Raw genomic sequence first — 72,089 nt, forward strand, 5'->3', positions numbered from 1 at the left:
AATTGGTTACTGGAAGGTCTGCTGGTAGAAACCAATATGGCAAGGCCCAGGTTTGGTTTTGGAGGGAACTCTGAACTAAGTCCAAACACAATGGAGAATCAATACTGAAACAGTGGACAGCAGTGCTATACGTAGAGTCATCGGTAGCTGCAGGTTCCCTCATGTGAGATCGTTGTCAGCAGACCTCTGCTTCAGTCGGGAGCGATGTGTGGAAACAGTGCGCACGGACCTCTGCGCCAGACATTGCAATGGTAAGAAAGAAGTTTTAAAGTTTCAGAGTGTGACAGGCTGGGTCCAGTTGCACCAACCACCGACTTGTGTGATCTCTCATCTGCTGCATATTTCCATCCAGCCCAGGAGATGCTTCCTGTTACCCTGACCCTGTTACAATATTTTACACAATAGAAATCAAGTTCAAGCGACTGCATTCGGGTGTTCTGCGCACGCATTGCAGCCACATCCCTCAAGGATGCAACCGCAGTGTGATTGACAGTAGCGGGCGTTCGCAAGAGCAGCGTGGCATTGGGGGGGGTGGCAGGCCGAACGGGGGCAGGGCGGGAGTGTTTTCGGGGTGGCTGCGTGACATCACAAACAGCCCCTCCGCCTGATAGCGCAGCCAGGGGTCAAGCTTAATTCGGAGCGTCCGCAATTACATTGGGAGGCGGCCCATCACACATGCTGGGCAGCCTTGCCCTGTGCTGGGCGGCCCTCAGCATATGAGGCGATGGACACAGATCTGGCTGTGTATGCAGTGATCTGCGTCCATCTCTGAATGAGGTCCTTTGCCTGAACTGCAGATATATCTAAACAAGGTCTGACAACATGTTGTAATGATGGGTACTGTAGTTACATTGTACAACAGAATGGCAATCAGTGTTGCACAATGCATTTAATGTGTGGCCAGATTCAGAGATGGATGCATTAGCACAGCCGATGTTTCTTTGTACGCAATGGCTGTGCTAAAGCATGCTCATGCCACAGAAAGCATCTTGTATAAACACCTCCTGCTGGCTTCTGTGATCACCGTTTCCTGATAGTCTGGCTGTCGCTACAACTTCCTCGCCCACAGGCGGCTTTGGTCTCACTGGACTATAAACGCAGACAGAGATGTGAAAACTTTGGAGATGTACGCATATCTTCAGGTTTGCGTACAGCTATGAATCTGGTCCTTAATTTCCATTAACATTATGCAAAGCTTATTCAAGCCATGAGAAGAAAGCAACATTTGTTTATCTAGAATGTCATTTTTAGAAAATATTTTGGATGGCAGGTTGTCTATATGCATATTAAATGAAAGGTGCAACTCAAACCATATACTCAAATATTTTAATTTGGAAATAGGTGTCAGATTAGAGTTATGGGCCCTACACATTGGCCGATCCGCCGCCGAGCTGCCCGACGGCGGATACGGCTGACGGTGACCCGGCGGCAGGGGGCAGTGACGGGGGGAGTGAAGTTACTTCACTCCCGTCACACGGCTCCAAAGAACTGCAGGCAAATATGGACGAGATCGTCCATATTGGCCTGCATGCACAGCCGACGGGGCACCAGCGATGAACGAGCACGGGACCGCGCACCGTTCATCGCTGGTGCCTCCACACTGCACGATATGAACGTTATCTCGTTCATTAATGAACGAAATCGTTCATATCGTGCAGTGATGTCGGCCAGTGTGTAGGGCCCATTAGAGTTTGCACTACTTTGTAGCTCTTGTGACAGACACTATCCATTTGTAAATACAGTTCAAGTTATCCACTGTTCAATCTAAAAAAGATTGCAGTACATTATGAAGGTCAGACAGCCTTTACATGTGTGCATAAATGAAGGTAAAATCTGCACACTTGAATGAAAGCATTTTACAAGCTGAGGGTAAGGGGTGTATTTACTAAAGGGGGGTACACACGGAGAGATCCGTGCTTACATTCTAAACAATCTGACTAGATTGCTTAGAAATTAGGCACGGATCTCCCCGTGTGTATGCCCATAGGAATAGTGATGCGCGGTCCCACACGTCGATGCAGGGCCGGATTAAGCCTGGTGGGAGCCCTTGGCAATGAAGTTGTGGGGGCCCCCACTACAGTAGATGACAGACCCCTGAGCCCCCCTTACACACACACATATATTACACCCATGCTACACACAACACACATACATATATTACACCCATGCTACACACAACACACACAGACGTACACAGATACATGCGCGCACGCTACCTGTCCGTCCAGCAGTGCAGCGGATGCCGGTGTCAGTGCACCCACACCCAGGAGCGTAGTTGTCTCCCCTCTCCCGGCGGCTCAGCTGTTCATTAACAGCGCCGCCGAGGAGTTCCTTGCACAGAATTTCATACTACGCTCCTGGGTGTGGGGGCCCCAGATGTGCGGGAGCCCCAGGATGACCGCCCCTTTCACCCCTCCCCTAATCCGACCTTGCATGCATACTAAATCTAGATCGCTCACTTCACTGTGGTGTGCTGAGGGTCAGGTGGTACTGTATATGTCTCATACCATGGTGTGCAGAGGGTTAAGTTGAGGGCCATGTGGTATATCTACAGAACCCCAATATGGAGTAGGCCCAGTGGTAGCTGTCATACAAAAGAAACAGATCAAATTTACGAGGCTGAAGTTAGCTTCTTATTCGGCCAGCTTCTTATTCACTTCTTATTCAAGCTCCAGCTTCTTATTCACTTCTTATTCGAACTCCAGCTTCTTATTCAGATCATTCAGTTTCGCAAGGGTTAATGAGTCTTCTGTCACAAATTTGACACCTGAAATCAACAGAGTAGGGTCCCTTGCATGTGACCCACTTGTATTTTGCCTGGCCCAACACTGTTTTGGGCATGAAATACACTGGCAAAGTGGGCACACACACCATATTTTGCCATTTTGAATAAGTAGCTGTAGTTTTGCAAGGGTTAACTAGTCTTGGGCCACAAATTTGACCCCTGAAATCAACAGAGAGTGGTCACTTGCATGTGACCCACTTGTATTTTGCCTGGCCCAACACTGTTTTGGGCATGAAATACACTGGCAAAGTGGGCACACACACCATATTTTGCCATTTTGAATAAGTAGCTGTAGTTTTGCAAGGGTTAACTAGTCTTGGGCCACAAATTTGACCCCTGAAATCAACAGAGAGTGGTCACTTGCATGTGACCCACTTGTATTTTGCCTGGCCCAACGCTGTTTTGGGCATGAAATACACTGGCAAAGTGGGCACACACACCATATTTTCCATTTTGAATAAGTAGCTGTAGTTTTGCAAGGGTTAACCAGTCTTGGGCCACAAATTTGACACCTGAAATCAACAGAGGGTGGTCAGTTACATATGACCCACTTGTATTTTGCTTGGCCCAACGCTGTTTTGGGCATGAAATACACTGGCAAAGTGGGCGCAAACACCATGTTTTGCTATTTTGAATAAGTAGCTGTAGTTTTGCAAGGGTTAACTAGTCTTGGGCCACAAATTTGACCCCTGAAATCAACAGAGAGTGGTCACTTGCATGTGACCCACTTGTATTTTGCCTGGCCCAACGCTGTTTTGGGCATGAAATACACTGGCAAAGTGGGCACACACACCATATTTTGCCATTTCCAATAAGTAGCTGTAGTTTTGCAAGGGTTAACTAGTCTTGGGCCACAAATTTGACACCTGAAATCAACAGAGGGTGGTCACTTGCATGTGACCCACTTGTATTTTGCCTGGCCCAACGCTGTTTTGGGCATGAAATACACTGGCATAGTGGGCACACACACCATATTTTCCATTTTGAATAAGTAGCTGTAGTTTTGCAAGGGTTAACCAGTCTTGGGCCACAAATTTGACACCTGAAATCAACAGAGGGTGGTCAGTTACATATGACCCACTTGTATTTTGTTTGGCCCAACACTGTTTTGGGCATGAAATACACTGGCAAAGCGGGCACACACACCCTATTTTCCATTTTGAATAAGTAGCTGTAGTTTTGCAAGGGTTAACCAGTCTTGGGCCACAAATTTGACACCTGAAATCAACAGAGGGTGGTCACTTACATATGACCCACTTGTATTTTGCTTGGCCCAACGCTGTTTTGGGCATGAAATACACTGGCAAAGTGGGCACACACACCATGATTTGCTATTTTGAATAAGTAGCTGTAGTTTTGCAAGGGTTAACCAGTCTTGGGCCACAAATTTGACACCTGAAATCAACAGAGGGTGGTCACTTACATATGACCCACTTGTATTTTGCTTGGCCCAACGCTGTTTTGGGCATGAAATACACTGGCAAAGTGGGCACAGACACCATTTTATAAATTGCCATTTTGAATAATTAGCTGTAGTTTTGCAAGGGTTAACTAGTCTTGGGCCACAAATTTGACCCCTGAAATCAACAGAGGGTGGTCACTTACATATGACCCACTTGTATTTTGCTTTGCCCAATGCTGTTTTGGGCATGAAATACACTGGCAAAGTGGGCACAAACACCATTTTATAAATTGCCATTTTGAATAAGTAGCTGTAGTTTTGCAAGGGTTAACTAGTCTTGGGCCACAAATTTGACCCCTGAAATCAACAGAGAGTGGTCACTTGCATGTGACCCACTTGTATTTTGCCTGGCCCAACGCTGTTTTGGGCATGAAATACACTGGCAAAGTGGGCACACACACCATATTTTCCATTTTGAATAAGTAGCTGTAGTTTTGCAAGGGTTAACCAGTCTTAGGCCACAAATTTGACACCTGAAATCAACAGAGGGTGGTCAGTTACATATGACCCACTTGTATTTTGCTTGGCCCAATGCGGTTTTGGGCATGAAATACACTGGCAAAGTGGGCACAAACACCATTTTATAAATTGCCATTTTGAATAAGTAGCTGTAGTTTTGCAAGGGTTAATTAGTCTTGGGCCACAAATTTGACACCTGAAATCAACAAAGCGTAGTCACTTACATATGACCCACTTGTATTTTGCTTGGCCCAACGCTGTTTTGGGCATGAAATACACTGGCAAAGTGGGCGCAAACACCATGTTTTGCTATTTTGAATAAGTAGCTGTAGTTTTGCAAGGGTTAACTAGTCTTGGGCCACAAATTTGACCCCTGAAATCAACAGAGAGTGGTCACTTGCATGTGACCCACTTGTATTTTGCCTGGCCCAACGCTGTTTTGGGCATGAAATACACTGGCAAAGTGGGCACACACACCATATTTTGCCATTTCCAATAAGTAGCTGTAGTTTTGCAAGGGTTAACTAGTCTTGGGCCACAAATTTGACACCTGAAATCAACAGAGGGTGGTCACTTGCATGTGACCCACTTGTATTTTGCCTGGCCCAACGCTGTTTTGGGCATGAAATACACTGGCATAGTGGGCACACACACCATATTTTCCATTTTGAATAAGTAGCTGTAGTTTTGCAAGGGTTAACCAGTCTTGGGCCACAAATTTGACACCTGAAATCAACAGAGGGTGGTCAGTTACATATGACCCACTTGTATTTTGTTTGGCCCAACGCTGTTTTGGGCATGAAATACACTGGCAAAGCGGGCACACACACCATATTTTCCATTTTGAATAAGTAGCTGTAGTTTTGCAAGGGTTAACCAGTCTTGGGCCACAAATTTGACACCTGAAATCAATAGAGGGTGGTCACTTACATATGACCCACTTGTATTTTGCTTGGCCCAACGCTGTTTTGGGCATGAAATACACTGGCAAAGTGGGCACACACACCATGATTTGCTATTTTGAATAAGTAGCTGTAGTTTTGCAAGGGTTAACCAGTCTTGGGCCACAAATTTGACACCTGAAATCAACAGAGGGTGGTAACTTACATATGACCCACTTGTATTTTGCTTGGCCCAACGCTGTTTTGGGCATGAAATACACTGGCAAAGTGGGCACACACACCATTTTATAAATTGCCATTTTGAATAAGTAGCTGTAGTTTTGCAAGGGTTAACTAGTCTTGGGCCACAAATTTGACCCCTGAAATCAACAGAGGGTGGTCACTTACATATGACCCACTTGTATTTTGCTTGGCCCAACGCTGTTTTGGGCATGAAATACACTGGCAAAGTGGGCACAAACACCATTTTATAAATTGCCATTTTGAATAAGTAGCTGTAGTTTTGCAAGGGTTAACTAGTCTTGGGCCACAAATTTGACCCCTGAAATCAACAGAGAGTGGTCACTTGCATGTGACCCACTTGTATTTTGCCTGGCCCAACGCTGTTTTGGGCATGAAATACACTGGCAAAGTGGGCACACACACCATATTTTCCATTTTGAATAAGTAGCTGTAGTTTTGCCAGGGTTAACCAGTCTTGGGCCACAAATTTGACACCTGAAATCAACAGAGGGTGGTCAGTTACATATGACCCACTTGTATTTTGCTTGGCCTAATGCTGTTTTGGGCATGAAATACACTGGCAAAGTGGGCACACACACCATGTTTTGCTATTTTGAATAAGTAGCTGTAGTTTTGCAAGGGTTAACTAGTCTTGGGCCACAAATTTGACCCCTGAAATCAACAGAGAGTGGTCACTTGCATGTGACCCACATGTATTTTGCCTGGCCCAACGCTGTTTTGGGCATGAAATACACTGGCAAAGTGGGCACACACACCATATTTTCCATTTTGAATAAGTAGCTGTAGTTTTGCCAGGGTTAACCAGTCTTGGGCCACAAATTTGACACCTGAAATCAACAGAGGGTGGTCAGTTACATATGACCCACTTGTATTTTGTTTGGCCCAACACTGTTTTGGGCATGAAATACACTGGCAAAGCGGGCACACACACCCTATTTTCCATTTTGAATAAGTAGCTGTAGTTTTGCAAGGGTTAACCAGTCTTGGGCCACAAATTTGACACCTGAAATCAACAGAGGGTGGTCACTTACATATGACCCACTTGTATTTTGCTTGTCCCAACGCTGTTTTGGGCATGAAATACACTGGCAAAGTGGGCACACACACCATGATTTGCTATTTTGAATAAGTAGCTGTAGTTTTGCAAGGGTTAACCAGTCTTGGGCCACAAATTTGACACCTGAAATCAACAGAGGGTGGTCACTTACATATGACCCACTTGTATTTTGCTTGGCCCAACGCTGTTTTGGGCATGAAATACACTGGCAAAGTGGGCACAGACACCATTTTATAAATTGCCATTTTGAATAATTAGCTGTAGTTTTGCAAGGGTTAACTAGTCTTGGGCCACAAATTTGACCCCTGAAATCAACAGAGGGTGGTCACTTACATATGACCCACTTGTATTTTGCTTTGCCCAATGCTGTTTTGGGCATGAAATACACTGGCAAAGTGGGCACAAACACCATTTTATAAATTGCCATTTTGAATAAGTAGCTGTAGTTTTGCAAGGGTTAACTAGTCTTGGGCCACAAATTTGACCCCTGAAATCAACAGAGAGTGGTCACTTGCATGTGACCCACTTGTATTTTGCCTGGCCCAACGCTGTTTTGGGCATGAAATACACTGGCAAAGTGGGCACACACACCATATTTTCCATTTTGAATAAGTAGCTGTAGTTTTGCAAGGGTTAACCAGTCTTAGGCCACAAATTTGACACCTGAAATCAACAGAGGGTGGTCAGTTACATATGACCCACTTGTATTTTGCTTGGCCCAATGCGGTTTTGGGCATGAAATACACTGGCAAAGTGGGCACAAACACCATTTTATAAATTGCCATTTTGAATAAGTAGCTGTAGTTTTGCAAGGGTTAATTAGTCTTGGGCCACAAATTTGACACCTGAAATCAACAAAGCGTAGTCACTTACATATGACCCACTTGTATTTTGCTTGGCCCAACGCTGTTTTGGGCATGAAATACACTGGCAAAGTGTGCCCACACACCATATTTTACCATTTTGAATAAGTAGCTATAGTTTTGCAAGAGTTAACTAGTCTTGGGACACAATTGTGAGACCTGCAATCAACAGAATGTGGTCACTTACATATCACCCACTTGTATTCTGCTTGGCCCAACATTGATTTGTGAATGAAATACGCTGGGAAAGTAGGCACAACCACCATATTATAAGTTACCATTTTGAATATTTAGCTGTATTTTTGCAAGGGTTAACTAGTCTTAGGCGACATATTTGATACCAGAAATCAAGGGTTAGATTAGCTCCTTATCGCACAGGGGAGTCATAGAGAGCCTATGTTGCGTTAAAGTTGTCTGAAGTCAGCTCTTATCCTTGCTTGAAGGAAGCTATACTCAGCAGGATTGGGGTGACGGGTCCCAGCAAAGCCCAAGAATATTATGAGTTGCAGCTGAACCCATCTGAGCCTCCAGTGGTCAAACTGGCATAATTGGCCAAACTGAGTAAAACCTGGTTACAGATAAAAATTCTTCTTAGTGGGCAGTGGAAGTGATGGCTCTAGACCAGGCTATACGGGTATCAGACCGTGGTGTAAAACACTGGGCCTTTGCAGGCTGACCCCAGACAATTGAGGAGCTAGCAGTGGTGATTGAGAGGTACCTGACCCTGGGAAATTTTAATAAAGCCAAGCAAGGGTTACAGCCAGTACCTAAGACCAATACCCAGATTCCCATTGTTAAATCAAACAGCCCATCTCCAGTCATATGTTTTGAGTGCAGAGAGCCCAGTCATGCACAGCGGTACTTCCTAAAGCAGGGTGAGCTAGTGGATTGCAGCTCAGGGAAAGCAGTACAACCTGTATTCAGTATGGCGCCTGGAATTATTTCCCCAGCTGAAACTACCATTTCATCTGATGGTACAGATTGAAGGCTGGGATATCTGGGCCTTGGTTGATACTGGCAATGAATTGTCTATCATCTCTGCTAACCTGGTTCTTCCCGGGTCTGGCCAGGTTGTGCTTCTGGTAAAGATGCTATGTATACTTGGTGACATAGAAGAATGCCCATGAGTGCACCTGCCGGTGGTGATTAAAGTAAGACCAGTAAAAATGGTAGTCACAGTAGCTTCCAAACCTCTTTATCCACTAATCCTGGGCCAGGACTTCCCACTGTTGCAGGAGTTTGTTACCTGGCATGACATTGGCAGACAGACAAAGGTTAAGCTGTCGCAGGGGCCAAGATCTACTGGAAGCCAAGGTTGTATGACTGTAAACCCCTCTCTTGCCAGTGAGATTGAGACACATTAGTCCCCCATTTGCGAAAGAGTGTCTTTGCAGGACTTTAGGCGAGATCAACATAACGATGGCAACTTGTCTAATACTTTTTAAAATGTGGTAGTGGTAAATGGTAAGGTAAACTCTGCTTTACCACCTGAAGGTGTACCTTACTTTATGTGAAAAACAATTTTTTTTACCTTGTAACTTATTTGCAAGGTAAAAGGGTAGACCAGTTGCTGATTCCCCCGAAAACACGAGCAGCTGGTACTGAGGGCGGCTCACATGCATTTATGGGGTGGCCATTTAGGGGAGAGGAAAACTCTCCAGCGTATCCAGCTATGTTTCTCCTGGCCAGGCATTCATGCTGCAGTAAAAGAATATTGTCAGGAATGCCCAGTGTACTAAAAGAATGCACCCCAGACAGAATTTAGGGCGACCTTGGTTTTCCTGACTATAATTTCCATGCCTATTGAGCCAATTTTTATAGATCTGATAGGGCCAGTAGAAAAATCGGATCATGGGCATCAGTATATATTGGTGACGGTGGACTACTCCACCGGGTACCCGGAGGCCATACCACTATGCAACATGAAATCTAGCACTATTGTCCAGGAGTTCTTGATGCTGTATACCCGTCTAAGAATACCAATAGAGGTCCTGACCGACTAAGGTACCCCTTTTGTGTCTAAATTAATGAAATACCTGTGTCGCCTGTTAAAGGTGGATAGAATTACCATTTCGGTTTACCACCCGCAGACAGACGGCTTGGTTGAATGCTTTAACAGAACCCTTATGCAGATGATGAAAAGGGCAGTGTCACAGGAGAAGCGAGATTAGGACCTACTCTTACCTTAGCTAATGTTGGCAGTTTGAGAGGTACCCCAAGCCTCTTTTATTATTATTATTATTATCCTTTATTTATATAGAGACTTTATATAGAGACTGTATGGGGTTTAGACCCTTCAAACTCCTCTATGGTAGACAACGCAGAGGGATACTAGATCTATTAAAAGATGGGTGGGAGCAGCAATTGTCCCAAGGGGATGCGGTTAAGATCCCGCCGGACGGAATCCCGGCGGTTGAAATACCGACGCCGGAACCCCGACCGGCACAATCCCGACATATTCTGCCTCCGTGGGTGTCCACGACACCCATAGAGGGAGAATATAAAAGTGTGCTGAGCATAGCAAAGCACCGTGCCTGCAGCGTGGCGAGCAAAGCGAGCCCACAATGGGCTGCGTTCTGCTCGCCACCCCTGTCGGGATTGTGTGGTCGAAATTCCGGCGTCAGTATTTCGACCGCCGGGATCCCATCCTGCGGGATTTAGTACTGATCCCGTCCCAAGAGCCTAACATCGTTCAGTTTGTGTCCCAATTATATGGCTGTCTAAGGCAAATTGCGCCACTTCTGACCAAGCATATGGCAAGAGCTCAACAGGATCAAAAACGCAGTCATGGCGTTACTGCTGTCAACCGGACTCTCAATAGGGGCAACAAGGTACTGATACTTGTGTCTAGGTACGGCAGGAAGGTAGAAGGAAAGAGGTAAAAGTCTACCATGTGAATTTGTTGAAGCCTTGGAAAGTGCCAGTCATCCCTCTTTAGTGGCCATGAAAACCCCAGAATGTCAGGTGCCTACTGAAGTAACTTTGAGTCCTAGCCAGAAACAAGAAGTGGTAAACTTAGTAGCACAGTACCAGGTTGTGTTCTCTGCCCTCCTGGGGAAAACTCAAATCATACAGCATGACAATGTTACTCCACCCAGGGGGGTGATAAAACAAAGGCAATATTGTATATCTGAGGCCCAACAGGCAGCAGTAAAACGGGAACTGGAAGTGATGCGGCGCTTGGGGGTCATAGAGTAGTCAAACAGTGAATGGAATAATCCCATTTTTTTTAGATCCCAAGCTTTTTGGAGCTTTGAGATTCTGTAATGACTTCAGAAAGTTAAATAAAGTTCCTCGGTTTGATTCCTATCCTATGCCCCGGGTTGATGAACTTAGCAATAAGCCAGTATCTAACTACGCTAGATTTACTGAAGGGGTACTGGCAAATTCCTCTGATGGAAGCTGCCAAAGCAACAACAGCCTTCTCTACCACAGTGGGTTTGTTCCAGTCGCACCTTACAAAGGTGGATGCAGTGTTACAGTCTCTACAGGCACAAGGGTTCACAGCTAACCTGGAGAAGTGTGCCATCATATCTGTGGAGGCAAAGTATCTGGGGTATATTGTATGCCAAGGGTAAGTTAAACCTCAACCTGGCAAGGTGGAAGCAGTCTTCACATGGCCTAAGCTAAAATGTATGTCGCAACTCAGGATATTCTTTGGTCTGGTGGGCTATTATCGTAGGTTCAGGGGTGGAACTTGCAGCGGTGCAACCGGCAGGGCCCCTCCACGATGAAGGGGCCCACAGCCGGAGGCACTACAATGAGTGAGACTGACTCATTACATGCCACCTGCCGGCGCGCTGCAAGCCGCCGCTTCCCCTTAACAGAATGAGGCTGAGCTGGTGTGCAGAGCTGCAGTCTGGCCAGAGGGGGAGGAGGATGCAGTGGAAGAGTCTGGAGAAGGAGAAGGGGCCATCTTCCCCTCTCATTCACGGGCAGCCCAGCTGTTTCTTTTTGCTACCGGAGCCGGAGCATCACGTGACCATGCGGCTAAACTGTAGAGTTAGTGCAGCAGCATTCCTTGTAAAGGCGGTAAGGCAGCTGTGTGTTTATTTATTTTTATTTTATTATACATTTTTCTAATTGTACATTTCATCCTGCAAACTCAGAATCGCGGACCTCGAAGAGGTGGAGCCTACATTGAGGGGGCGGAGATTGGGAGGTGGTGGGCGGGGTTGTTACAGTAAGCTGGTCTCTCTGCAAATAGTAATGGTGACTGTGCAGTGACATATAACATACAGCACAGCATAGAGTGACCCCACTAAGGCAGCCAGACACAGGGTCATTTGTTGTCACCCAGGGTGCATGTGCTGCTGCTGGCTGCATGATGCATAGTGTGGACATCTGTCTCCATGGGCCTTGTGTATCCTTGTACAAAGGAATTGTCCCATCTTTATACAGTGAGAAGTCTTCTGAGTTTTTGTGGGAGTTGGATACAATTGGCCGACAGTTATCATATTGATATTCATTATGTCGACATAAAGAACTGTCAACAAACAGTCCCTTGTGATATAGCAGTTTCGTACTTTATACCGGTGACAGCAGTGCCTTTTTCTGGATCACATTGCATTGGCGATGTCTCAGCAGTATTCTGGTGAGTATTTTCCCCATTATCCCTAATCCCTAAACCTTTCCCTAGTAGCTAACCTTAACCTTTACCCCTCCCCACAGCCTAACCCTAGCCACCACCCCAGTGCCTCACCCCCCCCCCCCCCAGCAGCCCAACCCTAAAACTTTACCGTAGTGCCTACTATATTGGCGTTACGTGTAAAAGGAGCTCTACTGTGTGGCGTAATGTGTATAAGGAGCTCTACTGTGTGGATTAACCTGTATAAGGGGTATTACTGTGTGGTGTAACGTCTATAAGAAGCACCACTGTGTGGCGTAACGTGTATAAGGAGCACTATTGTGTGGCGTAAAGTGTATAAGGACCATTACAGTGTGTTGTAACGTGTATAAGGAGCTCTACTGTGTTGCGTAACATGTATAAGGAACAGTACTGGGTGGAGTAACGTGTATCAGGAGCACTACTGTGTGGTATAACGTATATTAAGATACTACTGTGTGGCGTAACATGTATAAGAGGCACTACTGTGTGTTGTAATGTGTATAAGAACTACTGTGTGGCGTAACGTGTAGAAGGAGCTCTACTATGTGGCGTAATGCGTATAAGAAGCAATACTGTGTGGCATAACGTGTTTCAGGAGCAGTACTGTGTAGCGTAATGTATATAAGGAGTACTACTGTTCAGTGTAATGTAATGTAAATCGGTGTAATGTAATAAGGTTGCACTACTGTGTGGCATAATTTGAATTGGTGGTACTATTGTGTGCCCACACCCCTTTTCAATGAGACCATGCCCTATTTTTTGACACACGTTTTGGATCTTGGGCGGGCTGGGGCAACGCATTTTGTGGCACCTCGGCCCACCATGGTCTTGTTCCGCCACTGCGTAGGTGCATGCGCGAATTTGCCACAGGGCAGCATCATTCACTGAATGTCTGAGGAAACAGTCCCCAGACAAGATCTAATCACAGATGTGCTAAATGTAGCACATCTACAATCATGTACTCTGACATGCGGGTGGATGCCCAGCACAGGGCTGGTCCGCCCTGCATGACTGGCCCTAGCCCCCCCCCCATCCCCCTCGCACAGGTACAAAACCTTTGCACGGTGTCGATGATTTTGTACCTGATGAGTAACTCCCTGCAAACGAAGCTCCTTGCACGCTGGCAGTCCGCTACTCGCCACATCCCGGGTCGCAGAGTCTGTGTGTAACACCACACAGCTGCCTCGGGCCACCCCCCAACGGTCCAGACAGGCCTCCGTTGTCCGGACCGTGGTTCTAAAGCCGGTGGCATGCCCCTTCCCACCACATGACCGCCTCTGCCTGTCAATCAGGCAGAGGCGATCGAAGCCCTGAGATGCTGATAGAATCTCACTGGGCTCCCGGATTGCGCACGCGCAGGGCGCACTTCACAAAGTAATTCAGACTGCGATCGCTGCTGCTGCAGTGATGCAGTCTGAATTACCCCCTAGGCCCGCAGAGACTACATTGCAGAATTTAAGAAAAGCTTTATACGCAGAGACTGTATTGATAGGCTCCTGATTCCAGGTGTCAAATTTGTGGCCCAAGACTAGTTAACCCTTGCAAAACTACAGCTACTTATTCAAAATAGCAATTTATAAAATGGTGTTTATGCCCACTTTGCCAGTGTATTTCATGCCCAAAACAGCATTGGGCCAAGCAAAATACAAGTGGGTCATATGTAAGTGACCACCCTCTATTGATTTCAGGTGTCAAATTTGTGGCCCAAGACTAGTTAACCCTTGCAAAACTACAGCTACTTATTCAAAATGGCAAATCATGGTGTGTGTGCCCACTTTGCCAGTGTATTTCATGCCCAAAACAGCGTTGGGCCAAGCAAAATACAAGTGGGTCATATGTAAGTGACCACCCTCTGTTGATTTCAGGTGTCAAATTTGTGGCCCAAGACTGGTTAATCCTTGCAAAACTACAGCTACATATTCAAAATAGCAAAACATGGTGTGTGTGCCCACTTTGCCAGTGTATTTCATGCCCAAAACAGCGTTGGGCCAAGCAAAATACAAGTGGGTGATATGTAAGTGACCACCCTCTGTTGATTTCAGGTGTCAAATTTGTGGCCCAAGACTGGTTAACCCTTGCAAAACTACAGCTACTTATTGAAAATGGAAAATATGGTGTGTGTGCCCGCTTTGCCAGTGTATTTCATGCCCAAAACAGTGTTGGGCCAAACAAAATACAAGTGGGTCATCTCTGGGGCGCCGGCGAGGCCCTCCCTAGCATCGCACCGTGGGGTGCGGCGGTCCCTCCACGACCACCAGCTGATCGACACCTGGCGGCTTCAACACCCCGGGGACAGGGACTATACGTTCTACTCCAGACCCCACGACATTTACTCCAGACTAGACTATTTCCTCCTACCTCACAGATTCCTACATTTAGTTAGGGAAACAGCTATTGGACTAATCACTTGGTCGGACCACGCTCCTGTCTACCTGACCCTGGAGACATCCCATCCACACTCCAAGCAATGTACCTGGCGGTTGAATGAACAACTTCTGATGGATACGAGGTTCCAACCCCAGCTGCTTGAGACTTTGGAGAACTATTTCCTAGATAATGAGTCGCCAGATGTCTCCCGGGTCACGGTGTGGGAAGCCCACAAGTGTGTTCTACGAGGAAAGCTCATACAGCTAGGCTCCATGCTGAAAAAAGAGAGACTCGGGGAAAAGACTACCTTACTCCAGCGACTTAAGGACTTAGAGACATCACACAAAACGAACCCCTCCCCATCGGTACTGACCGCCCTGACTGAGACAAGATCTGCTCTCAACAAACTGTTGTTCGCGGACATTAAGAGGGACTACAGGCTCTGTAGAAACCGCTTCTATCAATGGGGCAACAGACCGGGGAAGCTATTGGCTAGGGCGCTCCGCGCGCAGAGGGCCACGCTATTTATACAATCGGTACAGGATGCGGCGGGGACTCGCCGCACCCTTACAAAGGACATCGCCGAAACCTTCCACGCTTACTACTCCAAATTATATAATCTTCGGACGCTAGGAACCCCGACATCCCTGTCGACAACTCGAGACCTGGTGGAGGGATACCTTGGTGACGCAGGACTCCCTAAAATATCAGCGGATGAGAGTGCCTGGCTAGACTCCCCCTTTACCCTCCCGGAATTGGAACAAGCCCTTAAGGAAGCTCCTTCCGGAAAGAGCCCAGGCCCAGATGGCTATACAGTTTCTTATTACAAACTCTTTAAGAGCGCTCTCCTGCCCAAAATGCTACTGGCATTCAATGAGATATCTGACGACCGAGGTTTCTCCCCTCAATCATTAGAGGCATTCATTACAGTTATACCAAAGGAAGGGAAAGACCCGGCACAATGCGCTAGTTACCGACCCATATCCCTCCTCAACACAGACGTCAAGCTGTTTGCTAAACTTATAGCAAACAGATTGAAGCTGCTACTCCCCAATATTGTGCATTCGGATCAGGTGGGTTTCATACCAGGAAGAGAGGCCCGCGATAACACCACCAAGATCATTGATTTGATACACTTGGCCTCGAGCAAAAGTGAACCGGTGGTGGTGCTTTCTACCGATGCCGAGAAGGCTTTTGACAGAGTAGATTGGACGTTCATGGAGGGGGTCCTGCGTCACCTGGGGTTGGGACCGATCAGTTTAAGGCGCATTTTAGCACTTTATAACTCCCCCTCTGCAAGGATTAAAATTAATGGAGACTTGTCCCGCCCGGTTCCGATAAGGAATGGCACTAGACAAGGATGCCCCCTCTCGCCACTAATTTTTGTCCTCTGTATGGAGGCCTTGGCGGGAGCCATTAGATTAAATCCAAACATCTCGGGACTCACGGCTGGGGGTAGAGAATTCAAACTCGCACTGTTCGCAGATGACCTGTTAGCTATCCTGTCGAACCCGGTGGTGTCCGTCCCCAACCTGATGACCGAGCTAGATAGGTACGGTTCTATGTCAAACTTCAAGATTAATCTCTCCAAGTCAGTGGCAGTGAATGTGTCACTGGCCTCCCAAGCTCTTGATAATCTTAAACAATCCTTCCCCTTCCACTGGCATCCCTCTAGCTTCAAATACTTGGGGATCACACTCCATAAAGACTTATCACGCCTTTTTGACGAAAATTTCAAAAAACTACTGACCTCACTCCGTTCTGAGTTCCGGGATTGGGGCAACAAAAGACTGTCCTGGTTGGGGAGGCTTAGTGTCATCAAAATGAATGCTCTGCCGAGGGTCCTTTATCTCCTCCAGGCGCTCCCGATATCCATTCCCAAAGCATGGTTCAGAGACTTACATAATTCGGTGAGGGACTTCGTCTGGGGAGATAAACGACCTCGTTTCCGGCACGACATCCTTTTTCGCCCTAAACACAAGGGGGGTCTTCAGTTGCCGCACTTTACTCTGTACTATGAGGCCATTATTCTCCACCGAATCATGGAATGGTCGCGCCCACATGACATAAAACAGTGGGTTCATATCGAGGGAACGGTGATGCCTGCCCCCATTGCATACTACCCCTGGCACTCAAGGCTGCCACGTGTGGATCACCCTACTATTGGCCCTACACTTACACGCTGGGGAAGACTTAGGGTACTACCACACATATCTTCTAAATATTCCCCTCTGACTCCATTGTTCAACAACCCAGATTTCCCACCGGCTGCCTCAGGCCTGGGATTCGACTCTTGGAAAAGGGCGGGGGTGACACGTGTCGGCGGGCTGGTGGAACGTGGAGAGATGGTCCCTTTCCCCTTACTGCAATCCAAGTGGAACCTATCGCCTTCAGAGATCTGGAAATATCTCCAATTAAAACATTTTGCCATGGGGAGCGCTATACGCCCGAGCCTGAGTAGATCATTAACAGCTTTTGAGAGCCTCTGCCTGGAGCCTTCTCGCCCACCACACTTCCTCTCAAGGTGCTATCGAATACTGCTTGAGAATAAATTCCCAGATCTACCCAAATATGCTAGAGACTGGGGCCATGACGTGCAGATAGACTTGTCGGAGGAGGACTGGGAGAAGAGCTTTCAAGCCACCTTCGCCAGCTCCTCTAGTTATTCGGTCCTTGAGACGCACTTTAAAGTCCTGTCTCGCTGGTATAGGTGCCCCCAAACATTAGCTAAAATGTTTCCCAATGTAACAGATGCGTGTTGGAGATGTAGCAATCATCCGGGCTCCCCGATGCACATCTGGTGGAGCTGCCCCGAGCTTCGTCCCTTCTGGGATAAGGTTATAGCAATTTCAAAATTGATAGTGGATCCGGGGGTTCCTTCGGAGCCTACTTTCTGGCTTCTCAACTGTACTTCATGGCCCCTGTCAACATATAAAAAATCTATATTAAAATTTCTCAATAGCGCAGCCAAAGCGGTCATTCCGGTTCACTGGCGATCGACTACTCCTCCTACCGTGAAGGAGTGGATCGCCAGAGTAGATTGGTATATGACTATGGAGGAATTGCGGGTGACACCGGAGACGAACCAGAGATTCACGACTACTTGGTCCCCTTGGCTCGAATTTAAGGCTTCACAAGCTTACTCGACATTGCTGTAGCGACCTAGACCATTTACTTTGATCCCCTACCCGGGCTCCCCCGCTGTCCTCCTGGGAACGATTGGAGCTAGAAACGTATACCTCAGACCCCCGACCAGACTAGACACAGAAGATTCGCTGTGTCCTCCCCTCCCCCCTTCTTCCCCCCGTCTTCTCAGACTCTCTAACCCCCCCCCCCCCCTTTTTTTCTTTTTTCCTTTTTCTTTTCTCTTCTTCCTCTCCACTCTGTACTCTTCTGTAAAGTTTTCTGGAAATGTTTTAAAAATTGGAAATGCTTTATTGAGGCAGCAAGCATCTAGAACGGCCTGAAGCGACTTTAAATTTCAGATAAGGCCCTAGCTGGGGTGTTCCCCAACAGCAGGCCATGTTAAGTTCATAAACAGTCATTGCTTATATCAATTGGATTTATTGACATTTGAATTGTATATGCTGTCTTCTATTACTCGCTGTAATATGTTCTTACCCTTAACCAATAAACATTTATTGAAAAAAAAAAAAAAATACAAGTGGGTCATATGTAAGTGACCACCCTCTGTTGATTTCAGGTGTCAAATTTGTGGCCCAAGACTGGTTAACCCTTGCAAAACTACAGCTACTTATTCAAAATGGAAAATATGGTGTGTGTGCCCACTATGCCAGTGTATTTCATGCCCAAAACAGCATTAGGCCAAGCAAAATACAAGTGGGTCATATGTAACTGACCACCCTCTGTTGATTTCAGGTGTCAAATTTGTGGCCCAAGACTGGTTAACCCTTGCAAAACTACAGCTACTTATTCAAAATGGAAAATATGGTGTGTGTGCCCACTTTGCCAGTGTATTTCATGCCCAAAACAGCGTTGGGCCAGGCAAAATACAAGTGGGTCACATTCAAGTGACCACTCTCTGTTGATTTCAGGGGTCAAATTTGTGGCCCAAGACTAGTTAACCCTTGCAAAACTACAGCTACTTATTCAAAATGGCAATTTATAAAATGGTGTTTGTGCCCACTTTGCCAGTGTATTTCATGCCCAAAACAGCGTTGGGCCAAGCAAAATACAAGTGGGTCATATGTAAGTGACCACCCTCTGTTGATTTCAGGGGTCAAATTTGTGGCCCAAGACTAGTTAACCCTTGCAAAACTACAGCTACTTATTCAAAATGGCAATTTATAAAATGGTGTTTGTGCCCACTTTGCCAGTGTATTTCATGCCCAAAACAGCGTTGGGCCAAGCAAAATACAAGTGGGTCATATGTAAGTGACCACCCTCTGTTGATTTCAGGGGTCAAATTTGTGGCCCAAGACTAGTTAACCCTTGCAAAACTACAGCTACTTATTCAAAATGGCAATTTATAAAATGGTGTCTGTGCCCACTTTGCCAGTGTATTTCATGCCCAAAACAGCGTTGGGCCAAGCAAAATACAAGTGGGTCATATGTAACTGACCACCCTCTGTTGATTTCAGGTGTCAAATTTGTGGCCCAAGACTAGTTAACCCTTGCAAAACTACAGCTACTTATTCAAAATAGCAAAACATGGTGTGTGTGCCCACTTTGCCAGTGTATTTCATGCCCAAAACAGCGTTGGGCCAAGCAAAATACAAGTGCGTCATATGTAAGTAACCACCCTCTGTTGATTTCAGGTGTCAAATTTGTGGCCCAAGACTGGTTAACCCTTGCAAAACTACAGCTACTTATTCAAAATAGCAAAACATGGTGTGTGTGCCCACTTTGCCAGTGTATTTCATGCCCAAAACAGCGTTGGGCCAAGCAAAATACAAGTGGGTGATATGTAAGTGACCACCCTCTGTTGATTTCAGGTGTCAAATTTGTGGCCCAAGACTGGTTAACCCTTGCAAAACTACAGCTACTTATTCAAAATGGAAAATATGGTGTGTGTGCCCGCTTTGCCAGTGTATTTCATGCCCAAAACAGTGTTGGGCCAAACAAAATACAAGTGGGTCATATGTAACTGACCACCCTCTGTTGATTTCAGGTGACAAATTTGTGGCCCAATACTGGTTAACCCTTGCAAAACTACAGCTACTTATTCAAAATTGAAAATATGGTGTGTGTGCCCACTTTGCCAGTGTATTTCATGCCCAAAACAGCGTTGGGCCAAGCAAAATACAAGTGGGTGATATGTAAGTGACCACCCTCTGTTGATTTCAGGTGTCAAATTTGTGGCCCAAGACTGGTTAACCCTTGCAAAACTACAGCTACTTATTCAAAATGGAAAATATGGTGTGTGTGCCCGCTTTGCCAGTGTATTTCATGCCCAAAACAGCATTAGGCCAAGCAAAATACAAGTGGGTATCTTTTTATTAAGAAAATTGCAACATATATTATATAAATATGGTAAAATTCATAAAACAAGACACACAGTATACACTGAATTGTTGTCTAGCCAACCAAACAGAAATCAACAAAGCTTGTATGGCTGCACATACTGCCAGTACAGCTTCACATATATCATCTAGACAAAACCAACCTACTATACAAACAATACACATCATAACCAGAAGCAATGAAAAAATGAATGAAACCTTTTAGCCACATGTAAACCGTCTCAACAAAAGAACCAGAAAAAGAAAATCTACGGGGAGGTGAAGAACAGAAAGCCAAAAGATGAACAAGAAAAGGATTTCTGCTACCCACTCAAGGGGGTTTCAAGTGGCGCCAGAGCCTGGACCACTCGACAGCATCCAACCTCCTCCTGTCCATATCCATCATCCCCCTAATCTCGTGTAGAATATTTCCCACCACCACTTCACAGGGGAGGACCTTTGCTCTGAGGGAAACCTGACACCGTGCACCCCATGTGTGAAACCTAACTGCTAAACTAACTAAAAAAATAGTGGTTAAATCATATCCTTTATACCCTTTGAACGTCCCATAAACCCACTCAGGGTAACTATGCCCCGAAAGGCACGGGATGCGTAAGGCCCTTGAAACCGCTTTACAAACCTTTATATTGAAGGGACACTCAAGGAGGAAGTGGTCCATTGTCTCCTCCTCCCCTAGACATTCCTCACGTGGGCAACCACGATCATCGGCACTTCGACACTTGAGATTACCCCGCACATAAAGTCTCCCTTGGAAGGAAAGCCAGGCAATATCTCTGAACTTCAGTGGGATTCTCTGAGAATTAATCAGAGACAACCCATCTGAGCAGACACTGCCCGGGCAGTCCCTTAATGACAGCGGAGCATAGAAGTGAGTCTGTAAAATTCTTCTCTCCAACTCCCTTCTAGAGAAGTTTTTGACTTCACCCACCTCCAGCCCCCAAAGCCTTGTCATCTTCAAGCACAGTATAACGTAGATCGGGAGGTAGCCATGCCGGACTCCAAGGGTTTTTACTCGGCCACCATCCATCTATAACCCGAGGAAGGGAGACACCCAAGCCCTAAAACTTTCTACCCATCGAGGGGGAATTTCTAGAAACAAACTCCCTAGATTTAGCTTTAAAAAAGTTGTAGCGAAAAACACTACAGGGTTGACCATACACAGCCCCCCTTGTTCCCTCGATCTGTAGGTGATCCCTCTCTTGACCAGATTCATTCTATTCCCCCATAACATCAGGAAGAATAAAGAATACATCTTGGTCCACAAAGATTGTGGCAAAAAGCACACATAACTGACATACAAGAAAAGCGGAACCAAGTAGGTTTTGCACAAATCAACCCTTTCCCTGAGAGAGAGCTGCCACCTTCTCCAGGACTGCACCTTTCTAGTAGCATCTTCCAGCCTCTTATCCCAATTTTGAGTGGCATAATCACCACGGCCAAATTTAATACCTACAACTTTTATCTCTGGACTGGCGCGGGGGAGACTATCCGGAAGGGCAAACTCGTCACCTTCCTCCTCCATCCAGAAAGCTTCACACTTGTCCTGATTGATCCTGGAGCACGAAGCCTCAGAATTCTCGCAGATAAGACGTTCCATGTCACGCGCCTCTGCCACAGACGACACGACCACAGTAACGTCATCCGCGTAGGCCGCCACCCTCAGTGGTAGCCCAGGGCCCAGCTGCACCCCTGCAACAGTGCTGCACTCAATCCTCCGCACAAAGGGGTCAATTGCGAATACGTACAGAAGGGGGCTCAGGGGACACCCCTGACGGACACCCGAGTCAACCGAAAATGTGGGCCCAACCCAACCATTGACAAGCGGGAAGCTCTCAGCCTGATTGTAAATGACACGTAGCCAATCTACCACCCTTACTGGAAGACCATACCTTTCCAGCACAGCCCACAGGTACTGATGATTAACCCGGTCAAAAGCCTTGGACTGGTCCAATGCCAGCAAATACTTACCCCATTTTTCAGCACGACATTGCTCCACGGCCTCCCGGATGCCAAGGACAGCACTAAAGGTGCTTCGACCCTTTACAGTGCAATGCTGAGACGGGGAAAGTAACAGCCCGGAAACTTCCATCAGCCGATTAAAGAGTACCTTTGCCAGAATCTTTCTGTCCGTATTGAGAAGAGCGATGGGGCGCCAATTCTCAATACGGGCTGGGTCCTTACCTTTAGACAATAATATGAGAGCAGAGGATCTCATAGAGGGAGGGAGCACTCCCTCACCCAGGCTTTCATTAAATACCTCTACAAGATGAGGAGCCAAGATGTCTGAGAAAACTTTCAAAAATTCAGATGTTAACCCATCTGGGCCTGGAGATTTTTTTATAGACAAACCGTCTATAGCCTTCTTGACCTCCTCCACTGTCACATCATTCCCCAAAGAGTCAAAAGAAGGATCAAGCTGCTCAAGCCCAGGTGTCTCCCCCAGGAACCGATCCATCCTCTCTCTAATGAGTGGCTGCTCAGACAAAAGGTCGGAGTAATAAGACCTGATGACTCCCAAAATACCCTCCCTGTCTCCATGAAGAGTACCCTGGTCATCAAACAGGCCCTGGACCTCCCTCAAATCAACTGATTTTCTGCAACTCTGGTAGGGATCAGGCGAGTGGTATTTTCCATAATCCCTCTCCAAAATCAAAGAAGCCAGACGATCATACTGATATTCTCTCATCTGAGCCTTCACCCGGGAGATTTCCCCACAATCCCCACGCCCAGAGATCAAGAAATCTAGTTCCTTTCTCAGGCTCTGGTAGATACATCTTTTTGTCAAGTTTCTCCTGGCTACCAGCCTTTGAAAAAACCTTTGAGTCCTCTTTTTACACTCTTCCACCACTCAGATCTACTCCAACCAGCCTCCAGAAGTGTTTCCTGCAGTTGAAAAAAGTCTCTAAAGGACTGTCTAACTCCCTCCTCCTTCAGGAGCCCAGAATTCAAACGCCAAAGGCCCCGCCCTTTCTGAGGGGTTTCTGAGACATTCAAAGCAACACACAGAAAAACGTGGTCGGAGAACTCTACTGGCTTTGTCTCAGGAGGCAAAGTTTTCGAGGACTCCTTAACAAAAAACCTATCTATCCTAGAACTACGGCTACCACAATGATAGGTGAAACCAGTGAGGTCTGGGAAATGGCGAACATGCACATCGACCAGACCAGCCTCTCTAATCATGCTAACTAAAAAATTGGAATCATAGCCCAGGGTCATCTTTGTGACTCCCCTATCTTTTGGCCTAATAACGGTGTTAAAATCACCACCAAAGATGATCTGCCGGGCCGTAAAGAGAAACGGTTTTATCTCCCTGAAAAGACATTTCCTGTCCCAAGCTGTTTGGGGCCCATAGATGTTTATTAATCTCAGGTCATGTCCTCTCAGGTTGACATCCAAAACCATGCACCTACCTACCTGTAATTCTATAATCCTGTGCACGTTTACCATATCAGTAAAAAGCACTGCCAACCCACCGTACGGCTCAGCCGCAAGAGACCAGAAGGAAGGCCCACGCCTCCACTGACCCTTGGCCCGATGAAGTGTGGCCAGGTCACCTATCCTGGTCTCCTGCAAAAATAAAAAATCAACATCAACCGTGTTGAAAAAATCAAAGGCCAAGAAACGAGCACGTTCGGAAAACACGGAAGCCACATTAATGGTGGCACATCGCATAGGTTGGGGATCCATGTTTCTTGGATTATAGAAGTAGGATCCCATTCACTTTTTCTTTGCTTGTCTTTTAGAGTCCTCATCCGAGGATCCAACTCTTTTACATGCCACCCCAAAAGGGATAGCATCCTCATCAGACAGGGAGATCTCTTCCTCCTCCCCCTCCTCCTCACTCACACTATCAGCAACAGGGACCACAGTCTCACTAAGTAGACTCTCGGGCCCCTTCCTACCAATCCCCTCCCCAACAACACACCCCTCCACCTTTACCACCTCGTCCGGGGGAGGATCCGGATCAGGAGCCTTTGGGGTACTAATAAAGGAGCCGCCTCCGGGACCACCCACACCAGGGGACCCAGGAGTTTCATCAACCACCAACACCTCATCTGAAGAATGAGGGACTTCCCCTTCTGGACACTGAGCTACTTCAACCACGTCTAACAGGGATCCTACAGCCTGGCTCAACTCAATCCCCACAGGGTCCCACTCCAGCTCCCCCTGAGAACCATTTCTTTCCAAGTGCTTAGTTTTGCTTTGGGCTTTACCTTGTCCCATTTTTCCCTGTTTATCCTTAGCTACAACCTCCTTCCCAGCAACTGACAGCTTAGAGGCCTGCTTTGGCTTTCTATTTTTTGAGACATTTGGGACAAAAACTAATTCTTTGCCCCCAACCATGACCACCTCCCCCTCTTCTTCATCATCAGAAGAAGACAGGACATCGAACCTATTTGAGCAAATAAAATCTGCCTCCTTTTTTTTAGGCTTCCTCCTCCTCCCTTTATTGACGATCTGAAAGGATGCCTCCCCCTTTTCAGGCTGAACCTTCTCTTTCCCACCATCTTCTATTCTCTTCGAGATGTCCTGATGCTGCACAGTAACCGGTACGCTACTTTCTCGACCAGGACCAACCTCCGGCACCACTTCTTCCACCCCTGCACTATAATTATGCGAAGCCTTAGGGCATCGACTGTAGGGATGACCAACTGTACCGCAAAGATTACACCTGACCTTGCTGCATTCCCGGGACCCATGCCCCAACTGGCCACACAAAGCACATTTAATCACCCCACAATCGCTACTGAGGTGACGGAAGTCACCACACTTATGACAGGTTCTGGGTTGCCCAGGGTAAAAACACTGGAGTCGATCACGGCCAATGTAAGCGGCGGAAGGTATGTGTCTAGTCTCAGCCCCTACCTGGTGTAACCTCACAAAGGCCGAATAGGCACCACCCCAGACCCCCCTTGTATGATCAAACTTTACCAAAGGAGAGAGTACTGTACAAGACCTAGACAACCAATATATAATATCAGCAGGGGGCAGTGATTCGTTACGCACCAACACAGTGATCTTAACCCTGTCCTGCCTCGTGATGGTATGGGATTTGAAAAAACAATATGGTTCCTTCATCTTGTTTTTCTCCCAACGTGAGCCAAAGGCCTGCAGGCCATTCAGGGAAAGGAAGCTCAGGTCGAAATCTGGAGTTCTCACTGGGTGAATGCATGCAAAAAGATCTGCAGCCTCAAACCCCAGTGAGAAGATCATACCTAAGAACTCCGACTTTGAAGGAGCCTCCCCATCCCCTACCCATTTGAACTGTACCACATTTCTTCTTTTTATGGGCTGACCCCCACTCACCCCGAACTGAGGACCAGCACTCGGCCGACCAGGAGCAGCCAAAGAATTAGCATATGAACCAGCACCTGGCCTAACCTCAGAGGGAGTTACAGGGAGCCCTTCAGGTGCCAGACCACTACAAGCCCCTATTCCCACATTCCCCACCCCACCAGTCATCCTGACCTGGTTCGCCTGAAACAAATTCACAGCTGCTAGAGCCCTCACCGGCATATCCATGTTACCATATACAGTTTCTACTAACATAAATTCTTCAGGGGTTAATTTGCTCTTATCTACAGCTGGCAGTCCTTGAGCCAATCTCTGCCCCTCTTTCGGCATGGCTTCATACTTTGAAACACCCATCGATGTGGGTAATGATGTCACCTGCGATGTCATACCTGATGCGTCTTTGGCCCCGCCTCCCTCAGCCACCACGGCGACTAAGCCAGAGCCAGCCACCGCAGGCTTACAGGGATGGCCAGCCTCAGCATCAACCACGGCCCGCGCCGCACCCACACTTGCAACTTTAGAGGCGAGCGTTTCGGGGACAAGTCCACAGGGAGCATTGACAGTCACAAGAGTCCCAGCATCCGCCAAGACCCCAGCAACCGCCACGCCCCCCGCACCGTCACCACCCAGCACTCCCTCCAGGAGAGACGCCTCCCCCGTTTGGAAGCCACCAGATACTGCCATCATTGGCCTTTCCACGATATCTGCAGCATCATGCACGATCTTAGAAAAATCACTTCCATCACAGCTCCCGACAGCCACTTCCTTCTCCATAGGCTGGACTCCCACCTCCATACACTCCACTGGAGGCTCTGATGCCGCTACTGAACTTGCCAGGACCAGGCCGCCACCGCCATCCTGTTCAGGCAGAGATTCCTGCAACTCCTTTTTCCCTTGAGACAGAACCTGACGACACAATGCCGACGCAGCCACTGAAACTGCTGGGACCGACCTGCTACTGCCCCCACAATCCTGCTCAGGTTAGGACTTTATCAATACTTCTTTCTCCTGAGAAAGAGCCAGATTACATAACACTTTCATTCTTTCCTTTACTGCAGCCAGGCTAGTACTTAGCTCCCATATCTCATCCTTTAGAAGAGCTCTCTCACGACTGCTACAAGTATTTCGTTTCCTTCTCTTGAGGGAAAGACGAGAGGTTAAACGAGACTGCTCCATTTTTAACTCTTCCAGGCTCATATTCACATATTCATCCACAGAGGATTCTGAGCTGCTATCAAAGACCACAGCATCCCCCGCTTCACCACAGGCAGGTACCTTCGCCATATCACCCCCCCGGTTTTCCTCACCTGGAGAGCCAGAGTCCCGTGGTTTGGGGGTCACCAGTTGGGGATCCTGTTTCTTCACAGGGTCCACAATCACTGGGGCTGCCACACTGACCGAATCTCCCAATGCTGGAACTTCCATGGCTGTATGCAGGCCAGAAATCCCAGGGCCTCCTTCGGGCCCAGCAGCCCGGGACTCGCCATCATCGTCCTCCCCAGGAGGATCCATCCTCCCCTGGGAGGCTCCCAGGGGAAACACTGCAGGCTTCAGAAAAGGACCAGGGCCTAAGAGCTCTCTCCTGTGCAGCCTCCTCCAGTCTCAGGTGTCAAATTTGTGGCCCAAGACTGGTTAACCCTTGCAAAACTACAGCTACTTATTCAAAATGGAAAATATGGTGTGTGTGCCCGCTTTGCCAGTGTATTTCATGCCCAAAACAGTGTTGGGCCAAACAAAATACAAGTGGGTCATATGTAACTGACCACCCTCTGTTGATTTCAGGTGTCAAATTTGTGGCCCAAGACTGGTTAACCCTTGCAAAACTACAGCTACTTATTCAAAATTGAAAATATGGTGTGTGTGCCCACTTTGCAAGTGTATTTCATGCCCAAAACAGCGTTGGGCCAGGCAAAATACAAGTGGGTCACATGCAAGTGACCACTCTCTGTTGATTTCAGGGGTCAAATTTGTGGCCCAAGACTAGTTAACCCTTGCAAAACTACAGCTACTTATTCAAAATAGCAAAACATGGTGTGTGTGCCCACTTTGCCAGTGTATTTCATGCCCAAAACAGCATTAGGCCAAGCAAAATACAAGTGGGTCATATGTAACTGACCACCCTCTGTTGATTTCAGGTGTCAAATTTGTGGCCCAAGACTGGTTAACCCTTGCAAAACTACAGCTACTTATTCAAAATGGAAAATATGGTGTGTGTGCCCACTTTGCCAGTGTATTTCATGCCCAAAACAGCGTTGGGCCAGGCAAAATACAAGTGGGTCACATGCAAGTGACCACTCTCTGTTGATTTCAGGGGTCAAATTTGTGGCCCAAGGCTAGTTAACCCTTGCAAAACTACAGCTACTAATTCAAAATAGCAAAACATGGTGTGTGTGCCCACTTTGCCAGTGTATTTCATGCCCAAAACAGCGTTGGGCCAAGCAAAATACAAGTGGGTCATATGTAAGTGACCACCCTCTGTTGATTTCAGGTGTCAAATTTGTGGCCCAAGACTAGTTAACCCTTGCAAAACTACAGCTACTTATTCAAAATGGCAAAATATGGTGTGTGTGCCCACTTTGCCAGTGTATTTCATGCCCAAAACAGCGTTGGGCCAGGCAAAATACAAGTGGGTCATATGTAACTGACCACCCTCTGTTGATTTCAGGTGTCAAATTTGTGGCCCAAGACTAGTTAACCCTTGCAAAACTACAGCTACTTATTCAAAATGGAAAATATGGTGTGTGTGCCCACTTTGCCAGTGTATTTCATGCCCAAAACAGCGTTGGGCCAGGCAAAATACAAGTGGGTCACATGCAAGTGACCACTCTCTGTTGATTTCAGGGGTCAAATTTGTGGCCCAAGACTAGTTAACCCTTGCAAAACTACAGCTACTTATTCAAAATAGCAAAACATGGTGTGTGTGCCCACTTTGCCAGTGTATTTCATGCCCAAAACAGCGTTGGGCCAAGCAAAATACAAGTGGGTCATATGTAAGTGACCACCCTCTGTTGATTTCAGGTGTCAAATTTGTGGCCCAAGACTAGTTAACCCTTGCAAAACTACAGCTACTTATTCAAAATGGCAAAATATGGTGTGTGTGCCCACTTTGCCAGTGTATTTCATGCCCAAAACAGTGTTGGGCCAGGCAAAATACAAGTGGGTCACATGCAAGGGACCCTACTCTGTTGATTTCAGGTGTCAAATTTGTGACAGAAGACTCATTAACCCTTGCGAAACTGAATGATCTGAATAAGAAGCTGGAGTTCGAATAAGAAGTGAATAAGAAGCTGGAGCTTGAATAAGAAGTGAATAAGAAGCTGGCCGAATAAGAAGCTAACTTCAGCCTCGTATCAAATTTAGGCACCACCTTTGTTTTGTTTGTAACCATTAAGCAGGTCCAAAAGCAAATTGCCAGCGGTCTGTTAATGTGCAGCCACACCTGCAATTTATTTGTTCATCAGGAGTACAAATTATGGACTTTCATTGGAAATATTACCCAATCATTCTAAATGTACAGTAGTTATGGATGTATGGATGATCCTTCTCCTGCAAAATGTAATTAAGCTATTATATATTTACTATCAACTACTTGTTATAAAATGACAGAAGTTTAAAAGAAAGTAGACAGAAATGAATAACCTTCCAGTTTGATACTATCACTAGTCAGTAATACACTGCAGCATCAGCCGTAGCAGTCCTCTGCGCATGCGCGCCATCCCCGGCCGCCGGGAGCAGAGTCGCACGCGCTGCATGCTGGGTCCGGCCGCGCATGCGCCCTCCCGTGTTTCGCGCGGCATTGTGGGCCTTGCGGTGAGTGGCGCAGGGTTGGAGCAGCCGCCATCTTGTCCTCATCCAGGCCGATCGCTGAATAATCCGTCCGCGGACAGCCAGGCCGTGCGCTCAGCCGTCCACCCCACAGAGCAGGGAGCCGGGAGATGGGCCGCTCACGCAGTCGTAGCTCGTCCCGGTCCAAGCATGTGAAAAGCGGCAAGCACAATAAGAAGCGGAGCCGCTCCCGGGAGAAAGAGCGGGTGAGGAAGCGCTCAAAGTCCCGGGAGAGCAAGCGGAACAGGAGGCGGGAGTCCCGGTCGCGGTCCCGCTCCAACACGGCGTCCCGAAGGGAGAGAGTGGCAACCCCGCCCGACCGCATCGATATATTCGGGCGCAACCTGAGCAAGAGGAGCAGCCTGGACGAGAAGCAAAAGCGGGAGGATGAGGAGAAGAAGATAGAGTACGAACGCCAGCGGCGGATGTGAGTGTAGGGAGCCCGTGTGTGACTCCCGGGGGCGGCCTGTAGTAGGGTCTCCCTCTCACTCATCTGCCTGCTGTGGCTGTGTGAGATGCTGGGACCCGAGGTGTATGGCTGCATGGGGGCGGCCCCTGGGGCCTGGCTATAGGGACGGGGCACGCTGTGACGGTGCCCCGTCTCACACAGCCGCCACTGCAGCCAGGGACAGATCTACACCTGCCCCATACCCCTGTATGCGGTAGCTGCATGCAGTGTAGGCCCGCTGTCTGTACGCATGCTCCATGAGCACACATTCCTCCAAGAAAGAAACCTACTTGTGTAGAACATAAATGACAGACATTGGGGTGGGTGAAAGCTCTTCAAATCACAATGGCCCAGCACAAATTACGGATGTTGCAATTATCTGGTGCTGGGACAGCTGCTTGGAGAAGTAGCTGCCCCATGAACCCTAATGCCAGCTCTTTAGTTGCTAATTGTAACACTGAAAATTCACACTATCGGGCACGTTGCAGCACAACCTTAAATCACAGACAGGAGCGATGGGGTCTCACTTCATAATCTGGACCCTCTTCCTATTTGGGAGGTGTGGGGCGCTGTGGACTAATACCATCTGAAGATGGCATTGGTTTCTGTGTCTCTGTACTAGTGTATGGAAATGAATAGTAGTGGTTCCTAAACAATATTGAATCATGGCACCCTAGGGTATCAGACATTTTTTCACTGCACCCCTAGGCCAAAAGTTTGTTACGGAGAAATGCAGATGAAAATATAAAATTAAATAAATTGTGCCTATGTCTAGGGAGGCCAATACCGGGCCATTTTTTTCAATACTGGGATTCAGGATTGAAAAACACTCAATCCCGGAATTGCAGTAGGGATCAGTGGATGTGGAGGATAGTGAGGAAGGGTGTCGGAAGCAAGGAGGGATGGTGCAGGAAACTGTGAGGGAGGGCGGAGGATGTAGAGACTCTGGAGTGTGCTGCTTACTTACTATAAGGCGGGTAGCCATGGACACACTGACAGCGCTGGCGGCATTTCACATGCAGTGCTGGCCGCCAGCCAGTCAGAACTGGCAGTCCGGTAGCCAATCAGGAGCTGCAGCTGCTTCCCTGATTTGCTGCTGGTCCGCCAACTCCAATTGGCTGGCGGCCAGCGCTACATTTGAAATGCCGCTGGCGCGTTTAGTGTGTCCGTGCCTGCCTAAGCGATAAATACCCTGCTGCCACCCGGGCAGCGCTGTGCTATAGCGCTCAACGTTGCCTGTCAAAACTGCGCATGCGCAACCTAATCTTGTGAATTCCGGGATTCAAATCCTGGCATTTTTGGGCCAGGATCCCCGGATTGGTCTCCCTACTTATGTCATCCTTGGATTCAGTTATGTTGTGATGGACAGGATTTGCTTCTGTTTGTCTACATATGTTATTATTGGAAGCCATAAGCTCTGGTTTTGCCTTACATTGACCATAAATTTTAAGTGGTCCTGAACCACCAACGCAGGCACCTCTGCAAGTTCTCTGAGGCACCCAGTTTGGGAATCACTGGCATATGGAGTTTTATTTTGTACTCTGGCAATATCCACGATTCGGGATTGAAAAACGCTCAATCCCGGGATTCCAGTAGGGATTATTGTAGATAGCAGGGAGAGTGGAAGTGGAGGGCAGTGGAGAAGAGTGTAGGGAGCAGCGCTGGAGGGTGGGTGTAGTGTAGGGAGCAGCGCTAGATGGTGGGTATAGGAAGAGGGTGGGAGGGAGGCTGTACTGAGGGAGGGTGGGTGTAAGTAATACTACTTATCATTAGGTGGGCGGCAGCCATGGACACGACACGCTGAACGTGCCGGTGGCCTTTCAAATTGTAGCGCTGGCTGCCAACCAGTCAAAACGGGCAATCTGGCAGCCAATCAGGAGCCGCTTCCTTGATTGGCTGCCGGTCCGCCAGCTCTGATTGGCTGGCGGCTGGTACTACATTTGAAATGCCGCCGGCACGGTCTGTGTGTTCATGGCTGCCACCCGCCTAATGATAAGTATTGCTTACACCCGCCCTCCCTCACTGCACATGCGCAATGCAGTCCCGTGAATCCCGGGATTGTAGGCTCAAATCCCGGCATTTTTGGGCTAGAATACCGGGATCCCGCCGATCCCGGGATTGGCCTCCCTATTCACGATATCTCCTATGTTGCTAATTTGAATGAGTGAAAACTTAAGCCCCATACACACTAGGCGATATTTTGAACAATGTCGCCTAGTGTGTACACTCATCGTTAACGATGCGTGCTCCTGCGCGTTAGTGACCCCCTCCCTCATCTGAACATGTACAGACGAGGGAGGTCCTCGTTGACGACAGTCATGCTGCAGATGCAGCATGGCTGTCGTTGCTCACTTTCCCGCCGGCATCGGCAAGTGTGTATGCACTTGCCGATGCCGGCACCCTGCCGAGTCCCCGCCGCTGCCAATATCGGCTGGGGCACGGCTAGTGTGTACTGGCCTTTAAAGGTTAGGAATACATGCTGGTATAACGCACTTATTTATGTTGATGAATAGGTTGCATAAACATATTCTGTTTTGTGTATTTGTTACATATGAAACATGAACCAGTCATTGGTTATGCCTAAGACCAGTTTAATTTTACTTTGGAGCCTGCAATCATCAGAATTTCATCTTTCCCTTGTATATTCTCAGTCTTCAGCCTTACTAACATATAAATAATTTTTGACCTGTTCAGACAGTCATGTTAGTTTGTGCCAGCATCGTTCCCTTCTACACTACAGCCATAACAAACTGCTTGTAAGCGTTGGGGCACATTCACTGTTGATTTAGGCCAGGTACATATCAGGCGATCTATTGGCTGATGTATTATTCAGACACTAATCAGAGCGCTATATTGTCCATATTGCTCGGTGTGTAGCTGTGATTGTGCACTCCCAGCTGTCATCAGCAGGGTCGTCCCATCTGATATGCCGCACATCACATGGGCCATCCCTGTGGACAATGGCATGCAGGTGAATGAGACTGTAATGGTATATCATGCGGCCGTACAGCTGCACTATATGTAGGTCCTCTTGTCGGCTGGGATACACATCATCCAGATGTGTATACCTAGCCTTACGTTGCTGATGTGTAAGGGGGATAAAATATGTAGGTTGTGTTAAGCAGTGTGTATTAAATGTGTTCAAAGTTTTTAAATTTTTCGTTTGTTCTTTATTTATTCAGTAGGCAGCAAGAAATTGAAGAAAAGCTCATTGAGGAGGAGACAGCACGACGTGTGGAAGAGCTGGTTGCCAAACGCGTGGAGGAAGAGTTGGAGAAACGCAAAGATGAAATAGAACGAGAAGTCCTACGAAGGGTTGAGGAAGCAAAGCGCATCATGGAAAAGCAGTTGCTCGAAGAACTCGAGCGACAGAGGCAGGCCGAATTAGCTGCACAAAAAGCCAGAGAGGTAACGCTCGGTCGTTTGGAATGTAGTGACAGTCCATGGCAAAACTTTCATTTTTTTTTTTTTTTTTTTCCCTTTGATTAATTACTAGTACACATTTGTTCTTGCTGCATTCTGGGTTAGTTACTTAACTTTTTTTTTTTACAGAACATCAAAACTGTACTGTTCTGGTTACCTTTGGCATCAAAGTGGACCACAATCTACTGAATTATACCTGCTTTTATTCCCCAAAGATACCATTTAGGTTTACGGAATAGCTGTGAGAAATGCACTTGAAACTTTTGCCATGGCTGTAGTTTTTCAGCATTTCAGTCTACTCAAAATAATCCATTTTATAAATTGTAGCTGTTTCCAGCTGAGGTACCATGCCATTTAATGAACCATTTGGCCATAACAGTAACTGGCAAGTGGCTGATTTGTTGGACACTTGAACAGCTTATTTCCTGCTTGTCTATTTATTTTTTTCTTCATTTTAATTTAAGCACTAATCCTTTTTAATGTGCTTATTGCCTTCAAAATAACAATTGTTTTTCTCCCCCTTGTTTGTCCAGATCATCAGTAACGATTCTTGAGTACCTAGCCATAACATCCTTTCCTCCTCATAGAGTTCATTCAAGATATCGAGTTGCCCTCATCTAAGTTTAAAAATATTACTTTCCAACAGGTGGCGCGAATGCAGGAAGTGTCTGTATAAGGCAGTAATTGGCTACTGAAAGCTATTGTTTTCTGCATTTATAGCTACTTATGATTCATTTAATAATGATTGAGTGGCTAGTTTGACAGGCTGACTCATATGCAACTGCAGTTATTTATAGTAATTTGAAGAAAAAACAGTTTTTAAGGGCCAGTTCCTATATATCTGATTTTGGCTCTGGCTTTGTAATTGTTTAAGGTGGTATCTTATAGAAGGGTTAAATGTCAATATAATTATGACAGTGCATTTACGTACAAGCTCAATAAAATGTAAAACATCAGTTGTGTAGCAGTGGCTCGGTAAGAGTTGACTGAACATGATTTCTGTGCTTCTAATTAGTGACACATAAGATGTATTTTAATACAAATTACAGCCTTAAAAATTACTTCTGAGGCCTAACTTCTCAAAGTCCTTTCTTCTGAAATGAATTTGATATATATTTTAACCAGCTTATTAAAATATTCAGCTGGCTCCCAGATTTGACTATAAATGGATCATAAATTCTACCATATTTTGCCCACATCTGACCTAGGATTCTGCAGGGAGTAGATGATATTTGCGGTACTGTCCGAGAGGCTAGCTGTGTGGGATTTGCATCCAGCTAATCGGAGTAGTTTTCTGTGAGTGAAATTGATTCCACTTGTATTTGTTTTGATCCAACCATTAGACAGTATTGGTGATATAGCAATATGGTTCAGATCTACTCTTTTCCCTGAATCAGATGCTTCAACTAACTAGTCAACTAGAATCTTCCACCTGTACACTGACACTAATTTCAGTGCAGGATAAGGCATGCTACTGCCATCATTTTTGATCTTTATATCCCTTCTATTTGAATTTGATCCTAAAGCAATAGGCAGTAGCCTGTTACTCTGCATTATGTATATTTCTTTATCCATGATGCACATTTTTTACAACATTCTTTTTCATATCCTTTACTGAATATTTGCATTTTTCATGCACTTGAAAAATTTTATTTTCAATAAGCAACGTTTCATATCCACAGGATTAAGAACAACCACAAAAACTGAATTTTAAAGGTGCATTCCCACTACAAAAATGTATCTATATGTAAGCGTCTCCATATCTATTCCATTCTGGGAAATATCTGTATCCATATTTGGAAGACAGAAATACAAATGTATACGAATGAAAGTGAATGAAGTGAGTCCTAGAAAAACTGCAATGACGTTTCTTTAAATAAAATGGCATGCACCTTTAAACTGGCAAATGACACTGTTAAGTTTCCCCAGAGCCTCAGACATGGACTGCGTTTGACTAACAATAAAATGTGTATGTTTGTTATGAATTGTTTGCCTTAGGAATGATAAATTACATATTTTTGTTCCCTCTTACAATAAACATCTGCATTCCTCAGCTCAGCCTTCCTTGTATGTTTCTTAAAATTGGTTGAGCTGCTGATGGCAGGTGTTGCCAAGCTAACAGTACAAATCATATTAAAGAGGAAGCTGGCGCGTATGGCAGCTGAGGAGCACACTCTGCAGGAGACTGGACAAGACAGTAAATATTCAACTTTTAATGCTGATTAAAGGAGTATAGGTAAATAATACGTAGGTATACATTTTTGGCGAGAGAAACTATTCCCTTTATTTTTATGTTTTCTTTTTCTTTTATAATTTTCGTATACACTATCCAGTTTTATAAATGTCCTTATTGAATGTCTGACTTTAAAAAAAAATTAAACATTTTTTTTTAAAAAAAGCTTAAATTGTTAGGAGAGCCTAGGGAGGGTTTAATTGATGGCTGTTTTGGATTGGGAGGGTTGAGCTGAAGTTAGCGCTAGGAAATGTGTGTAGTGACTTCACTGTTTGATGTTTTATTGAAAGAATATGGTGGCTCTAGTGCTGCCCCTTAAGTCCCAAATGGAATTGAAGCAATTTAGAGGAAGATGAGCAAATTGAGCACTGCAATTTTCTAACATTTTACTGTATCCTCCATTTAGGAAGAAGAAAGGGCAAAGCGGGAGGAACTGGAGCGAATACTTGAAGAAAATAACCGTAAAATTGCTGAAGCACAAGCTAGACTGGTAAATGTTCTTTATTCCCAGGAACAGAAATTGTACCTCTGTTCTAAACCTATGATTTGTTTATCCACTCTTTTAGAGCTAGTACTCCCATATTTTAAACATGAGGATATTTAAACCTATGTATGCATAAGTTGCATATACTTCAGATTTCTAATGTTTAATATACTCAACTAAGTGAAAACAGTTTACGGGCTGATGGTCTGTTATGTTATATTAGAGAAGCTGGCTTCTTTGTATTACTAATAAGGTCTTGCATATGTGTGGTGGTACAGCACCAGACCTTGTATAACTGACTTGTCTTCTCCTATGTAATGGAAAATCTGTGCAGACTGCTGTGCTTCTTCAGTTTAGTCTCTGAACCCATTATCAGATCTTTGTAAATTGTAATTCAATATTAATGTAATGACTACTGGTGTTATGGGTTTATTTGTATGTGTTTAAGTTATTTAACTTTCTTCCAAAAGAAGCCACTTAAAATCATTGGTTATATACTCCAGTGCTGATTGCTGTGGCGATAGGTTTTGTATGTGCCAGTTGAATATCACGTGATTAATGTAAAGCAAATCTCAAGTTTAATCTTAACAAATTTGTGCCAAATACTGCTTAACGGTTTGTAAAACTAGAACACAAATACAAAGTAGGATAAACTTATCTGGCGCTACTGGGAATGGTTTGTAAAACTAGTAGTGGTATATGTCAGAATAAAAGCATTACATGTGCCAGGTGCTGGGTAGCGTGCACGATGACTGATTAGGTGTATAGTGGCAATGGCAGGCTGTGTGGTTGTTTAGTAAGAGCAGTGTGTGGATGGTTTGGCCACCTCATATTTTCTTGAATTACATCTTATCAAAACTCTGCAAAGTCCATGAACAGTGTTGTTGGCCCAGTCGGTACATGCAGACAGTAGGTTTTCAGATAAATCTTTTCCCCCATCAACACCCTTTGCCAGAAAGCATGCACTCCCTTCTTTTCCAGAGATACTTCCCATTTCCTTTCAAAGGACCTTGTCGAGCATCACCATAACTGGGATGTGCTGCATTCTCCAGTCTTCCATGTTATTACTGATTGTATGTAGATACTTCATTGAGTACATACTTCTAGCGTATATTTAGAGCAGTTTTTCTTGCATTGTAAATGGTACACTGCTTACAGTATCATCTTGCATTTATTTTCTCTGTGGCATTGTTTCCATAGGGCCAACTGTGGAGAAGCATATTAAGTTTTGCTTAGTTTCTATTTCCATCTTATGAAGTTCTTTTTAATTGATGTTTACCTTTTTAACCACAGGCTGAGGAGCAATTGAAAATTGTTGAAGAGCAAAGGAAAATACATGAGGAAAGGATGAAACTAGAACAAGAGAGGCAAAGACAACAAAAAGAAGAGCAAAAAATTATATTGGGCAAGGGGAAGTCCAGACCGAAATTATCTTTCTCATTAAAAAGCCAGGATTAAATTGCCTATGAACACTTTCCTAACTAAATCAAGACTATGTATGGTAGCTTCATGTTGAAGTGTTTTTTATTTTATTTTTTTGTTTTATTTTACTTTTATTTTGAGTCTGGAATATCATTTTTCAAAGGGGCTGTGCTCTAAATTCCGTAACTTTTGTTAATTTTTTTTTATATATAACATGTTTGTTTTGTTTTTTGTTTTTTTTCAAATTAACTCCGTTAAATCCTTATCAGATCATTAAGTAGATTTTACAAATTGTCATATTATGTATGAGAATGTAAAATGGACGTATGTTCCCTTAAATTGCTCTATTAGTGTTCACTCTAGCAGTGGGGCAGGGCGCCGGACTGTGAGGGGCACAAAGCGCGCGCCAAAAGGGGGCGTGACCATGCAAATAGGGGGCGTGGTCAATCTATGTACTACAAGTGAGCGGTTCAGGTCACAGACGGGGGCGTGGGTGGCCGGCGGCGTCACTGTTGGGGGCGTGCCCAGCACCTACGGAGGTGCTGGGCTTCCCCCAAGCTCTCTCACAGCGCGAATGGATGCTGCGCGCATGCGCGCGGAATCTTTACACGCTGAGAGGGTAGAAAGCGGGCGGCTGTTTTAGCAGGGTGCCGCAGAAAGGGCAGGGACGGGATTTGCCCTTAAAAAATCGGGCAGGGCGCGGCGCCCTGCTAAAACAGCCTAGCGTGAACACTACTCTATTATGATCTGATAAGGTTTTAACTAATCCTGATATTTTTCACCGTAAAATGCTGTTTGCTCTAATGAACTTTTACAATACAATGACTGGTGTTTGCATCCATAAATTGCCACAGTATTGTTGGAACGTTGTGTATTGTAAAATCAGTGTCCCCATGATGCTGTTCCACTTGCACTTGATGTCCGGGTACAGGTAAGGATACATATAGTCAAAAGATTCCTTTAGAAGTCTCTCTCAGTATTGTCAGTACAAAATTGTTATTAACTATTGATGCAACCCAACCAGATTTTCCACAGTGTAAATACATCAATTTACTGAATAAAGTCTTAAATGCCTCATGTATGTTGTGAATATTTTAAAGGTACTATTGGTGTGAAAACCTGTTCATTCATCCAGCATTTTTACTAAGTGCACACCAAGTGCAGTTTTATATAAAGCTTGCTGTTTTGTGAATGTAACTTTAAGCTGATGGAGAACAATGTTACAGCTGCAATATCATGTTTAAACAGCTGTTTGGCTTAACTGCCTCAAATGCCTGAATACCTAACACTTTCTAATTATAACTTAAAATGCATGCAGTAGCAATCAAGGAAATTCATTATCTTCAATAGAAACTGCATTTGTGAGCCTAACAAATGTTTTAAAAATGAAGAGCAGACATTGCTAAAGCTATAAAATACAAGTCCCGTCAATGCAAATGTTCAACAATTACGTTTTCTCTCACAATACTGCCGTACATGTGTTTTCGTTCATGCAGGAAACTAGGTTGTGTTTTTTTATTTCATTTCTGCAGAAAAGATTTATTTGAAGTGTTCTTACCCTGAAAACCTGTAAAATAAACTTTTTTTTTCATCTGCCAATTTTTTCCCCTTAGTTTAATAAAGAAAGAGTGGTTAATGGATTAAAAAAAAAAAAGGGAGTTCTGCTTTTCAATGAAATTCAAACCTAGATACAATGTGCACAAAGTTATTGTTGCTGCATTTTCATCACTTTTTGTAACAAGTGTCTGTGAGAGATGTTTATCTTGGGAGTTCCTAATTCATTATTAAATACAAACAGTTCTGGTACCTTGCACAGAATTAATTGTTTTGTTTTTTCTTAAATTCTGGAAATATCTTTCTCTATTTAAACATGTACATAAGTATATTATAAGTAGAACGAACACGATTCACAATGAAATGAAGTGCTGCTACTTTGTCACATATTCTTTTGTTTCTCTGACGTCCTAGTGGATGCTGGGGACTCCGTAAGGACCATGGGGAATAGCGGGCTCTGCAGGAGATTGGGCACTCTAAAGAAAGATTTAGTACTATCTGGTGTGCACTGGCTCCTCCCTCTATGCCCCTCCTCCAGACCTCAGTTAGAATCTGTGCCCGGACAGAGCTGGGTACTTTTAGTGAGCTCTCCTGAGCTTGCTAATAAGAAAGTATTTTAGTTAGGTTTTTTATTTTCAGAGAGCTTCTGCTGGCAACAGACTCTCTGCTACGTGGGACTGAGGGGAGAGAAGCTAACCTACTAACTGCGGCTAGGTTGCGCTTCTAAGGCTACTGGACACCATTAGCTCCAGAGGGATCGAACACAGGACCTGACCTTGTCGTCCGGAGCCGCGCCGCCGTCTCCCTCGCAGAGCCAGAAGACAGAAGCGGAGAAGACATCGAAATCGGCGGCAGAAGACTCCTGTCTTCAAATGAGGTAGCGCACAGCACTGCAGCTGTGCGCCATTGCGCCCACACTAACCCACACACTCCGGTCACTGCAGGGCGCAGGGGGGGGCGCCCTGGGCAGCAATTGTTACCTCCTGGCGAATGCTGCATATAGACAGTGGCACACTGTCATATGTATGAGCCCCCATCATTTATTTTACATGAAATCGCGGGACAGAAGCCCGCCACTGAGGGGGCGGGGCCTTCTTCCTCAGCACTCACCAGCGCCATTTTCCTTCCACAGCTCCGCTGAGAGGAAGCTCCCCAGGCTCTCCCCTGCAGAATCACGGTAGAAGGGTGAAAAAGAGAGGGGTGGGCGCATAAATCATAATGCAGCAGCTACTGGGTAAACACTATAAGTTATTGTGTAATCCCTGGGTTATATAGCGCTGGGGTGTGTGCTGGCAAACTCTCTCTCTGTCTCTCCAAAAGGCCTTGTGGGGGTCCTGTCCTCATTTAGAGCTTCCCCTGTGTGTGTGGTGTGTCGGTACGTGTGTGTCGACATGTTTGACGAAGAGGGCTATGTGGAGGCAGAGCAAGTGCAGTTGAATGACGTGTCGCCGCCGACGGTGCCGACACCTGATTGGATGGATATGTGGAAGGTGTTAAATGATAATGTAAACTCCTTACATAGAAGGTTGGATAAAGCTGATACCTCGGCCCAGTCAGGGTCTCAACCCATGCCTGATCCTGCAGCGCAGAGGCCCTCGTCTCAAAAGCGCCCACTATCCAAACTGGTTGACACAGATGTCGACACGGATTCTGACTCCAGTGTCGATGACGATGATGCAAAATTGCAACCAAAAATGACAAAAGCTATACGTTACATGATTATAGCGATGAAGGATATTTCTCTGACGTCCTAGTGGATGCTGGGGACTCCGTCAGGACCATGGTGAATAGCGGCTCCGCAGGAGACAGGGCACAAAAGTAAAAGCTTTAGGATCAGGTGGTGTGCACTGGCTCCTCCCCCTATGACCCTCCTCCAAGCCTCAGTTAGATTTTTGTGCCCGGCCGAGAAGGGTGCAATCTAGGTGGCTCTCCTAAAGAGCTGCTTAGAGTAAAAGTTTTGTTAGGTTTTTTATTTTCAGTGAGTCCTGCTGGCAACAGGCTCACTGCATCGAGGGACTTAGGGGAGAGAAGTGAACTCACCTGCGTGCAGGATGGATTGGCTTCTTAGGCTACTGGACACCATTAGCTCCAGAGGGAGTCGGAACACAGGTCTCACCCTGGGGTTCGTCCCGGAGCCGCGCCGCCGACCCCCTTGCAGATGCCGAAAAGTGAAGAGGTCCAGAAACCGGCGGCAGAAGACTTTTCAGTCTTCATAAGGTAGCGCACAGCACTGCAGCTGTGCGCCATTGTTGTCAGCACACTTCATAGCAGCGGTTACTGAGGGTGCAGGGCGCTGGGGGGGGCGCCCTGGGCAGCAATGATAGTACCTTATTCTGGCTAAAAATACATCACATATAGCCCCTGGGGGCTATATGGATGTATTTAACCCCTGCCAGGTCTCAGAAAAACGGGAGAAGAAGCCCGCCGAAAAGGGGGCGGGGCCTATTCTCCTCAGCACACAGCGCCATTTTCCCTCGCAGAAATGCTGGTGGGAAGGCTCCCAGGCTCTCCCCTGCACTGCACTACAGAAACAGGGTTAAAACAGAGAGGGGGGGCACTTATTTGGCGATATGACTATATATATTAAAATGCTATAAGGGGAAAAACACTTATATAAAGGTTGTCCCTGTATAATTATAGCGTTTTTGGTGTGTGCTGGCAAACTCTCCCTCTGTCTCCCCAAAGGGCTAGTGGGGTCCTGTCCTCTATCAGAGCATTCCCTGTGTGTCGGTACGTGTGTGTCGACATGTATGAGGACGATGTTGGTGAGGAGGCGGAGCAATTGCCTGTAATGGTGATGTCACTCTCTAGGGAGTCGACACCGGAATGGATGGCTTATTTAAGGAATTACGTGATAATGTCAACACGCTGCAAGGTCGGTTGACGACATGAGACGGCCGGCAAACCAATTTTCTCTATCGTCCTAGTGGATGCTGGGGTTCCTGAAAGGACCATGGGGAATAGCGGCTCCGCAGGAGACAGGGCACAAAAAGTAAAGCTTTTCCAGATCAGGTGGTGTGCACTGGCTCCTCCCCCTATGACCCTCCTCCAGACTCCAGTTAGATTTTTGTGCCCGGCCGAGAAGGGTGCAATCTAGGTGGCTCTCCTAAAGAGCTGCTTAGAAAAAGTTTAGCTAGGTTTTTTATTTTACAGTGATTCCTGCTGGCAACAGGATCACTGCAGCGAGGGACTGAGGGGAGAAGGAGTCAACTCACCTGCGTGCAGGATGGATTGGCTTCTTGGCTACTGGACATCAAGCTCCAGAGGGACGATCACAGGTACAGCCTGGATGGTCACCGGAGCCGCGCCGCCGGCCCCCTTGCAGATGCTGAAGTCAGAAGAGGTCCAGAATCGGCGGCTGAAGACTCCTGCAGTCTTCTAAAGGTAGCGCACAGCACTGCAGCTGTGCGCCATTTTCCTCTCAGCACACTTCACACGGCAGTCACTGAGGGTGCAGGGCGCTGGGAGGGGGGCGCCCTGGGAGGCAAATGTAACCTATATAAAGGCTAAAAATACCTCACATATAGCCCCCAGAGGCTATATGGAGATATTTAACCCCTGCCTGATTTCTCTAAATAGCGGGAGACGAGCCCGCCAGAAAAGGGGCGGGGCCTATCTCCTCAGCACACGGCGCCATTTCCTCTCACAGCTCCGCTGGTCAGGACGGCTCCCAAGTCTCTCCCCTGCACTGCACTACAGAAACAGGGTAAAACAGAGAGGGGGGGCAAATTTATGGCGATATTTTGATATAACAAAGCAGCTATAAGGGAGCACTTATTATAAGGCTTTCCCTGATATATATATATAGCGCTTTTGGTGTGTGCTGGCAAACTCTCCCTCTGTCTCCCCAAAGGGCTAGTGGGTCCTGTCTTCGTTAGGAGCATTCCCTGTGTGTCTGCTGTGTGTCGGTACGTGTGTGTCGACATGTATGAGGACGATATTGGCGTGGAGGCGGAGCAATTGCCAAATATGAGGATGTCACCTCCTAGGGAGTCGACACCAGAATGGATGCCTTTATTTATGGAACTACGGGATAGTGTCAACACGCTAAAGCAGTCGTTTGACGACATGAGACGGCCGGACAATCAATTAGTGCCTGTCCAGGCGACTCAAACACCGTCAGGGGCTGTGAAACGCCCTTTGCCTCAGTCGGTCGACACAGACCCAGACACAGGCGATGACTCCAGTGGTGACGGTGACGAATCAACCGTATTTTCCAGTAGGGCCACACGTTATATGATTTTGGCAATGAAGGAGGCGTTACATTTAGCTGATACTACAGGTACCACTAAACAGGGTATTATGTGGGGTGTGAAAAAACTACCTATAGTTTTTCCTGAATCAGAAGAACTAAATGACGTGTGTAATGAAGCGTGGGTTGCCCCTGATAAAAAGCTGATAATTTCAAAGAAATTACTGGCATTATACCCTTTCCCGCCAGAGGTTAGGGAGCGCTGGGAAACACCTCCTAGGGTGGACAAGGCGCTAACACGCTTATCTAAACAAGTGGCGTTACCCTCTCCTGAGACGGCCGCACTTAAAGATCCATCAGATAGGAGGATGGAAAATATCCAAAAAAGTATATACACACATGCAGGTGTTATACTACGACCAGCTATAGCGACTGCCTGGATGTGCAGTGCTGGGGTAGTTTGGTCAGAGTCCCTGATTGAAAATATTGATACCCTGGACAGGGACAATATTTTACTGTCGTTAGAACAAATAAAGGATGCATTTCTTTATATGCGTGATGCACAGAGGGATATCTGCACACTGGCATCACGGGTAAGTGCTATGTCCATTTCGGCCAGAAGAGCTTTATGGACGCGACAGTGGACAGGCGATGCGGATTCAAAACGGCATATGGAAGTTTTGCCGTATAAAGGGGAGCAGTTATTTGGAGTCGGTCTATCAGATTTGGTGGCCACGGCTACAGCCGGGAAATCCACCTTTCTACCTCAAGTCACTCCCCAACAGAAAAAGGCACCGACCTTTCAACCGCAGCCCTTTCGTTCCTTTAAAAATAAGAGAGCAAAGGGCTATTCATATCTGCCACGAGGCAGAGGTCGAGGGAAGAGACAGCAACAGGCAGCTCCTTCCCAGGATCAGAAGCCCTCCCCGGCTTCTACAAAAGCCTCAGCATGACGCTGGGGCTTCTCAAGCGGACTCGGGGACGGTGGGGGGTCGTCTCAAAAATTACAGCGCGCAGTGGGCTCATTCGCAAGTAGATCCCTGGATCCTGCAGATAATATCTCAGGGGTACAGGTTGGAATTAGAGACAGATCCACCTCGCCGTTTCCTGAAGTCTGCTTTACCAACGTCCCCCTCCGAAAGGGAGACGGTTTTGGAAGCCATTCACAAGCTGTACTCTCAGCAGGTGATAGTCAAGGTACCTCTTCTGCAACAAGGGAAGGGGTATTATTCCACTCTTTTTGTGGTACCGAAGCCGGATGGCTCGGTAAGGCCTATTCTAAATCTGAAGTCCTTGAACCTGTACATAAAGAAGTTCAAGTTCAAGATGGAGTCACTCAGAGCAGTGATAGCGAACCTGGAAGAGGGGGACTTTATGGTATCCTTGGACATCAAGGATGCGTATCTCCACGTTCCAATTTACCCCTCACACCAGGGGTACCTCAGGTTCGTTGTACAAAACTGTCACTATCAGTTTCAGACGCTGCCGTTCGGATTGTCCACGGCACCTCGGGTCTTTACAAAGGTAATGGCCGAGATGATGATTCTTCTTCGAAGAAAAGGCGTATTAATTATCCCATACTTGGACGATCTCCTAATAAGGGCAAGGTCCAGAGAACAGCTAGAGATGGGATTAGCACTGTCTCAAGAAGTGCTAAAACAGCACGGGTGGATTCTGAATATTCCAAAATCCCAGTTAATGCCGACAACTCGTCTGCTGTTCCTAGGGATGATTCTGGACACGGTTCAGAAAAAGGTTTTTCTCCCGGAGGAAAAAGCCAAGGAGTTATCCGAGCTTGTCAGGAACCTCCTAAAACCAGGAAAGGTGTCTGTACATCAATGCACAAGAGTCCTGGGAAAAATGGTGGCTTCTTACGAAGCAATTCCATTCGGCAGATTCCACGCAAGAATTTTCCAAAGGGATCTGTTGGACAAATGGTCAGGGTCGCATCTTCAGATGCACCTGCGGATAACCCTGTCTCCAAGGACAAGGGTGTCTCTTCTGTGGTGGTTGCAGAGTGCTCATCTATTGGAGGGCCGCAGATTCGGCATACAGGATTGGATCCTGGTGACCACGGACGCCAGCCTGAGAGGCTGGGGAGCAGTCACACAAGGAAGAAACTTCCAGGGAGTATGGACGAGCCTGGAAACGTCTCTTCACATAAACATTCTGGAACTAAGAGCAATCTACAATGCTCTAAGCCAGGCAGAACCTCTGCTTCAGGGAAAACCGGTGTTGATCCAGTCGGACAACATCACGGCAGTCGCCCATGTGAACAGACAGGGCGGCACAAGAAGCAGGAGTGCAATGGCAGAAGCTGCAAGGATTCTTCGCTGGGCAGAGAATCATGTGATAGCACTGTCAGCAGTGTTCATCCCGGGAGTGGACAACTGGGAAGCAGACTTCCTCAGCAGACACGATCTTCACCCGGGAGAGTGGGGACTTCATCCAGAAGTCTTCCACATGCTGGTAACCCGTTGGGAAAGACCAATGGTGGACATGATGGCGTCTCGCCTCAACAAAAAACTGGACAGGTATTGCGCCAGGTCAAGAGATCCGCAGGCAATAGCTGTGGACGCGCTGGTAACGCCTTGGGTGTACCAGTCGGTGTATGTGTTTCCTCCTCTGCCTCTCATACCAAAAGTATTGAGAATTATACGGCAAAGAGGCGTAAGAACGATACTAGTGGTTCCGGATTGGCCAAGAAGGACTTGGTACCCGGAACTTCAAGAGATGATCACGGAAGATCCGTGGCCTCTACCTCTAAGGAGGGACTTGCTTCAGCAGGGTCCCTGTCTGTTTCAAGACTTACCGCGGCTGCGTTTGACGGCATGGCGGTTGAACGCCAGATCCTAAAGGAAAAAGGCATGCCGGAAGAAGTCATTCCTACTTTGATTAAAGCAAGGAAGGAAGTAACCGTGCAACATTATCACCGAATTTGGCGAAAATATGTTGCGTGGTGCGAGGATCGGAGTGCTCCGACGGAGGAATTTCAACTGGGTCGATTCCTACATTTCCTGCAATCAGGATTGTCTATGGGTCTCAAATTGGGATCTATTAAGGTTCAAATTTCGGCCCTGTCGATTTTCTTTCAAAAAGAATTGGCTTCAGTCCCTGAAGTCCAGACCTTTGTTAAGGGAGTGCTGCATATACAGCCTCCTGTGGTGCCTCCAGTGGCACCGTGGGATCTCAATGTGGTTTTGGACTTTCTAAAATCTCATTGGTTTGAACCACTAAAAAAGGTGGATTTGAAATATCTCACATGGAAAGTGACCATGCTTCTAGCCCTGGCTTCGGCCAGGAGAGTGTCAGAACTGGCAGCTTTATCTTACAGGAGCCCATATCTGATTTTCCATTCGGACAGGGCAGAACTGCGGACTCGTCCGCATTTTCTCCCTAAGGTGGTGTCAGCATTTCATCTGAACCAGCCTATTGTAGTGCCTGCGGCTACAAGTGACTTGGAGGACTCCAAGTTACTGGACGTTGTCAGAGCATTAAAAATATATATTGCAAGGACAGCTGGAGTCAGAAAATCTGACTCGTTGTTTATATTGTATGCACCCAACAAGATGGGTGCTCCTGCGTCTAAGCAGACGATTGCTCGTTGGATCTGTAGCACAATCCAACTTGCACATTCTGTGGCAGGCCTGCCACAGCCTAAATCTGTAAAGGCCCACTCCACAAGGAAGGTGGGCTCATCTTGGGCGGCTGCCCGAGGGGTCTCGGCATTACAACTTTGCCGAGCAGCTACGTGGTCAGGGGAGAACACGTTTGTAAAGTTTTACAAATTTGATACTCTGGCTAAGGAGGACCTGGAGTTCTCTCATTCGGTGCTGCAGAGTCATCCGCACTCTCCCGCCCGTTTGGGAGCTTTGGTATAATCCCCATGGTCCTTTCAGGAACCCCAGCATCCACTAGAACGATAGAGAAAATAAGATTTTACTTACCGATAAATCTATTTCTCGGAGTCCGTAGTGGATGCTGGGCGCCCATCCCAAGTGCGGATTATCTGCAATAATTGTACATAGTTATTGTTAACTAATTCGGGTTATTGTTGAAGGAAGCCATCTTTCAGAGGCTCCGCTGTTATCATACTGTTAACTGGGTTTAGATCACAAGTTGTACGGTGTGATTGGTGTGGCTGGTATGAGTCTTACCCGGGATTCAAAATCCTCCCTTATTGTGTACGCTCGTCCGGGCACAGTACCTAACTGGAGTCTGGAGGAGGGTCATAGGGGGAGGAGCCAGTGCACACCACCTGATCTGGAAAAGCTTTACTTTTTGTGCCCTGTCTCCTGCGGAGCCGCTATTCCCCATGGTCCTTTCAGGAACCCCAGCATCCACTACGGACTCCGAGAAATAGATTTATCGGTAAGTAAAATCTTATTAGTACCTGTCCAGGCGTCTCAAACACCGTCAGGGGCGTTAAAACGTCCTTTTACCTCAGTCGGTCGACACGGACACTGACTCCAGTGTCGACGGTGAAGAAACAAACGTATTTTCCTTTAGGGCCACACGTTACTTGTTAAGGGCAATGAAGGAGGTGTTACATATTTCTGATACTACAAGTACCACAAAAAAGGGTATTATGTGGAGTGTGAAAAAACTACCTGTAGTTTTTCCTGAATCAGATAAATTAAATGAAGTGTGTGATGATGCGTGGGTTTCCCCCGATAGAAAATTATTGGCGGTATACCCTTTCCCGCCCGAAGTTAGGGCGCGTTGGGAAACACCCCTTAGGGTGGATAAGGCGCTCACACGCTTATCAAAACAAGTGGCGGTACCGTCTCCAGATAGGGCCGCCCTCAAGGAGCCAGCTGATAGGAGGCTGGAAAATATCCTAAAAAGTATATACACACATACTGGTGTTATACTGCGACCAGCGATCGCCTCAGCCTGGATGTGCAGCGCTGGGGTGGCTTGGTCGGATTCCCTGACTGAAAATATTGATACCCTTGACAGGGACAGTATTTTATTGACTATAGAGCATTTAAAGGATGCATTTCTATATATGCGAGATGCACAGAGGGATATTTGCACTCTGGCATCAAGAGTAAGTGCGATGTCCATATCTGCCAGAAGTTGTTTATGGACACGACAGTGGTCAGGTGATGCAGATTCCAAACGGCACATGGAAGTATTGCCGTATAAAGGAGAAAAAGACAACGTCTTTTCAGCCTCAGTCCTTTCGTCCCCATAAGGGCAAGCGGGCAAAAGGCCAGTCATATCTGCCATGGGATAGAGGAAAGGGAAGAAGACTGCAGCAGGCAGCCCATTCCCAGAAACAGAAGCCCTCCACCGCTTCTGCCAAGTCCTCAGCATGACGCTGGGGCCGTACAAGCGGACTCGGGTGCGGTGGGGGGGGTCGTCTCAAGAGTTTCAGCACGCAGTGGGCTCACTCGCAAGTGGACCCCTGGATCCTACAAGTAGTATCCCAGGGGTACAGATTGGAAATTCGAGATGTCTCCCCCTCGCAGGTTCCTGAAGTCTGCTTTACCAACGTCTCCCTCCGACAGGGAGGCAGTAGTGGAAACAATTCACAAGCTGTATTCCCAGCAGGTGATAATCAAAGTACCCCTCCTACAACAAGGAAAGGGGTATTATTCCACACTATATTGTGGTACTGAAGCCAGACGGCTCGGTGAGACCTATTCTAAATCTGAAATAGTTGAACACTTACATACAAAGGTTCAAATCAAGATGGAGTCACTCAGAGCAGTGATAGCGAACCAGGAAGAAGGGGACTATATGGTGTCCCGGGACATCAGGGATGCTTACCTCCATGTCCCAATTTGCCCTTCTCACCAAGGGTACCTCAGGTTCGTGGTACAGAACTGTCACTATCAGTTTCAGACGCTGCCGGTTGGATTGTCCACGGCACCCCGGGTCCTTACCAAGGTAATGGCCGAAATGATGATTCTTCTTCAAAGAAAATGGACGATCTCCTGATAGGGGCAAGGTCCAGAGAACAGTTGGAGGTCGGAGTAGCACTATCTCAAGTAGTTCTACGACAGCACGGGTGGATTCTAAATATTCCAAAACCGCAGCTGTTTCCGACGACACGTCTGCTGTTCCTAGGGATGATTCTGGACACAGTCCAGAAAAAGGTGTTTCTCCCGGAGAAGAAAGCCAGGGAGTTATCCGAGCTAGTTAGGAACCTCCTAAAACCAGGAAAAGTGTCAGTGCATCATTGCACAAGGGTCCTGGGAAAAATGGTGGCTTCTTACGAAGCGATTCCATTCGGTAGATTTCACGCAAGAACTTTTCAGTGGGATCTGCTGGAAAAATGGTCCGGATCGCATCTTCAGATGCATCAGCGGATAACCCTGTCTCCAAGGACAAGGGTGTTTCTTCTGCGGTGGCTGCAGAGTGCTCATCTACTAAAGGGCCGCAGACTCGGCATTCAGGACTGGGTCCTGGTGACCACGGATGCCAGCCTGAGAGGCTGGGGAGCAGTCACACAGGGAAAAAATTTCCAGGGAGTGTGATCAAGTCTGGAGACTTCTCTCCACATAAATATACTGGAGCTAAGGGCAATTTACAATGTTCTAAGCTTAGCAAGACCTCTGCTTCAAGGTCAGCCGGTATTGATCCAGTGGGACAACATCACGGCAGTCGCCCACGTAAACAGACAGGGCGGCACAAGAAGCAGGAGGGCAATGGCAGAAACTGCAAGGATTCTTCGCTGGGCGAAAAATCATGTGATAGCACTGTCAGCAGTGTTCATTCCGGGAGTGGACAACTGGGAAGCAGACTTCCTCAGCAGGCACGACCTCCACCCGGGAGAGTGGGGACTTCATCGGGAAGTATTCCACATGATTGTGAACCGTTGGGAAAGACCAAAGGTGGACATGATGGCGTCCCGCCTGAACAAAAAACTGGACAGGTATTGCGCCAGGTCAAGAGACCCTCAAGCAATATCTGTGGACGTTCTGGTAACACCGTGGGTGTACCAGTCGGTGTATGTGTTCCCTCCTCTGCTTCTCATAACCAAGGTACTGAGAATTATAAGACGTAGAGGAGTAAGAACTATACTCGTGGCTCCGGATTGGCCAAGAAGGACGTGGCACCCGGAACTTCAAGAAATGCTCACAGAGGACTCTTGGCCTCTGCCGCTAAGAAGGGACTTGCTTCAGCAAGTACCAGGTCTGTTCCAAGACTTACCGCGGCTGCGTTTGACGGCATGGCGGTGGAACGCCAGATCCTAAGGGAAAAAGGCATTCCGGAAGAGGTCATTCCTACCCTGGTCAAAGCCAGGAAGGAGGTGACCGCAAAACATTATCACCACATGTGGCGAAAATATGTTGCGTGGTGTGAGGCCAGGAAGGCCCCACGAAGAAATTTCAACTCGGTCGATTCCTGCATTTCCTGCAAACAGGAGTGTCTATGGGCCTCAAATTGGGGTCCATTAAGGTTCAAATTTCGGCCCTGTAAATTTTCTTCCAGAAAGAATTGACTTCAGTTCCTGAAGTCCAGAAGTTTGTCAAGGGAGTATTGCATATACAACCCCCTTTTTGTGCCTCCAGTGGCACTGTGGGATCTCAACGTAGTTCTGGGGATTCCTCAAATCACATTTTAAACCGCTCAAATCTGTGGATTTGAAATATCTCACATGGAAAGTGACCATGCTGTTGGCCCTGGCCTCGGCCAGGCGAGTGTCAGAATTGGCAGCTTTGTCTCACAAAAGCCATATCTGATTGTCCATTCGGACAGGGCAGAACTGCGGACTCGTCCCCAGTTTCTTCCTAAGGTGGTGTCAGCGTTTCACCTGAACCAGCTTATTGTGGTACCTGCGGCTACTAGGGACTTGGAGGACTCCAAGTTGCTAGATGTTGTCAGGGCCCTGAAAATATAGGTTTCCAGGACGGCTGGAGTCAGGAAAACTGACTCGCTGTTATCCTGTATGCACCCAACAAACTGGGTGCTCTTGCTTCTAAGCAGACGATTGCTCGTTGGATTTGTAGCACATTTCAACTTGCACATTCTGTGGCAGGCCTGCCACAGCCTAAATCTGTCAAGGCCCATTCCACAAGGAAGGTGGGCTCATCCTGGGCGGCTGCCCGAGGGATCTCGGCATTACAACTCTGCCGAGCAGCTACGTGGTCGGGGGAGAACACGTTTGTAAAATTCTACAAATTTGATACCCTGGCTAAAGAGGACCTGGAGTTCTCTCATTCGGTGCTGCAGAGTCATCCGCACTCTCCCGCCCGTTTGGGAGCTTTGGTATAATCCCCATGGTCCTGACGGAGTCCCCAGCATCCACTAGGACGTCAGAGAAAATAAGATTTTACTTACCGATAAATCTATTTCTCGTAGTCCGTAGTGGATGCTGGGCGCCCATCCCAAGTGCGGATTGTCTGCAATACTTGTACATAGTTATTGTTACAAAAATCGGGTTATTATTGTTGTGAGCCATCTTTTCAGAGGCTCCGCTGTTATCATGCTGTTAACTGGGTTCAGATCACAGGTTGTACAGTGTGATTGGTGTGGCTGGTAGGAGTCTTACCCGGGATTCAAAATCCTTCCTTATTGTGTACGCTCGTCCGGGCACAGTATCCTAACTGAGGCTTGGAGGAGGGTCATAGGGGGAGGAGCCAGTGCACACCACCTGATCCTAAAGCTTTTACTTTTGTGCCCTGTCTCCTGCGGAGCCGCTATTCCCCATGGTCCTGACGGAGTCCCCAGCATCCACTACGGACTACGAGAAATAGATTTATCGGTAAGTAAAATCTTATTTTTACACATATCCGAGGTAAACCCTGTCCCTGACGAGGGTTTATATGTATGGGGAGAAAAAGCAAGAGGTGACTTTTCCTCCTTCACATGAGTTATGTGAAAGAGCGTGGGATTCCCCAGATAGGAAAGTCCTGATTTCCAAAAGGTTACTTATGGCATGCCCTTTCCCGCCAGAGGACAGGGTGCGCTGGGAATCCTCCCCTAGGGTAGATAAAGCTCTGACACGCTTATCTAAGAAGGTGGCCCTGCCGTCGCAGGATACGGCCACCCTAAAGGATCCTGCAGATAGGAAGCAGGAAAGTATCCTGAAATCTGTCTATACACATTCAGGGACTCTACTGAGGCCGGCAATTGCGTCGGCATGGATGTGTAGTGCTGTAGCAGCGTGGACAGATAATCTATCTGAGGAAATGGATACCTTAGACAGGGATACCATTATGCTGACCCTGGGGCATATAAAAGACACTGTCCTATATATGAGGGATGCCCAGAGGGACATTTGCCTACTGGGCTCTAGAATTAATGCAATGTCAATTTCTGCCAGAAGGGTCCTGTGGACTCGGCAGTGGACAGGTGATGCCGACTCCAAAAAACACATGGAAGTGTTACCTTACAAGGGTGAGGAATTGTTTGGGGACGGTCTCTCGGACCTGGTTTCCACAGCTACTGCTGGGAAGTCAAACTTTTTGCCATGTATTCCCTCACAACCGAAGATAGCACCGTATTATCAAATGCAGTCCTTCGCGCACAAAGAAGCAAGAAGGTCAGAGGTGCTTCCTTTCTTGCTAGAGGCAGGGGCAGAGGAAAAAAGCTGCACCTTACAGCTAGTTCCCAGGAACAGAAGTCCTCCCCGGCTTCCACTAAATCCACCGCATGACGCTGGGGCTCCACGGGTGGAGCCAGGAGCGGTGGGGGCGCGTCTCCGACATTTCAGCCACCAGTGGGTTCGCTTACAGGTGGATCCCTGGGCTATACAGATTGTGTCTCAGGGATACAAGCTGGAATTCGAGGTGATGCCCCTCAACGTTACCTAAAATCGTCCCTGCCAGCTTCCCCCATAGAAAGGGAAGTAGTGGTTGCGGCAATTCACAAGCTATTTCTCCAGCAGGTGGTGGTAAAGGTTCCCCTTCCTCAACAGGGGAAGGGATACTATTCCACAATGTTTGTGGTACCGAAACCGGACGGTTCGGTCAGATCTATATTGAATTTAAAGTCCCTGAACATTTATCTGAAAAGATTCAAGTTCAAAATGGAATCGCTCAGAGCGGTCATTGCAAGCCTGGAAGAGGGGGATTTTATGGTGTCTCTGGACATCAAGGATGCTTACTTGCATGTCCCCATTTATCCGCCTCATCAGGAGTACCTCAGATTTGTGGTACAGGACTGTCATTACCAATTCCAGACGTTGCCGTTTGGGTTCTCCACGGCACTGAGAATATTTACCAAGGTAATGGCAGAAATGATGGTGATCCTGAGAAAGAAAGGAGTCACAGTTATCCCATACTTGGACGATCTCCTCATAAAGGCGAGGTCGAGGGAGCAGTTGCAGATCAGCGTAGCGCACTCACAGGAAGTGTTGCAACAGCATGGCTGGATTCTGAATATCCCAAAGTCGCAGCTGATTCCTACGACGCGTCTGCCCTTTCTGGGCATGATTCTGGACACAGACCAGAAGAAGGTGTTTCTCCCGACGGAGAAGGCTCAAGAGCTTGTGACTCTAGTCAGAGACCTCTTAAAACCGAAACAGGTGACGGTGCATCACTGCACGCGAGTCCTGGGAAAGATGGTGGCATCATACGAAGCCATTCCCTTCGGCAGGTTCCATGCGAGGATCTTTCAATGGGATCTGTTGGATAAGTGGTCCGGATCGCATCTTCAGGTGCATCAGCTGATCACCCTGTCCCCCAGGGCCAGGGTGTCTCTTCTGTGGTGGCTACAGAGTGCTCACCTTCTCGAGGGCCGCAGATTCGGCATACAGGACTGGGTCCTGGTGACCACGGATGCGAGCCTCCGAGGGTGGGGGGCAGTCACTCAGGGAAGAAACTTCCAAGGGTTGTGGTCAAGTCAGGAAACTTGTCTGCACATAAATATCCTGGAACTAAGGGCCATATTCAACGCCCTGAGTCAAGCGGAGCCCCTGCTTCGCAACCAACCGGTGCTGATTCAGTCAGACAACATCACCGCGGCGCACATGTAAACCGCCAGGGCGGCTCAAGAAGCAGAGTCGCGATGGCGGAGGCCACCAGGATTCTTCGGTGGGCGGAGAATCACGTACAAGCACTGTCAGCAGTGTTCATCCCGGGGGTGGACAACTGGGAAGCAGACTTCCTCAGCAGGCACGACCTTCACCCGGGAGAGTGGGGACTTCATCACGAAGTCTTCATTCAGATTACAAATCGATGGGAACTGCCACAGGTAGACATGATGGCGTCCCGTCTCAACAAAAAGCTGCAACGGTATTGCACCAGGTCAAGAGACCCTCAGGCGATAGCTGTAGACGCCCTGGTAACACCGTGGGTGTTCCAGTCGGTTTATGTGTTCCCTCCTCTTCCTCTCATACCCAAGGTACTGAGAATCGTAAGAAGAAGAGTGAGAAGAATACTCATTGTTCCGGATTGGCCAAGAAGACCTTGGTACCCGGAATTGCAAGAAATGCTCACAGAGGACCCATGGCCTCTGCCTCTCAGACAGGACCTGTTGCAACAAGGGCCCTGCCTGTTCCAAGACTTATCGCGGCTGCGTTTGACGGCATGGCGGTTGAACGCCGGATCCTAGCGGAAAAAGGCATTCCGGAGGAAGTTATTCCTACGCTGATAAAGGCTAGGAAGGACGTGACAGCAAAGCATTATCACCGCATATGGCGAAAATATGTTGCTTGGTGTGAGGCCAGGAAGGCCCCTACAGAGGAATTCCAACTGTGCAGATTTCTGCACTTTCTACAGTCTGGAGTGACTATGGGCTTGAAGTTGGGATCCATAAAGGTCCAGATTTCGGCCCTATCCATTTTCTTTCAGAAGGAACTGGCGTCTCTTCCTGTAGTTCAGACGTTTGTTAAGGGAGTGCTGCATATTCAGCCCCCTTTTGTGCCACCAGTGGCACCTTGGGATCTCAACGTGGTGTTGGGTTTCCTAAAATCCCACTGGTTTGAACCACTTAAGACCGTGGAGCTAAAGTATCTCACGTGGAAGGTGGTCATGCTATTGGCCTTAGCTTCGGCTAGGCGTGTGTCAGAATTGGCGGCTTTGTCATGTAAAAGCCCCTATCTGGTTTTTCATATGGACAGGGCAGAATTGCGGACTCGTCCCCAATTTCTGCCAAAGGTGGTGTCATCTTTTCGTTTGAACCAACCTATTGTAGTGCCTGCGGCTAATCGTGACTTGGAGGATTCCAGGTTACTAGATGTAGTCAGGGCTTTGAAGATTTATGTAGCCAGAACGGCTGGAGTCAGGAAAACTGACTCGCTGTTTATCCTATATGCCCCCAACAAGTTGGGTGCTCCTGCTTCAAAGCAAACCGTTGCCCGCTGGATCTGTAACACGATTCAGCAGGCTCATTCTGCGGCTGGATTGCCGCATCCAAAATCAGTGAAAGCCCATTCCACAAGGAAGGTGGGCTCTTCTTGGGCGGCTGCCCGAGGGGTCTCGGCATTACAGCTTTGCCGAGCTGCTACTTGGTCGGGTTCAAACACATTTGCAAAATTCTACAAGTTTGATACCCTGGCTGAGGAGGACCTTGAGTTTGCCCATTCGGTGCTGCAGAGTCATCCGCACTCTCCCGCCCGTTTGGGAGCTTTGGTATAATCCCCATGGTCCTTACGGAGTCCCCAGTATCCACTAGGACGTTCGAGAAAATACGATTTTACTTACCGGTAAATCTATTTCTCGTAGTCCGTAGTGGATGCTGGGCGCCTGTCCCAAGTGCGGACTTTCTGCAATACGTGTACATAGTTATTGCTTAATAATGGGTTATGTTATGTTGGCATCCATTGTTGATGCCCTGTTGTTGTTCATACTGTTGACTGGATAAGTGTATCACAAGTTATACGGTGTGATTGGTGTGGCTGGTATGAGTCTTACCCGAGATTCCAAAATCCTTTCCTTATAATGTCTGCTCTTCTGGGCACAGTTTCCTTAACTGAGGTCTGGAGGAGGGGCATAGAGGGAGGAGCCAGTGCACACCAGATAGTACTAAATCTTTCTTTTGAGTGCCCAGTCTCCTGCGGAGCCCGCTATTCCCCATGGTCCTTACGGAGTCCCCAGCATCCATACGGACTACGAGAAATAGATTTACCGGTAAGTAAAATCTTATTTTTTTCTATGCAAACATCTACATTATTCACACTTTCAGGCTGAGGAGGTGCTGACTGCAGTTTCCTTAACCCTTTATGACCCCCTTGTCCATTTAAATGGCCATTATTAAAAAATGTATTGTGTAGTCTGTATTGTGATAACAGCTGCCACTCAAATCCCAATGTCAGTTTAAATGTACGAAAATACGTGAACATTTTTCGGCAGATGCTGAGTATTAAAATATCAAATTAGAATGAATCGCAATGTTTTGGTGTATGAGCTACATTGCTTTATGTACTAAAAACCAAAATGACCAAATCATATTTTTTGGCGGTACTTAAGGCTTAATTTGTATATTTTATCAGTGGGATACACCGGAAACATGCAATGGGTCATGAAGGGTTACATTTTTATAACTGGAGAGAGAGTCTGTGGAAGAGGATACCTTCCTCCATAGTTTGGAAATATCTTCAGCTCTGATTAATCCATAGCATTGATAAAATAAAAAATAAAAAAATAGGTACAGGTTATTGGCAATTCTCTGGTAAAAAGAAAATGTATTTGAGATACTGTAGTATTGTACGTGATGTTATAATTATAAAAAGGTATGTCTAGACCAGGGGTGAGGAACCTTTATTCTACCAAGGGCCTTTTGGATATTTATATAATCCTCCGTGGGCCATACAAAAATTATCAACTTAAAAATTGCCCTGCCCCCCCCAGTTATGCACCTTAGTGGTACTGAGTGTGTGCGCCAAAAAATGGGTGTGGCCAATTAAAATGGGATATGATACACATATGCCCCCAATAGTGCAGTGCCAGATACACAAATGCCCCCAGCAGTGCCATATATGCCCCCACAGTGCCAGATACACAAATGCCCCACCCACCCCACTATGCTGTTCACCGCTGTCAGATACGAGGCAGGGAAGAGCGCAGCTATGTCAGGCGACGGTGGCACGTAGGACCTCAAAACAGCTGCCGGTTCGTGAGCCACTCAGAGCTCGCGGACTGGCATCGGCGGCTCCTGATTGGCTGCCGGTCCGCGAGTCTGATTGGTTCACGGCCGGGTGGCTGGTTTGAGATCCTACCTGCCGCCGGACATAGCTGCGCTCTCCTCCCTGCCCTGACAGCGGAGACACGTCACCTCCGGACTGAGGGGTGGCGTGTCTTGCTGAAAACACAGACAGCAGCGGTCCGGAACAGACAGCTTTGCGGGCCTTAAACGGCCCGCGGGCCGGAGGTTCCCCACCCCTGCTTTAGACAGTGAGCAAAACAAACTTAAATGGCACTTAGTGATGCATGAGACAGTTTGATAAAATTGACAAATATTTACTATATTAACAATGAAAGTGTTCACACCCCTCCCAGGGGTATTTGTGAATATACACACTTCTATTTATTGTAAGTATATGTTCACAAATACCCCTGGGAGGTGTGTGAACACTTTCATTGTTAAAATCAACAAATATTTTCTATATTATCAAACTGTCTCATCCATCACTAAGCGCCATTTTGGTTTCTGTATGTTTTGCAAATCTGTATGTGTATGATACTTGTGCTGTTAGTTACAGCCTACCCTAGTGTCTAGTACACCATGAGCCGCTTTTCATTGCATCTGCAATGCAGCTGAGATGCAGAAAAAAAAAAAATACTGTGCTCAGCTTCTCTCGTAGTGTCTCAGTATTGCCGGGTGTGTTGCGCTAATGTCTTGTGTAAATAGGCCCAGTAAATGACACATCTGTATCAACCAGCTTCTACATACAATTCTATAAATTTGCTTGATAAATGCTGACAGGTTGCTATGGCCAACTTTTCCATTTCTACACTCTAGAACAGGGCTGGCCAAACCAGTCCTCGAGATCTACCAACAGTTCATGTTTTCTAGGCCTCCTGGAGATCTGTAGAATTGTCAGTTAGGAATGAATGCAGCACATCTTAATTAGTAATGACTACACCTGTGCACCAGCTGGGTGGGGTGGAAAATATGAACTGTTGGTAGATCTCATGGACTGGTTTGGCCAGCCCTGCTCTAGAAGGTTTTGAACCACCCTTAGTCATCTATTTTTCAGATGTGGTGCTCTTCCAAACACTAGGTTTGGAACTAAGAGTTGTAGATTATCTCAAATCCAGCAATTTACAGGATCTCAAACAGCATGGATTCACTGGGGGGAGGAGATCATGTCAAACTAATTTTATTGACTTTTTCGACTGTGACTAAAGTGATTGATAAAGGTGGAGCCATGGATATAGCTTATCTACACTTTAGTAAGGCTTTTGATACTGTTCCATATCGCAGATTGCTAAATAAATTTGGGAGTTTGCGATTGGATACTAGGATTATTGAATGGATAAGATCTTGGTTCCAGGATAGAAAACAGAGCTGTGGTAAATGGAGTGCATTCACAGGAGGGAAATGTTACCAGTGGAGAACCCCAGGGATCTGTACTTAAACCAGTGCTTTTTAATATCTTTATTGGTGACATTGCAAATGGCTTTAAAGGGAAAGTATGCCTTTCTCCGGCAGGGTCCTCAGGTTATCCACAGGATAACAATGGGATATGATGGAGCGACAGCGGATTGGCACCAATCGATCAAAACTTTCTGGCCTCCTAGGATGCATATATCCCCGCCCACTGGCTCAGGCAAATCAGTTTTATGTTTGGTGCGGCAGGAGCCGGACCATGGCCAGAGGGCTGCTGTTTTTTAGCAGCCCTAAGCTTTCTTATGTTATTTTTATAGTCTTACTGGTTTCTCTAACGTCCTAGTGGATGCTGGGGACTCCGTAAGGACCATGGGGAATAGACGGGCTCCGCAGGAGACATGGGCACTTTAAGAAAGAATTTAGATTCTGGTGTGCTCTGGCTCCTCCCTCTATGTCCTTCCTCCAGACCTCAGTTTGAGACTGTGCCCGGACGAGCTGGGTGCTGTTCAGTGAGCTCTCCTGAGCTTGCTGTGAGAAAGTATTTTGTTAGGTTTTTTATTTTCAGGGAGCTCTGCTGGCAACAGACTCCCTGCATCGTGGGACAGAGGGGAGAGAAGCAGCCCTACTCTCTGAAGCTAGGTCCTGCTTCTTAGGCTACTGGACACCATTAGCTCCAGAGGGATCGTATACAGGATCTCACCCTCGTCGTCCGATCCCAGAGCCGCGCCGCCGTCCCCCTCGCAGAGCCGGAAGACAGAAGCCGGGTGAGTATGAGAAGCAAGAAGACTTCGAAATCGGCAGCAGAAGACTCCGTTCTTCACTGAGGTAACGCACAGCACTGCAGCTGTGCGCCGTTGCTCCCACACACCTCACATACTCCGGTCACTGTAAGGGCGCAGGGGGGGGGTGCCCTGGGCAGCATATGGACCTCGTTTGGCAAAAGTACACATATATACAGTTGGACACTGTATATATGTATGAGCCCCCGCCAAGAAAATGTATATTTCTCTATCGTCCTAAGTGGATGCTGGGGTTCCTGAAAGGACCATGGGGAATAGCGGCTCCGCAGGAGACAGGGCACAAAAAAGTAAAGCTTTTACCAGATCAGGTGGTGTGCACTGGCTCCTCCCCCTATGACCCTCCTCCAGACTCCAGTTAGATTTTTGTGCCCGGCCGAGAAGGGTGCAATCTAGGTGGCTCTCCTAAAGAGCTGCTTAGAGAAAGTTTAGCTAGGTTTTTTATGTTACAGTGATTCCTGCTGGCAACAGGATCACTGCAGCGAGGGACTGAGGGGAGAAGGAGTCAACTCACCTGCGTGCAGGATGGATTGGCTTCTTGGCTACTGGACATCAAGCTCCAGAGGGACGATCACAGGTACAGCCTGGATGGTCACCGGAGCCGCGCCGCCGGCCCCCTTGCAGATGCTGAAGACAGAAGAGGTCCAGAATCGGCGGCTGAAGACTCCTGCAGTCTTCTAAAGGTAGCGCACAGCACTGCAGCTGTGCGCCATTTTCCTCTCAGCACACTTCACACAACAGTCACTGAGGGTGCAGAGCGCTGGGGGGGGCGCTCTGAGAGGCAAATAAAAACCTTATTAGAGGCAAAAAATACCTCACATATAGCCCACAGAGGCTATATGGAGATATTTAACCCCTGCCTAACTTCAAAAATAGCGGGAGACGAGCCCGCCGAAAAAGGGGCGGGGCCTATCTCCTCAGCACACAGCGCCATTTTCTCTCACAGAAAAGCTGGAGAGAAGGCTCCCAGGCTCTCCCCTGCACTGCACTACAGAAACAGGGTTAAAACAGAGAGGGGGGGCACTGATTTTGGCGATATTGTATATATATAAAAGATGCTATAAGGGAGAAACACTTATATAAGGTTGTCCCTATATAATTATAGCGTTTTTGGTGTGTGCTGGCAGACTCTCCCTCTGTCTCCCCAAAGGGCTAGTGGGTCCTGTCCTCTGTCAGAGCATTCCCGGTGTGTGTGCTGTGTGTCGGTACGTGTGTGTCGACATGTATGAGGACGATGTTGGTGAGGAGGCGGAGAAATTGCCTGTAATGGTGATGTCACTCTCTAGGGAGTCGACACCGGAATGGATGGCTTATTTAGAGAATTACGTGAGAATGTCAACACGCTGCAAGGTCGGTTGACGACATGAGACGGCCGACAATCTATTAGGACCGGTCCAGGCGTCTCAGAAACACCGTCAGGGGTTTTAAAAACGCCCATTTACCTCAGTCGGTCGACACAGACACAGACACGGACACTGAATACAGTGTCGACGGTGAATAAACAAACGTATTTCTCATTAGGGCCACACGTTAAGGGCAATGAAGGAGGTGTTACGTGTTTCTGATACTACAAGTACCACAAGAAAGGGTATTATGTGGGAGTGAAAAAACTACCTGTAGTTTTTCCTGAATCAGATAAAATAAAATGAAGTGTGTGATGATGCGTAGGGTTACCCCGATAGCAAATATTGGCGTTATACCCTTTCCCGCCAGAAATTAGGGTACGTTGGGAAACACCCCTTAGGGTGATAAGGCGCTCACACGCTTATCAAGTGGCGTTACCGTCTCCAGATACGGCCGCCCTCAAGGAGCCAGCTGATAGGAAGCTGGAAAAATATCCTAAAAAGTATATACACACATACGGTGGTTATACTGCGACCAGCGATCGCCATCAGCCTGGAGATGCAGTGCTGGGTTGGCTTGGTCGGATTCCCTGACTGAAAATATTTTATTCATGTAGAGCATTTAATAGGATGCATTCTATATATATGTATGTGAGATGCACAGAGGGATATTTGCTCTCTGGCATCAAGATAAGTGCGTTGTCCATATCTCCCAGAAGATGTCAGGGACACGACAGTGGTCAGGTGATACAGATCCCATACGGCAGATGGAAGTATTGCTGTATAAAGGGAAGGAGTTATTTGGGGGTCGGTCCATCGGACCTGGGGACCACAGCAACAGCTGGGAAATCCAACCTTTTTTACCCCAAGTTACATCTCAGCTAAAAAAGACACCGTCTTTTCAGCCTCAATCTTTCCTTTCCCATGAGGGCATGCAGGCAAAAGGCCAGTCATATCTGCCCAGACATAGAGGTAAGGGAAGTAGACTGCAGCAGGCAGCCCTTTCCCAGGAAAAGAAGCCCTCCACCGCGTCTGCCAAGTCCTCAGCATGACGCTGGGGCCGTGCAAGCGGACTCAAGGTGGGGGGGTAGTCTCAAGAGTCTCAGGGCGCAGTGGGATCACTCGCAAGTTGACCCCTAGATCGTACGAGTATTATCCCAGGGGTAAAGATTGGAGAGTCGAGACATCTTCTCCTCGCAGGTTCCTGAAGTCTGCTTTACCAACGGCTCCCTCCGACAGGGAGGCAGCATTGGAAACAATTCACAAGCTGTATATCCAGCAGGTGATAATCAAAGTACCCCTCCTACGACAAGGAAAAGGGTATTATTTTTCCACACTATATTGTGGTACTGAAGCCAGACGGCTTGGTGACACATAGTCTAAATCTAAAATGTTTTGAACACTTACATAAAAGGTTCAAATCGAGATAAAGTCACTCAGAGCAGTGATAGCGAACCGGAAAAAAGGGGACTATATGGTGTCCCTGGACATCAAGGATTACCTCCATGTCCAAATTTTGTCCTTCTCATCAAGGGTACCTCTGGTTCGTGGTACAGAACTGTCAATATCAGTTTCAGACGATGCCGTTTGAATTATCCACGGCACCCCGGGCCTTTTTACCAAGGTAATGGCCGAAAAGATGTTTCTTCAAAGAAAAAAGGCATCTAAATTATCCCTTACTTGCACGACCTAAAAAGGGCAAGTTCCAGAGAACAGTTGGAGGTCGGAAGAGCACTATCTAAAGTAGTTCTTCGACGGCACGACTGGATTCTAAATATTCCAAGAATCGCAGCTGTTTTCCGACGATACGTCTGCTGTTCCTAGGGATGATTCTGGACACGGTTCAGAAAAAGGTTTTTCTTCCCGAGGAAAAAGCCAAGGAGTTATCCGACCTGTCAGGAACCTCCTAAAACCAGGAAAGGTGTCTGTATATCAATGCACAAGAGTCCTGGGAAAAATGGTGGCTTTTTACGAAGCAATTCCATTCGGCAGATTCCATGCAAGAATTTTCCAAAGGGATCTGTTGGACAAATGGTCAGGGTCGCATCCTCAGATGCACCTGCGAATAACCCTGTCGCCAAGGACAAGGGTATATCTTCTGTGGTGGTTGCAAAAGGCTCATCTATTGGAGGGCCGCAGATTCGGCATACAGGATTTGATCCTGGTGACCACGGACGCCAGCCTGAGAGGTTGGGGAGCAGTCACACAAGGAAGAAACTTCCAGGGGGTATGGACGAACCTGGAAAAGTCTCTTCACATAAACATTCTGGTACTAAGAGCAATCTAAAATGCTCTAAGCCAGGCGGAACCACTCCTGCAAGGAAAACCGGTGTTGATTCAGTCGGACAACATCACGGCGGTCGCCCATGTAAACAGACAGGGCGGCACAAGAAGCAGGAGTGCAATGGCAGAAGCTGCCAAGATTCTTCGCTGGGCGGAGAATCACGTAATAGCACTGTCAGCAGTGTTCTTCCCGGGCGTGGACAACTGGGAAGCAGACTTCCTCAGCAGACACGATATTCACCCGGGAGAGGGGGGTCTTCATCCAGAAGTCTTCCACATGCTAATAAACTGTTGGGAAAGACCAATGGTAGACATGATGGCGTCTCGCCTCAACAAGAAACTGGACAAGTATTGCGCCAGGTCAAGAGATCCACAGGCAATAGCTGTGGACGCACTGGTAACACCTTGGGTGTACAAATCAGTATATGTGTTTCCTCCTCTGCCTCTCATACCAACGGTATTGAAGATTATACGGTGAAGAGGAGTAAGAACAATACTAGTGGCTCCGGATTGGCCAAGAAGGACTTGGTACCCGGAACTTCAAGAGTTGGTCACGGACGACCCGTGCCCTCTACTTCTGAGAAGGGACCTGCTACAACAGGGTCCCTGTCTCTTTCAAGACTTACCGCGGCTGCGTTTGACGGCATGGCGGTTGAACGCCAGATCCTAAAAGGGAAAGGCATTCCAGAAGAAGTCATTCCTACCTTGATTAAGGCAAGGAAGGAAGTCACCGCGAAACATTATCACCGCATTTGGCGAAAATATGTCGCGTGGTGCGAGGATCGGAGTGTTCCGACGGAGGAATTTCAACTGGGTCGTTTCCTACATTTCCTACAATCAGGATTGTCTATGGGTCTCAAATTGAGATCTATTAAGGTTCAAATTTCGGCCCTGTCAATATTCTTCCAAAAAGAATTGGCCTCAGTTCCTGAGGTACAGACTTTTGTTAAAGGAGTACTGCATATACAGCCTCCTGTGGTGCCTCCGGTGGCACCGTGGGATCTAAATGTAGTTTTAGATTTCCTCAAATCCCATTGGTTTGAACCATTGAATAAGGTGGATTTTAAATATCTCACATGGAAAGTGACTATGTTACTGGCCCTGGCTTCCGCCAGGAAAGTATCTGAATTGGCGGCTTTATCTTATAAAAGCCCTTATCTAATCTTCCATTCGGATAGGGCAGAACTGAGGACTCGTCCGCATTTTCTCCCTAAGGTGGTATCAGCGTTTCACCTGAACCAACCTATTGTGGTGCCTGCGGCCACTGGCGACTTGGAGGACTCCAAGTTGTTGGACGTTGTCAGAGCCTTAAAAATATACATTTCAAGGACGGCTGAAGTCAGAAAATCTGACCCGCTGTTGATACTATATGCACCCAACAAGTTGGGTGCCCCTGCTTCTAAGCAGACGATTGCTCGTTGGATTTGTAACACAATTCAACTTGCTCATTCTGTGGCAGGCCTGCCACAGCCTAAATCTGTTAAGGCCCATTCCACAAGGAAGGTGGGCTCATCTTGGGCGGCTGCCCGAGGGGTCTCGGCATTACAATTCTGCCGAGCAGCTACGTGGTCGGGGGAAAACACGTTTGTAAAATTCTACAAATTTGATACCCTGGCAAAAGAGGACTTGGAATTCTCTCATTCGGTGCTGCAGAGTCATCCGCACTCTCCCGCCCGTTTGGGAGCTTTGGTATAATCCCCATGGTCCTTTCAGGAACCCCAGCATCCACTTAGGACGATAGAGAAAATAAGAATTTACTTACCGATAATTCTATTTCTCGGAGTCCGTAGTGGATGCTGGGCGCCCATCCCAAGTGCGGATTATCTGCAATACTGTACATAGTTATTGTTAACAAATTCGGGTTATATTGTTAAGGAGCCATCTTTAAGAGGCTCTTTCTGTTATCATACTGTTAACTGGGTTTAGATCACAAGTTGTACGGTGTGATTGGTGTGGCTGGTATGAGTCTTACCCGGGATTCAAATTGCCTCCCTTATTGTGTACGCTCGTCCGGGCACAGTACCTAACTGGAGTCTGGAGGAGGGTCATAGGGGGAGGAGCCAGTGCACACCACCTGATCTGGTAAAAGCTTTACTTTTTTGTGCCCTGTCTCCTGCGGAGCCGCTATTCCCCATGGTCCTTTCAGGAACCCCAGCATCCACTACGGACTCCGAGAAATAGAATTATCGGTAAGTAAATTCTTATTTTAAGCGGGACAGAAGCCTGCCGTCGAGGGGGCGGGGCTTCTTCCTCAGCACTCACCTGCGCCATTTTTTCTCCACAGCTCCACTGAGAGGAAGCTCCCCAGGCTGTCCCCTGCAGATACACGGTAGAAGAGGGTAAAAAGAGAGGGGGGGCACATAATTAGGCGCAAAAATCTATATAAACAGCAGTTACTGTGTTATTCCTGGGTTTATAGCGCTGGGGTGTATGCTGGCATACTCTCTCTCTGTCTCTCCAAAGGGCCTTGTGGGGGAATTGTCTTCAGATGAGCATTCCCTGAGTGTGTGGTGTGTCGGTACGTGTGTGTCGACATGTCTGAGGTAAAAGGGTCCCCTAAGGAGGAGATGGAGCAAATGTGTGTGTGAGTGGTGTTTCCGTCGACAACGCCGACACCTGTTTGGATATGTGAAATTAAGTGCTAAGGTAAATTTATTGCACAAAAGATTAGAGAACAGACAGGGAATCTACCCATGTCTGTCCCTATGTCGCAGAGACCTTCAGAGTCTCTCAAATGCTCACTATCCAAAATAATAGACACTGATATCGACACGGAGTCTGACTCCAGTGTCGACTACGATAATGCAAAGTTACAGCCAAAATGGCAGGAAAGTATTCAATATATGATTATTTTAATAAAAAATGTTTTGCATATCACTGATGACTCATCTGTCCCTGACACAAGGGTACACATGTTTAAGGGGAAGAAAGCTGAGGTAAATTTCCCTCCTCTCATGAAGAAAAAGAGCGGGAATCTCCAAATAAGAGACTGCAGTTTCCCACAAAGAATTCTCAGGGAGTATCCTTTCCCTACTAGGGCCAGGATACGATGGGAATCTTCCCCTAGGGTGTCACGTTTGCCCAAAAGGTAGCGCTGACTTAACAGCTATCCTCAGGGATACTGCAGATAGCATGCAGTAAAAGTACTTTAAAGTCCATTTACACACATTCTGGTACACTACTAAGACCGGCGATTGTGTCGGCATGGGTTTATAGCGCTGTAGCAGCGTGGACAGATACCTTATCAGCAGAGATTGAGACCCTAGTATGTATATATAAAGATATATATATAAAAGATGCTGTCTTAGATATATATATATATATATATATATATATAAAACATGCCCAAAGAGACATTAGTCTACTGGGTTCTAGAGTCAATGCTATGTCGATTTCTGCTTGGCGTGTCCTGTGGAACTTGCAATGGACAGGTGATGCCGACTTAAGAGGCATTTGGAAGGTTTACCTTACAAGGCTGAGGATTGTGTGGAGAAGGGATCTCGGACCTGGTCTCCACAGCTATAGCTGGTAATTGTGATCTTTTGCCTTATATTCCAGCACAGCCTAGGAAAGCACGACATTATCAAATGCAGTCCTTTCGATCACAAAGAAACAAGAAGGTCCGAGGTGCGTCCTTTCTTGCCAGGGGCAGAGGAAAGAAGCTGCACAACACAGCTAGTTCCCAGGAACAGAAGTCCTCCCCGGCCTCTACAAAATCCACCGCATGTCGCTGGGGCTCCACAAGCGGAGCTAGGCCCGGTGGGGGCACGTCTTCAAAATTTCAGCCACATGTGGGTTCACTCCCTGTTGGATCCCTGGGCAATAGATATTGCGTCTCAGGGATACAAGCTGGACTTTGAGGAGATGCCCCCTCACCGACGGCCCTGCCGGCTTCCCCCCACGAGAGGGAAATAGTGTTAACTGCAATTCACAAATTGTATCTTCAACAGGTGGTGGTCAAGGTTCCCCTCCTTCAACAAGGAGGGGGTTATTATTCGACCATGTTGTAGTCCCGAAACCGGACGGTTCGGTCAGACCCATATTGAATTTAAAGTCCCTGAACATATACCTGAAAAGGTTCAAGTTCAAGATGAAATCGCTAAGAGCGGTCATCGCAAGCCTGAAAGGGGGAGATTTTATGGTGTCTCTGGACATAAAGCATGCATACCTTCATGTCCCCATTTATCCACCTCATCAGGCGTACCTCAGATTTGCGGTACAGGATTGTCATTACCAATTTCAGACGTTGCCATTTGGTCTCTCCACGGCCCCGAGAATCTTCACCAAGGTGATGGCGGAAATGATGGTGCTCCTGCGGAAGCAAGGTGTCACAATTATCCCGTACTTGGACGATCTCCTCATAAAAGCGAGATCAAGAGAGCAGTTGCTGAACAGCGTATCACTTTCTCTGGAAGTGTAACGGCAACACGGCTGGATTCTAAATATTCCAAAGTCGCAGTTGGTTCCTACGGCTCATCTGCCTTTCCTAGGCATGATTCTAGACACAGACCAGAAAAGGGTTTATCTCCCGATAGAGAGAGCTCAGGAGCTCATGACACTGGTCAGGAACCTATTAAAACCAAAACAGGTGTCAGTGCATCACTGCACTCGAGTCCTGGGAAGGATGGTGGCATCATACGAGGCCATTCTCTTCGGCAGGTTCCATGCGAGGACCTTTCAATGAGACTTACTGGACAAGTGGTTCAGATGCATCGGTTAATCACCCTATCCCCCAGGGCCAAGGTGTCTCTCCTGTGGTGGCTGCAGAGTGCTCACCTTCTCGAGGGCCGCAGATTCGGCATTCAAGACTGGGTCCTGGTGACCACGGATGCAAGCCTCCGAGGGTGGGGAGCAGTCACACAGGGAAGAAATTTCCAAGGTCTGTGGTCAAGTCAGGAGACTTGCCTTCACATCAACATCCTGGAACTAAGAGCCGTATACAACGCCCTACGTCAAGCGGAGCCCCTGCTTCGCGACCAACCGGTTCTGATTCAGTCAGACACCATCACCGCAGTGGCTCATGTAAACGGACAAGGCGGCACAAGGAGCAGGGTAGCGATGGCGGAAGCCACCAGAATTCTTCGCTGGGCGGAAAATCACGTAAGCGCACTGTCAGCAGTGTTCATCCCGGGAGTGGACAACTGGGAAGCAGACTTCCTCAGCAGACACGACCTCCACCCGGGAGAGTGGGGACTTCATCAGGAAGTCTTCGCACAGACTGCAAGTCGGTGAGTACTGCCACAGGTGGACATGATGGCATCCCGCCTCAACAAAAAACTACAGAGGTATTGCGCCAGGTCAAGAGACCCTCAGGAGATAGCTGTAGTCGCCCTGGTGACACCGTGGGTGTTCCAGTCGGTCTATGTATTTCCTCCTCTTCCTCTCATACCCAAGGTGCTGAGACTAATAAGAAAAAGAGGAGTGAGAACGATACTCATTGTTGCAGATTGGCCACGAAGGACTTGGTATCCAGATCTGCAAGAAATGCTCACAGAGGACCCGTGGCCTCTTCCTCTAAGACAGGACTTGTTGCAACAGGGGCCCTGTCTGTTCCAAGACTTACCGCGGCTGCGTTTGACGGCATGGCGGTTGAACGCCGGATCCTAGCGGAGAAAGGCATTCCGGAGGAGGTCATTCCTACGCTGATAAAGGCTAGGAAGGACGTGACAATTCAACATTATCACCGTATATGGCGAAAATATGTTGCTTGGTGTGAGGCCAGGAATGCCCCTACGGAGGAATTCCAGCTGGGCCGTTTCCTTCACTTCCTACAGTCAGGAGTGAATTTGGGCCTAAAATTTGGGTCCATTAAGGTCCAGATTTCGGCCCTATCCATTTTCTTTCAAAAGGAGTTGACTTCTCTACCTGAAGTTCAGACGTTTGTAAAGGGAGTGCTGCATATTCAGCCCCCTTTTGTGCCTCCAGTGGCACCTTGGGATCTTAACGTGGTGTTGAGTTTCCTGAAATCCCACTGTTTTGAACCACTCATAACGGTGGAGTTGAAATATCTCACGTGGACGGTGGTCATGCTATTAGCCTTGGCTTCGGCTAGGCGTGTGTCAGAGTTGGCGGCTTTGTCACATAAAAGCCCCTATCTGGTTTTCCATGTGGATAGAGCAGAATTGCGGACCCGTCCACAATTTCTGCCGAAAGTGGTTTCATCTTTTCATATAAACCAACCTATTGTGGTGCCTGTGGCTACTACGAACTTGGAGGATTCCGAGTTGCTTGATGTAGTCAGGGCTTTGAAGGTTTATGTAGCCAGAACGGCTAGGGTCAGGAAAACAGAGTCTTTGTTTATCCTGTATGCTTGGTGCTCCTGCTTCAAAGCAGACTATTGCTCGCTGGATCTGTAACACGATTCAGCAGGCTCATTCGGCGGCTGGATTGCCGCTGCCAAAATCTGTTAAGGCCCATTCCACTAGGAAGGTGGGCTCTTCTTGGGTGGCTGCCCGAGGGGTCTCGGCATTACAACTTTGCCGAGCGGCTACTTGGTCAGGTTCAAACACTTTTGCAAAGTTCTACAAGTTTGATACCCTGGCAGAGGAGGACCTTGTGTTTGCTCAATCGGTGCTGCATAGTCATCCGCACTCTCCCGCCCGTTTGGGAGCTTTGGTATAATCCCCATGGTCCTTACGGAGTCCCCAGCATCCACTAGGACGTTAGAGAAAATAAGATTTTACTTACCGGTAAATCTATTTCTCGTAGTCCGTAGTGGATGCTGGGCGCCCGTCCCAAGTGCGGACTTCTTCTGCAATGCTTGTATATAGTTATTGCTTAAATAAGGGTTATGTTATGGTTGCATCAGGGTTGACCTGTTGCTCTGTTGTTGTTCATACTGTTGACTGGGTATGTTTATCTCAAGTTATACGGTGTGATTGGTGTGGCTTGTATGAATCTTGCCCTGGATTACCAAAATCCTTTCCTTGTACTGTCAGCTCTTCCGGGCACAGTTTCTCTAACTGAGGTCTGGAGGAGGGACATAGAGGGAGGAGCCAGAGCACACCAGAATCTAAATTCTTTCTTAAAGTGCCCATGTCTCCCGCGGAGCCCGTCTATTCCCCATGGTCCTTACGGAGTCCCCAGCATCCACTACGGACTACGAGAAATAGATTTACCGGTAAGTAAAATTTATTTTTCTCTTACATCCTAGAGGATGCTGGGGTCCACATTAGTACCATGGGTATAGACTAGTACACCAGGAGCCATTGGCACTTTAAGAGTTTGAGAGTGTGGGCTGGCTCCTCCCTCTATGCCCCTCCTACCAGACTCGGTTTAGAAAATGTGCCCGGAGGAGACAGTCACAGCTAGGGGAGCTTTCAAGAGTTTTCCTAGAAAAAGTTTTATTAGAGTTTCTCATACGTCCTAGAGGATGCTGGGGTCACTTCAAGAACCATGGGGTATAGACGGTATCCACAGGAGACATGGGCACTTCAAGACTTTCAAATGGTGTGATCTGGCTCCTCCCTCTATGCCCCTCCTCCAGACTCCAATTTAGAATCTGTGCCCAGTGAGACTGGATGCACTCTGAGGCGCCCTGGGCAGCATATAAATCCTCATATGTGACTGGAAAAGATTGATATGAGTACCTGGGCACTAAATCCTGACCCCTGCCAGTATAAATATAATGAAAAATAGCGGGCCTGAAGCGCGCCATTAAGTGGGCGTGGCTTAGCCCTCAGCTCTCATCAGCACCATTTTCTCTCCACAGAGTTGTAGAGATGCTGGTCCTTCCTCACACGTAACAGAGTGAAAAACGGGGGGGGGGGGGGGGGGTCACAGTTGGTGCAATATAAGTTAGTTATAAAAGCGCTACAGGTCTGAGGCATTATATAAAGGTTTTCAGAACCGGGATTGAGCGCTGGGTTGTGAGCTGGCAAACTACATCTGTGTCTCCCTGACAGACTTTACTGTGGGTCTGTGCCCTATATGCCCGGTGTGTCGGTGGGTGTTTGGTACACGTGTGTCGGCATGTCTGAGGCTGAGTGATCTTCCCACAAACGGCTGTGGGAGTGACCCTGTCAGCACCGCCGACTCCTGATGGGGCTTGTTACATGTGTGTCAACATGTCAGTGGCTGAATGTTTTTTTTCCCCATGAGGAAAATATAGTGGGGACACAGTCGTGTGTGGGTGGCCCTGTCGGCACCACTACTATCTGACTGGGTAAAAATTGGCATGATAATGTGATGCATATCAGAAAGGCTCTATATATGTATGTGTATATACATATATATAGAACCGAGTCCAGCAAGGTGGAGGTGCACTCATCCAATTAACAAGAGTTCCAGCAGCTTCAGATTTTCACAAAAACTTTATTGTAGTCGATATCAGGCTTATTTTGGTCGACGTTTCGATCCTCACTTTGGGATCTTTATCAAGACAAGCTGCCATTTATACACAATAGTTAGAAAGCATCACATATAGGCCCTCATTCCGAGTTGTTCGCTCGCAAGGCGAATGTAGCAGAGTTACACACGCTAAGCCGCCGCCTACTGGGAGTGAATCTTAGCTTCTTAAAATTGCGACCGACGTACGCGCAATATTGCGATTACAAACGAGATAGCAGTTTCTGAGTAGCTTCAGACTTACTCTGCCTGTGCGATCAGTTCAGTGCTTTTCGTTCCTGGCTGACGTCATAAACACACCCAGCGTTCGCCCAGGCACTCCCTCCGTTTCTCCGGCCACTCCTGCGTTTTTTCCGGAAACGGTAGCGTTTCCAGCCACACGCCCCTAAAACGCCGTGCATCCGCCCAATAACACCCATTTCCTGTCAATCACAATGCGAACGTCGGAGCGATGAAAATGCCGTGAGTAAACTTACTTTCTTCATAGTAAAGTTACTTGGCGCAGTCGCAGTGCGAACATTGCGCATGCGCACTAAGAGAATTCTCACTGCGATGCGATGAAAAACTCCGAGCGAACAACTCGGAATGAGGGCCATAGGTTACTACAAAAAAACAAACAAAAAACATAAGAGTACATACAATACATAAAAACAAAAACATTAATAGACTACCATACCCCAGTGACCTCTACTTACAGTAATCACCCAATATGGATCATAAGGACATAACCAAGTCTCAGTCCACCATCACCGTGTGCCTACCAC

General features: G+C 47.2%; 1 protein-coding gene across 1 annotated transcript; it reads left to right on the forward strand.

Moving 5' to 3' along the window:
• The first annotated feature begins 29,315 nt into the window (after positions 1-29,315).
• Positions 29,316-38,959, forward strand: ARGLU1 (arginine and glutamate rich 1). The gene is made up of 4 exons (XM_063953197.1): positions 29,316-29,777; positions 32,981-33,206; positions 35,861-35,944; positions 37,232-38,959. The coding sequence occupies exons 1-4, from the start codon at positions 29,461-29,463 to the stop codon at positions 37,394-37,396; spliced, it is 792 nt and encodes a 263-aa protein (XP_063809267.1). The 5' UTR covers positions 29,316-29,460; the 3' UTR covers positions 37,397-38,959.
• Positions 38,960-72,089: the final 33,130 nt, after the last annotated feature.

The sequence above is a fragment of the Pseudophryne corroboree genome, chromosome 2, assembly GCF_028390025.1.
Source record: "Pseudophryne corroboree isolate aPseCor3 chromosome 2, aPseCor3.hap2, whole genome shotgun sequence".
Lineage (NCBI taxonomy): Eukaryota > Metazoa > Chordata > Amphibia > Anura > Myobatrachidae > Pseudophryne > Pseudophryne corroboree.

Bases quoted from the DNA above. Each gene is read 5' to 3' on its own strand.
- ARGLU1 (XM_063953197.1), top strand. From the start codon at position 29,461: ATGGGCCGCTCACGCAGTCGTAGCTCGTCCCGGTCCAAGCATGTGAAA. The intron at 29,778-32,980 runs GTGAGTGTAGGG...TTATTTATTCAG, and splicing joins TACGAACGCCAGCGGCGGAT to TAGGCAGCAAGAAATTGAAG. The intron at 33,207-35,860 runs GTAACGCTCGGT...TCCTCCATTTAG, and splicing joins CTGCACAAAAAGCCAGAGAG to GAAGAAGAAAGGGCAAAGCG.